Source organism: Adiantum capillus-veneris, chromosome 15 (assembly GCF_014529385.1).
Source record: "Adiantum capillus-veneris isolate H3 chromosome 15, ASM1452938v2, whole genome shotgun sequence".
Classification (NCBI taxonomy): domain Eukaryota; kingdom Viridiplantae; phylum Streptophyta; class Polypodiopsida; order Polypodiales; family Pteridaceae; genus Adiantum; species Adiantum capillus-veneris.
The window spans coordinates 96033274-96105362 of NC_140945.1; the positions used below are offsets into that span (position 1 = coordinate 96033274).

The 72089-nt window shown below is 44.5% G+C and overlaps 2 protein-coding genes across 2 annotated transcripts; one reads left to right on the top strand and one right to left on the bottom strand.

Moving 5' to 3' along the window:
- Window positions 1-13058: 13058 nt before the first annotated feature.
- Window positions 13059-52992, top strand: LOC147441112 (serine/threonine-protein kinase PBL34-like). The gene is made up of 6 exons (XM_086482838.1): window positions 13059-13492; window positions 13835-14130; window positions 51115-51250; window positions 51403-51536; window positions 51623-51746; window positions 51946-52992. The coding sequence occupies exons 1-6, from the start codon at window positions 13372-13374 to the stop codon at window positions 52368-52370; spliced, it is 1236 nt and encodes a 411-aa protein (XP_086338964.1). The 5' UTR covers window positions 13059-13371; the 3' UTR covers window positions 52371-52992.
- Window positions 52993-69978: 16986 nt separating this feature from the next.
- LOC147441113 (uncharacterized) lies at window positions 69979-71617 on the bottom strand. The gene is made up of 2 exons (XM_086483655.1): window positions 71292-71617; window positions 69979-71053 (listed from the first exon to the last, which is right to left on the bottom strand). The coding sequence occupies exons 1-2, from the start codon at window positions 71615-71617 to the stop codon at window positions 69979-69981; spliced, it is 1401 nt and encodes a 466-aa protein (XP_086339781.1).
- Between the last annotated feature and the right edge of the window lie 472 nt (window positions 71618-72089).

Consider the following 72089-nt stretch of genomic DNA (forward strand, 5'->3'; position numbering starts at 1 on the left):
CCTCTACTATACCTTCGTCCATATCATGTAATGTCACAGTAGTATCTGCGTCGTCTGACCGACTTTCCTCCAGTAGCTCTTGCCCTTCAAATACTTGTTTATTTCTTGGAGCAACCTGAACCACAAACCACCATTGTCGCTCTCGAGGGTCCGGTACAAAGACCACTTGCTCGCAATGTTCGGGGAGAGCAAATGTGTCGCTCGCATCTGTCCAAACCTTTGTAGAATCTATTTGCACAAGCTTGTTTCCATCTCTGCGTACCGTTGCATTGCCGCCAGAAGTAATCACCTTGAACCACTTCACATCCAACAAAAACATCTCAAACCACCTGAAGCTGACTTTCAGGATATCCGACACCAGACCACAATAATCCAGGTTGCTAGTGCTCTCATTCATGTCTCTGGCATTGGCCCTGCTCTTTTGCATGAAACTAACTATTACCCCACTGTCAAACGTGTTTCTTTTGCTGTCAATTTTTTGTGTTCTGAAATGTTTTCCATGCGACCACAGTGCCATGTATGTATGATACTTCCAATCACATCCAATAGCCAGCTCTTCCTCTTCTAGAGATATGGGTTCTCCGATCTGTCGAGCTGCCCTCACTGTCTTGTCCAACCATGCCATTGTAGAGAATTCAGGTAGAGGAGCGAGATAGTCTGGCAAGGGTAAGCCTCTAGTCGTTTGGCTTCGCCTGAAATCGTGTCGCTCCCTATTGCGTCTCTCTTTCTCTTCTTCGTACCTTTCAAGCCATTTTTACATCAGCTCTGAATTTAGTATACAGAACTTCATGATCTTTTCTCGCATGGCATCGTTCATTTTCTTTGGCACCCCTTGCCCTTGCGGCTCTCTCCCACCAGTCTTGCATCCTCCTCATCGCTCCACAGTCGAGGCATTTCTGGGTCAGAAACGGATAGAAATTTAGTCATCAAGACAAGAGACTCTTGCACCAACCATCCTTCTACCATGCTCCCCTCTGGACGCACTTTTTGGCGAACAAAACCCTTAAGTGTTTTCATGAACCGCTCTAGAAAGAACATCCAACGGCTGTGGACTGTACCTGTCACTGCAACCTCATCTACTACATGGACGAGCAAGTGCATTTGGATAGTTAGGCAGCTCGTGGGTAGATACTTCTCAATCATGCAAACTGTCCCAATGGAGTTAGCCTTTGCGACTGCAATAGATTCCTCTCATATCTCCTTGGAAGAGATCCACCGCACTAGCTCTGAAATCTTGTATATGCAGGTTTGCACTTCCTTCGTTAAACACCCCTTGATCGCAATTGGAAGAATGAATTGCAAGAACTTATGCCAGTCGTGCGATTTCAGTCCTGACAGTTGATCGTCACGGGTGAATGCTGTCTTGAGACATTGCATATATCCTAATGGCATCCTGAACTCTGAAATCACCCTTTTAACTTGTCGCTCCTCGCTTTTTAGCAATACCCATGGCGCTCTTGGGTGTTTGTCCAGCTGCATTGGTGAAAGGCCACAGCTCTGGCATCTTTCCAACTGACTACAAATCATCTCGTGAAGCTCGATTGTCTTTCATTCCCATGATTGTCTTCCAGAGGAGCTCTCCCACATTCTTGAATATATGCATTGGATCTAGCAAATGGTTAATTAGTAGATCACCCCAGTACGGCAACGTATGGAGAATGGACAAACGTTTCATTCCTGGAACAGGTTGCCCCTCATGTTGCTCCCATCGGCGACGCCACTCTTGTACATGCATAGGACGACATTCGACGCGACCAAGCTGACCTTCGCGCAAGTAATGGCCATCTGGAAGATAACGGTGGTGGCCTTGATAAACTGTCTTTCGAAGAGAGGCAGAATAGCTCACATCCAAAGACGGCCCACAAATTGGACATGCATTGTATCCCGAAGTTGTAAGCCCTGCATATATTAAAGCATGATTCAGGCCAAGGCAAAGTGCTTGCGAATAGCGAGAATTTTGTAAATCAAGAACCATTACCAGAAGCTTCTCCGTATCCTGGCCAATCATGCATAGTCCACATAAGAAGTCCATGGATCCTTGCATGCTGTTGTCCTACTGGTTCAACCGCATCTGCTATGTCGATCCCATGCCATAACTCCTGGAGCTCGTCAACTAGTGGAGCTAGATAAACATCCATGTTTTTTATCTTGAACTTACTAGGTACAATCAAGCTTAATATCAAATGACCCTTCTTGATGGCAAGCCACGGCGGGAGGTTGTAATTGATAAGGCACACAGGCCAAGTGCTCCATGATGAGCTTCTCAAGCCAAATGGATTGACTCCATCCATTGCCATGCCCAAACGCAAATTGCGTGGTTCACTCTTAAAATGTGGCCAGGTATCTTCAATGTGCCTCCAAGCCTTTGAATCAGTGGGCACCCTAAATGTTGCGTCAGTGGATCTATTCGTAGAATGCCACCGCATCAGCTTTGCAATGGAACCACAATGAAACATGCTTTTTATCCTAGGAATAATAGGGAAATGCCACAACACTTTAGCTAGCATTGTCTCGCCAACCGCATCTTGTTTGTAGCGCATTGCTCTGCACTTGGGACACGATAGAAAATCTGCGAATTCATTGCAAAAAAGAATGCAATCATTTGGACATGCATGAATCTTGTTGTAGTCCAAGCCAGCTAAGGTCAATAGTTGCTTTGCGTCTGGCCTGGAGGGGGACATTTCATTGCCAGCCGGGAGAAGTTGCTCCCGCAACAACCTGTTTAAGCCACATTAAATTAAAAAGCTCCCCAAGCACGTCACCGTTGCAATCGGAAAATCTCTTTTGTAAATTACGTACCTAAACAAAGCAGTGATGCTTGCATCTGACCACCCGTACACTGACCGAAGATTCAAAAACGCCAGACAAGTACGAAGCACAGATATTTTGGCGCCTTCATAGATTGGTTGACGTGCCAACTTCCTCAACATGTCTTTAGGAGATAGGCGCACAACTTCTGGTGCTGCTTCGTTAGCGTTCTCCTCGCTTGTTTGGAAGAAAGCATCTAGCATCTCCTCCATGCCGTCGTCTTCTGTCTGTAAGCCCTTTTCTGCTTCCATCCTTGGCTCTATATTGGTCGGACCTTCACGCATAATCCTTTTTCTCTCTCTCTCTCTCAGATGTAGGTGCTATGTCGCGAAAATCAATGCCCGTTCCATAGGAGTCGTATCGTAGATTCTGTACGGTTTCTCTAGCAAACTCTCCGTACTTGTGCACATGCTCATTACATATCCTACGCTTGCGCAGGATTCGATACTTGCAGAGCGTGCACGAGCATGAAATCTTTTCCTCCATGTTAGTTGATGACGTTGCCATCTACAATGATTATGAATGTTGTTTTAATATATATACTCCTCACACTGTAAACTACCTCGCATTCTCTAGTCTTGCCTAATCTCCGTACACCTCAGTTCGGAGGTGTACGAAGATCAGGACCACTGGGGCAAAATCTCGTCTTTATTGGTCAAATCCTATATGGCTAGACACATACGTGCACTCCCAGGTGTACATGGCAATGCATGTAGCGGGCAAAACCCCTTTGCCTCTTTTAGTTCCACAGTTTCTTCTGGAGGGAGAGAGAGAAAGAGATAGAGAGAGTTTTTGTCCTTTTCACACAATTGGTCAGCCAACCTAACTCTTTCACGCCGACTTTCTCTATCTACTACCTATCTCTCTCGCTACCTCTGTAGCTATCTCTAGTTAATTCTCTCTCTATATATATCACTCTCTATCTCTCTATTTCTCTCTCTCTCTCTCTCTATCTCTGTCTACGTACCCTATCTCTCGTTCTTTCTCTCTCGATCTCGCTCTCGCTCTCGCTCTCGCTCTCTCTCTCTCTCTCTCTCTCTCTCTCTCTCTCTCTCTCTCTCTCTCTCTCTCTCTCACTCGCTACCTCTCTTTCTCTCTCTATTTCCCTATTTCCCTATCTCTCTCTCTCTCTCTCTCTCTCTCTCTCTCTCTCTCTCTCTCTATCTATATATATATATATATATATATATCACTCTCTTTCTCTCTCTCTATTTTCCTCTCTCTCTCTCTCTCTCTCTCTCTATATATATATATATATATATATCACTCTTTACTTCTCTCTCTCTCTTTAATTTATACGAACATCTCTCTCTCTCTCTCTCTCTCTCTCTCTCTCTCTCTCTCTCCTTCTCTACCGCAGCAGAGCTCGTCGCTTTACACCAGAGGCATACTGATCAAACGAGCGAATGAGCTAGGGAGATCCAGACCCCCACGATTGCGGAGGACTACACAACATCGATAGAGGCTGCATCAGAGGATCTAGGTCACTTTGGCTCGACATGCACAACGCCCGGGTAGACTACTGACCATGGAGGAGATTGATGAGATCCGCCAGCCGATGCTGGATCTCCTATGATCTACCTATCCCAACTAGTTGTTTTAGCTGCTTAGTCCACACCCAACGGTTTAGGATTCCATAATATTTTATTTTGTCATCTTGTTACTCTGACTTTGTATCAGATCCACCACATTGTAACTTTCTGGTCTCATAGGTCACTTTGGCCTTTTGAAGACGTTAATATAACATTTCATTTCATTTCTCTCTTTAATTTCTCTTTCTTTAATTTTAATTTCCTACGCATACATTCTCTCTCTCTCTCTCTTTAATTTCCTACACGCACACACACATCTCTCTTTCTCTCTCTCTAGCTTTTTAATTTCTTATTACACACACACACACACACACATTTCTCTCTCTTTCTCCTTGATTTTCTACACACAGACACACACACACACATTTCTCTCTCTCTCTCTCTCTCTCTCTCTCTCTCTCTCTCTCTCTCTCTCTCTCTCCCTCTCCCCTACACACACACACCTCTCTCTCTCTCTCTCTCTCTCTCTCTCTCTCTCTCTCTCTCTCTTTCCTACACACACACACACCGCTCTCTCTCTCTCTCTCTCTCTCTCTCTCTCTCTCTCTCTCTCTCTATCTATCTATCTATCTCTTTCCTACACACACACACACGATGCAGAGAGAGAGAGAGAGAGAGGGGTTGGCGGCGGGGGGGGGGGGAGAGTTTCATAATACCTGCGCAGCAGGTTTCGGCCAAGAGATCTGAGTGCGGCGCAGGCGAAAATGGCCGCCTGCGCGCAGGTTTCCCTTTTTTTCCCCCAATTTTTTGCGTCGAAATCTGCATCGATATACTCGTGGTAATATCCGTCGATATACGCGTGGAAAAGTATGCCTTGCCACGCGTATTTCCATGCGCATATCGACGGATATTCCGACGCATATATCGACGGGATGCAAGTACGTCGATAACCGCGTGGAAAGGTACGGCCGTCGATATCTTGATGTTATGTTGTAGTGAAAGCTTCATAGCTTATGTAGATTCCTTGGATTAGGCCATGCCTTTATTGCCTCCAACTTAGATGGATCCATACAGATACCATCTTGAGAGATAATATGACCTAAGTATTGAATCTCTTGAAGGAAAAATTCACTTTTCTTTTGATTGATAAAAAGCTTGTTCTCTCTCAAAGCTTGAATTACCTAGAGATGTTACTTGTACTCCTCCAATGACTTGGAGAAGATGATGATATCATCAAAGAACACTCTACTAAACTTGCGGTAGGATCTAGAGATTTTCTCCACCATTAAACGATTGAACATGGCTGGAGTATTTGTCAAACCAAAAGGCATGACAAGATATTCATAAAGATCAAATGTTGTACGAAACGCGGCCTTTACGATATCTTCATTCACTATCCTTATTTGATGATAGCCACTTTTAAGGTCAATCCTATTGAAGTATATTAAACCTTGTAGCTTATCAAACATATCTTCTACTCACGGTACAGGAAATTTGTTTTTGATAGTGATACAATTTATTGCTCAATACTCCACACACATGCGGTATTTACCATCTTTCTTTTGCACTAAAAGGATTCGTGAACAAAAGGAGAGGAGCTAGGGTTCACCATCCCTTTGTCTACCAGCTCATGCACTTGCCTCATAATCTCCTCTTGTTGAGCTTGAGAAACTCTAAAAGGAGGTTTATTAGGCGGTGAGCTCCGCGGTAGAAGCTCTATCATGGTCATCATCCCCTCGGTTTGGAGGTAACTCCATAGGGATGTCATTGATAAATACGTCTTGGAATCTATTTAACAAGTCTAATGCTTCGGGATTCCTACCACTTTGTTTTGTTAAAGCATTAGCATCATTTAGAGACTCTTTGACAAAAATCATGTACGAGGAAATTGAGCTTTTCATTGACTTATCAAAAGCATGTGAATTTGTTGTGATAGCGTCTATGGAACCATGGTGGTGCAGATGGAGATGCAGCAGAAGGCGAGAGAGAGAGAGAGAGAGAGAGAGGTCGACAAAGCTTAAAATGCTACTACTATAATTCTATTAATGAGAAGGTCCTTACATAGCTTTGGTAAGGTGATAACAACCACACCTTTTTCTTCATGCAAACTCAACTAATTTGATGGCCTATAGCTGTATGCTTTGAGTCCTGTTCTCACGGGCTAACCGACACGGGCTTGGACCCAACAACCCCCCCCTCAAGCCCGAACTAGACAGACCACTCTCATGATACTCGAGTTTTTGGTGTACTTGTCAACCGTGAGTTTTAGGTTCTCTCACAACCAAGGACTTCTGGTGTATCCATAACCTGGTGCTAGATCAGAAACCCCCCCTTGAATAGATAGGGTGTAGGCCAAATATGTAGCTACCAAAAATGGAGTTTTTGGTTCACTGCCAAACCTTGGGTTTAAGGTGTACCCAGTAACCTCATGAGGAGCGGAAAAAATGGTACTTGAGAACAAAAAACTGATAAATTGGGAGGTCTTACCACTCATGGGTGGCAGTGTCTATAGCCCGTACAATTTATTTTGACTAAACAACATGAAAAGAGTTGATCTAATAAATTTCCTCATCAACAGAATATATTGGAGATTCAGTGTCTCCCTCAACCACATGAATTTGATTTTTACCCTTTTGAAAGCACTTATTTGACGGATGATTTGTTTTACCACAGTGAACACAAGGATTCTTCTTGAAACAGTCTTTCGTCTGATGATTGTTGCGCCCACAAATGACACAAGATCTGGTTCCATTGAATGGTCGAGATGAAGCTGCTATAGTAGCACATTTAGTGACTGCGTATGCACTGGAAGTATCAGAAGAACTGGTGGGGGTTACGGCATTTGAGACTGTATATGCACTGGGAATGATAGTAGAATTGGTACTAGGTACCTTGCGTTCTTCTTCCTGCAATGAATTGATGATACCATCCAAGGAGGGCAGCGGATCTTTCTCTTTAAAAACAGTAACAATCTGATGAAATTTTTTAGTCAAACTTTTTAACAAAATGGCTATGAGATCTTCTTCTGGTACTGAAGCTTCGACATAAACAAGTTGAGTTCTAATACTCTTCAGTCTATTGGCTAAAGCTGCAATATTTTCATCTTCATGCATGCGGATGGAATATAATTCCATTTTTAAACTCATTTTTGAATACTTAGCTTTGGCACCAAAAAGCTTCTCTAACTCTATCCAGGCTGCACTTGAAGAATCAACATCGTCCAAATAATGAATAAAATCGTCTTCTAAGGAGGTTAGGATAATACCAAAAGCTTGTTCGTCTTTCCTTTGTAGCTCAGCAGATAGTGCCCTTGTAACTGCAACGGATGTTCCAGATTCGTTAGTTGCGAGACGCTTGACCACGTTCCGTAAGCTTTTGCACATCAAATAGCCTTTAACTTTGATCTGCCAAGTATGGAAGCCGGATCCGTTGAATTTATCCACCTTTGAGGCCATATTCGATATGTCAAGGATATCTTGGTCTTGTTTGCTATGCTTGCAAATAACGTTCGTCGATCTTCGTTAATGGATTACCTTTTAACACATTAGTGGATCCGTAGCATAAAATAACCAAGAAGAACTGACAGTGACTGAACTTCATTCAATAGCCCATTTGCTGGAAAATCAAAATAGGGTTAGGCTTTCCATCAATCGAAGTCTTACTTGATGTGGCTAATTTTCTTTCAGCAATGGCTTTGTGTCTCCTATCCCCAAGATGGTGGTCTAATGCCTTGGTGTTCCACAAAGTCGGCTTGGAAGGTGAGAAGCACCTCTTCCATAGGGGTTGGCCAAGAAGTAATGGGCGGACAGGCTCAAAAAATAATAAGCCTTGTGTGAAAGTCAATGCAAAAATACACAGCGAATTTTTTTCTGCTCTGTAGACGACGCCGAGATGATGAAGGTGCTTTGCAGCAGGCTAAAACCACCAAACCAGGGGTCGCTTAGGTGTCAAAGTTTCACCACATGGCCGGGGCGACCATATATGATGCTGCTTTTGTTCAGTTTCGTTGCAGCTCGACAGACGGCTTCCTCTCTCTGTAAGCGGCCGTACCCGTGAGGGTGGAGTCAAGAGCCGAGGCCTGGTAGGCTCTGATACCAATTGTTGTGATAGCGGCTATGGAACCATGGTGGTGCAGATGGAGATGCAGCAGAAGGCGAGAGAGAGAGAGAGAGAGATAGAGACAGAGAGAGAGACAGAGAGAGAGAGAGAGAGAGAGGTCGACAAAGCTTAAAACGCTACTACTATAATTCTATTAATGAGAAGGTCCTTACATAGCTTTGGTAAGGTGATAGCAACCACACCTTTTTCTTCATGCAAACTCAACACATTTGATGGCCTATAGCTGTATGCTTTGAGTCCTGTTCTCACGGGCTAACCGACACGGGCTTGAACCCAACAGAATTTACAAGTTGTATAGTACGGCCGGACTCATTAGCATCTATATACATGCTCTTTTCCCTGTAGGTGAAGTAGATTATCCTTTTAGGGAACTTCATGTTGGCAGCCATGCGATTGAACCATGGTGCCCCTAGGATAACATCCTCATGTTGGAGAGGAGAGATGAAAAATTCATCTTTGTCAACGTAGCTTTGGACATGAAGTCTCAACTTCCCAATCAAGGGAGTAACGGAGGCTTGCTATCCCTTGAAAGCTCCATCTGCAGTTACAGTATCTCCCATCTCAAAAGCTTGAATGCCCAACTTAGTGGCCAACTTCATTGATATGAAGTTGTGAGTAGAGCCAGGGTCAAACAGGATGCTCCCTTACCTTTCCCCAAGCATAGGAGAGAGGTGATCCTTTGCATTGAGAATCCTCTTTTGGAGCTTCAAACGTGGAAGCTCTAGGAGTCTCATTGCGGGCATTACTTTTGGGGCAAGAACGATAGCCATGTCCTTGCTCCCCACACTTAAAGCATTTGTGGTCCTTACGAAAAGCTTCTAGCTCTTCACGAGAGAGTTTATTTTTACATTTGTAAACTCCCTTCTCCTTGGACCGATTGTTATTGGAATTGCCTTGGGAGAGTTTTGGGCATCATTCTTTCCTTTTGCATCATTTTTTATCTTTGTTTTCCATGGGCTTGGCATTCCTTTTAGCCCCTTGTTGCAAATTGATGCGCAAAGCATAGTATGATGGATTACTTCGGTGATAGTAGCAAGCCGTTGCGAGTTGCTTTTGCTCGACGAAGTCTATTTTTTGAAAGACAGTAGCCTTGAGATGTAAATACCAAAACTTGTCAACATATTTATGGATAGACTCGTTGGAGAGCAACTTCAAACTTTGCCATTCGGTAAGCACTTTCTCCTTTGCATCGCTTGCAAAGAATTGCTTCATGATGGAAACTCGTAGAGTTTTCCATGTCTTTGAGGCTTCGTCGTTCCCACGAAGGCTAGCCCACCATTGACGAGTAGATTTCTAGAAGTGCATAGCTACATGGCGTAGCTTGGAGGACTCCGTGAAGCCCTCGTCTCCAAAGGCCGCATCAAATTGTTGGATAAAGGCCTATACTTTGTCAGTAGCACCAAAGGTGACATCATAGGTGAGAAAAGAGATACTCTTTCCTCCCTCTTTGAACTTCTTTAGCTTTTGGGACCTTTTGCAAGCAGGGTAGGATTTGCGATGTCCTCTTCTCTTGTATTCTCTAGGAGAATAACCGTTTCTTTTGTCGAAAAAGGAGGAAGATGAAGAAGAAGGAGAAGAGGGTGACCTCTTTCTTGCGTTTCTCTTCCTTTGTTTCCTCTCTTCCCTTTTGGAGCGACGAGGAGAAGGACTATAGGATGATCTTTTCCTCTTGAAAGGAGCTAGGGATCGTCGAGACCGTCATCTTTGTGGAGCCACATCTTCAAAGGAATTCAAGGATTCACTTCTTGCTCGTTCATTGGATTCCTCCTCTTCTCTTATCGGAGGATTCTTCTTTTGGGAGTCTCAAAAAGAGGCTTCCTAAGCTCTCTCTCTCTTCTTGGAGAGGAAGGGAAATCCCATAAGCATGAAGTTGTTTGGTAACTTCGGCTTGCAAAGCAAGGTTGCCCATAGCTTGTTGCAACCTAGTAACAAGATAATTAACAAACATTGGGGCATCATCAATAGCACCTTCATGTGCAAAATCAAAGTTGTCAATATTCATTCTACTCTCTTGATTATTGTCAGCCATGCTAATTGAGCTTATGTATAAAATACTTGGTGCTTTGGTACCCTCAAAAACTTTAGTTGCTACTCTTCTTTACCTTTGAAAATTAGTTCTCAAGCAGCCACACCCGTGGTTTAGTGACTGTTGATTACAAAGAATTGTGGAGAGGGTCTAATATTGCTCGATTGAGGTTCTTGTTGAGCTTGCTAGTAGCTTAATAATGGTTAAGCCAAAGGCAAGCCTTGAGAGACTCCATTATTAAGACTATAGTTCCCAACGATGTACCTTGAACTAAGTCCTTTTCAACCAAGATAATAGATTCCTGACTTACCCTATTGCAATGAGCAGCTCCAACCTTTCAAGAAAACTTAAGGACCTCTCTTCTTAAGCCAAAAAAAAACAAACAAGTCTCGGGTTGAGAGGACTACTAGGATTGTTCGTGCAATGATAAAAATTCTTCTCTTCTTCTATCTTTCTACAGCACCCACACATACGCACGGGTGTATGTATGTGATTGTGATTATGGCTCTACAACATGCATGCGAATCAATGATTACATCGTAGTGAAGGCGACGAGAGTACTCAATGTGTAGATAGATTATAAAATTGCCATGGGTCCGAAATGGTCAATCGAAGACTCAATGAGAGGACTCGAGGAGTCTTACACTTTAGAGAACTTTAGGGCTAAAAAAGCACTTTCACTACCCTCGCAACCTTGCCCATTCAGTTGTGCGAATGTAGCTTCCTTCACACTCCACGAAAGAAGACAACAACATTGCTGAATGCTGCCACCTTAGCGGTTATTTTGTTCCTTTATTGAAAATTTGGGGTTGGGAGACGAGACTAATTGACACCCCTTTCCCAGTGGGGATCAACGGTGGGCATGTAAGGTGCATCCATAGCCGTCCGATGGACAAGAGAAATACTTTAAGATTCTAAGGAATCTTTTTTGCCTTGGAAAGACAAAAACGCCACTTGGGTGAGGCACTAGGGTTCGAACTCTCCACCTCGAGCTCTCTGATCCAATGCCTCGTCATTAAGCTATTTGTCACACACACACACACACACACACACACACACACACACACACACACACACACACACAAACAAACAAGTCTCAGGTTGAGAGGACTGCTAGGATTGTTAGTGCGATGATAAAACTTCTTCTCTTCTTTTATCTTTCTACCACACCCACACAGACGCACGCGTGTATGCATGTGATTGTGATTATAGCTCTACAACATGCATGAGAATCAATGATTACATCGTAGTGAGGGCGACGAGAGTAGTCAATGTGTAGATAAATTATAAAATTGCCATGGGTCCGAATAATGACAAATGGTCAATTGAGGACTCGAGGAGTCTTACACTTTAGAGCACTTTCGCAAGGGCTAGAAAAGCGCTTTCACTACCCCCGTAGCCCCGCCCATTGGATAGTGCGAATGTAGCTTCCTCCACACTCCACGGAAGAAGACAACAACATTGCTGAACGCTGCCAACCTTAACGGTTATTTTGTTCCTTTTTGGAAATTTGGGGTAGGGAAACGAGACTAATTGACATCCCTTTCCCAATGGGGATCAATGGTGGGCATGTAAGGTGCATCCATAGCCGTTCGATGGACAAGGGGAATAATTTAAGATTCTAAGGAATCTTTTTGGCCTTGGAAAGACAAAACGCCACTCGGGTGAGGCAATAGGGTTCGAACTCTCCACCTCGAGCTCTCTGATACAATGCCTCACCATTAAGCTATTTGTCAGTAGTTGAAAGAGTAGGGGGTACCCAATGAAATCAAATAAAAAACTAGAAGGAATCATCGGATACGGACGAGGGTACTTTGTCGAGCGATGCGGCAGTCAGGGTGTGTGGGCGAGCTAGCAGACAACGGAGCAGGGGCCACACAAAAACTGAGGGTGATGAGCAGACGGAGAGGAGGTGCGAGCTGCAGAAGTGATGCAGCTGTAGAAGATCCGCAAGCCTGCGAGGCTGGCTATATAGATTTTATAAATTTAATATACATGGCTTTGACATCCGAGCGCAACTGTGGTTGTGGTCTACAGCAGTTCACAAATCATCCTCGCTCTGCAAGCCCGTGTTCAACTCTCCAACCCCATTTTAGAGGGCGACCCTTTATTGAGGGTTATGAGCAGCTAAGGTAAGGTTGGATTCTGAGGAATCTTGGGACGAATGAATAAATAGAAGAACCTGTCAGTAGGACCTTTCTAACAAAATAAAACACATAAAGAATATGTTGAATATTGACGTTTCTGTTGATCAACAAAGAGATCATATCTGGATCACATCCTATGCCTAGCTCACATGGTGATCACATTTTGATTATAACAAAATCACATTGTGATCACATCATGTGATGATCATGTTGTAATCACAATTGAGCACAACCGCGACCCAACAATGTTGATGAATGTTGCCCCATCGTTGGATTGTTGCCCACACCTTTTGACTATGACCATTGATCCCTATTGGGGTGTTCCGTGCCAATTAGTCCTAGTTTTCCAAGTGCATTTCTGCTCTACTTTTGTAAAGTTTTGTCATCCAGTTGACTAGTTCAGACTCTTGCCGGCCGTTTCAGTGTTTCACCCACCTCTTGCAAATTGCAAGAAGACACGAGCACACTCGTCTCTGCTGTTGCGTGGGGAGCTAAAATCCTCACACTTTACATATAGGTTCACACCCATCCCCCGAGCGCCCGTGCTCTCTCTCTCTCTCTCTCTCTCTCTCTCACACACACACACACACACACACGCAGTTACACACATACAGCAGCACACACGGACACGGATACGGGCGCAGTTGCAACTTTCAGAAAGAGCGTCATTCCTTTCTCGATCCTGAGCGCTGTTATCAGTCCATAGCCTGTTTGTGTATGTCTTCTAGCTGTAAAGCAAATGGGAGCTCCGACACAAGAGCGGTATGATGAGGCAGGACCATCTTGCTTGTCCTCTTTCACCTGTGGGCTCTTCACCTGGCCCTCTTCCTCTGCTAAAGTCGGCAGCCATTCCGCTCCAGGTATCTTGTTGTGTCAATTTCTGGCTGATTGCATCTACTTTGGGCGCATATTTTTTTTGCCGTGAATGTTTGGAGTATCTTTTGCAATTGCAGTTCTGTAATGTCAGTCTCTTGATGTTTGTTGAGACTTAAGGCTCAACGACAGATGTGTATGAATCAGGACACAGATAGTGGTGCGGATGAATGTTCCTTTGATTGTTTTGTTTGCATTTTATCCTGAGAGACATGCTGGGTTAGTGGCACAGACGTACAAAGCACACATATACTTCACTTCATAAATCTAGATTATGATTCACGGATATAAGTAGTTCTCATTAGTACATTTGAATTGTTTCATTTCAGGGGCTAATGCAGACGTTCTTAGAAAGATCGAGATAAATGCAAATGAGCCGACCATTCTGTCACCTTTAGAGGATGAGCGCCTGTTTTCACCTGCAAGGAAATTCCAATTCAATGATTTGAAAAGTGCTACTCGAAATTTCCGGCCAGATAGTATTATTGGAGAGGGAGGCTTTGGTCATGTTTTTAAAGGTTGGATAGAAGAGCATGGCACGGCACCAGCAAAACCAGGGACAGGACTGGTGGTGGCGGTGAAAATTCTCAACCCGAATGGGCTTCAAGGGCACAAGGAATGGCTTGTAAGTTCTTTGACATTCGTCTTGTTACTTTCATTACAGAAATGTGCTGTAATCTGTGTAGGGAGCTAGAAAAAACCACTGAGTATATTGACAGAAGACTGTAATAGCGGTTGACACTGCAGATGTGTGTATCCCAACTTGAAGGTTTCGTGCAAGCATATCCTCTCTGGTCGGTCCTAGCAGAGCTTTGAGTGCCTCACTTTTATAGTCCCTTGGTGTCTTGCTTTCACAAGGCTTCAAAAGCCTGACTGCTGTTAATAACTGTTACAAAAGTCGGCTTTCAGTAAATGTTACCAAAAATGCATCTCCACGCTGAAATCTGCTGTGTCAGCCTTGCCATACAGCTCCTCGCAATTTGTGGCACAAAATTCCATTGCAAATCACGACAGATTTATGGGCTACGGGAATCTGAGATTAGTGTTCTTTTCGGGTGCCACTCGGCCTCTGCTTATGTATGCTCTTCCTCTCACGTCCCTCGGGTGATGCTAGGTCATCCATTTGTACTCCCCCCTCAGAGAAAAGTAAAATTGCCCTTGATCATACGTGCAAGAAGAAATCCGATTCTTGAGCAGACACTGTCGTTGTGCATGCATGCCAATGACGATCCCCTCCAGATAGGACATTCTCCAACATTCATCAACACAAAATCAATTAGATGTCACTACTCATCTCATCCGTTTTGGAACTCTTGATGTTCTAGAGTGATGATCTATCTAGTCATCTTATCTTTCAAACAATACATGAACAAGGATATAATAGATTTAAAAGAATTCAAACAAGGTCATCAAACAATAATCTTCTGGAAGCTGCTCATGAACAGTTAGTGCACGTAGCAGGATTTTTAAATCAGAGAGCCTTTTGCAGGGTAACCTCTTGCTATGCCGAGTACATTCTATAGAAGACCCAGTTTCTTGTAATACTTGCCTCCCTTTCAACTTTTGGCATGAGTTCGTCGCATGTGCAAGCATTTCAGATTTCGACGATTTTCAAACAAAGTGTCCTTGAATACAAAAGCTTGAAAATCTAAATCAATCAAATGAGCCCTCGGTCAATCTTACCCAAAGTGAGATTGGCTTTCCGTCTTGTTGTAGAGTAATGAGTCGTTGAATGCAATGCTGGCATTGTCTTGATGATGCCATGACATGCTTAACAATGTATCACAATGTCCTTAGCTTCTTAATATTGTGTCGTGGTAACCTTGGATACTTATTGGAAGAGGTTAAATAAGCGGTGTGGTCTTGCTCGTATCTCCAGTGATAAGTTCGGGATCTATTTCTAAGCCAACTTGATCATAGTTAACTCCCAAAGAAATTAAAAGTCAGTACGACTAAAATTCTTTGTAGCTCTAGCTAGGATCAAAGAACATGAGTACTTTGGTACCCTAAATCTTGCCATAGGCCTTGTATAACTCCTTTCAGGAACTATGAAGTTTGTGTCAAAGTCGACGATGCGGAAACGTAGAGACCAAGGGGAGTGAGCACGAGAGAGAGAGAGAGAACGAGTCTCCTGAACCAATCAACCTTGGCAATGAATAATTGAATGTGTATACAATGGAGGCAAGGGGTTGCTTATATAGCAATCCTGGTAAATTGCCCTTGTTAAAGTTTAGGCATCTCAAGTGAGGTGTCCAATGTGATCCCATTATTTAGTTTGTCTTTTAGGTATTTATTTTACTTATTTGTCAAAGTCTTGGGTCCCTCTCTGCAGCTCATAGTGGACATCAATAGTGAGACCAAGTCGATGAAGAAGCTACCATGGATACCCCAGAAAGTGGCCACCAACTGAACAGTGGATACACCTCGGTGTTGCTCTCCTCAACTTTGTACCTGAAAGTAATGCCATCTTAAGCATCGGTTGCCTTTGTAGAAACTTTGAACTGTAGACCACACTACGTCCAATAATCCCCATTCGTGAACTGTGAACACATCACATCCAAAATATAAAACTCCAAGATAATGAACTGCTGGAACACATCCTGTCCATAATCTGACCAACAACAATGAATTGGCTAGCCCATCCATAGTGTTTTAGATGTCTGATTGGTTCCGTGCCAAATGCATGTGCCTTGAACTTCGACCTACGGGTCCAAACGCCAATAACTTGAACTCCAACACAAGGGTCCAAATTAATATAGGGAGCATTGCTTGTCCCTCTCTGCCACTCACAAGCCTCTCTCTGGCTGAAGCTAGTTGTGACACCTGTTATTTGACTAGAAATTTGATGTCGAGGCCAATGTGGCCACCGCCACGAGTGCCATGTCGATCTCCTCTGCCAAATCTTTATTACCGTAATCTTTGTCCGGCTTGCCTTTGTCCTTGTTTATCTGTGAGTTCCTGCTTTTGCCTTTGGCTTCAAACTCTCGAGCTAAACAAAGCGTCCCATCACAATCATGACAGTGGTCATACCTCCCGAGTACCAATGCAGCTAATTGAGTACTGATATTGCCATCCGTGTTGTAACAAACTGCTGACGTATCAAAGCCTAAAGAATGGAGCCAACTTACAGATGTGGCCGAGGGGCCTAAACCCTAAGAAGAACAAGTAACAGAAAAAGTCCTACCAACTTATGGGGACCCCGTTCGATGGGGCCCCAGTGACATAAAGAGATTAAAATAAAGCAGGACCTGCACACACACAATAACTGATGACGTGGCAGATTTTCGAAATTTGCGTTGATATGATGATGTGGCAGGCTGTACGGATTTCCGCGTTTTGCGCTCGCTGACGTCTGTCAGGGATGCTTGAGAGTCAGTCGCCGCCTCCTGGATCATCGTCTCCATCATCGCTAGAAGGCTCTAGAAGAATCTAGAAGGATCTAGGAGATTCTAAAAGTTTCTAGAAGCATGGAGAAGATTCCGGAAGAATCTAGAAGTTTTTGGAAAGCTCTAGAAAGTTGAAGAAGGATGTAGAAGGTTCTAGAAGAACTAGAAGGATCAAGAAGTTTCTAGAGGCTTCGAGAAGATTCCGAAAGAATCTAGAAGTTTCTGGAAAGCTTTAGAAAGTTGAAGGAACCAGAAGGTTCTAGAAGAACTAGAAGGATCAAGAAGGTTCTATAAGATTCTAACCTCCTCAAGAAGAACCTAGAAAGTCCTAACCTCCTCAAGTAACCTCCTTAAGCACTAGTATAAATAGGGGTCTTGGGCCACAAGCCCCTCAGTCTTGCCAACACCAGTTGTGAGCCTCCTATGAGGAAATCCCTCTTCTAGTTCTTATGTTCAAGTCTTGTCCTTGCAATCAAGCCTTGTCTTGTACTCAAGTCATGTAATTTAAGTCTTGTATCTATCTCTCTTAATAAAGTATCAGGTCTTATAATCAATATCAAGCTTATCATCAAGTCCAAGTTCTTGTACATTGTGAGCGCCTCCTCTTGCTCTCTTCTAGCTCTATACGCGCTCATAACAGTTTGGCAAGACCACCGTCTCTTAATCTTCTCAAGCCATCATGGAGCCGATGATGGAAGGTGTCATCAACGCATCAAAGCATCCAAGCTCAGTTACAAGAACTTCGCGAGAGTAACGCTCAACTTCGAGCAGGGCAACCCCTAATCTTGGGACCGGCGTTCCAAAATCTTCAACGTCAAATTCAAGAGCTTCAAGAGACAAGCACACATCAAGCACAAGCTGCAAGATCTAGCTATTCTCAACAACATACGGAGCCGAAGGTCAGCATGTCTGAAAAGCTTGATGGGACTAGATCAAAGTTTAGAGGTTTTCTCCAACAAGTTCATCTCTTCATTCGAATGCAACGAGAGCGTTATCCAGATGATGCCTCTCAAGTAGGCCTTATTGGGACCCTCCTCTCGGGTACGGCTCTCTCTTGGTTTGCTCCCTTACTTGAAAAAGAATCTCCTCTTCTTCATGACTTTGAAGCTTTTGTGCGGGAGTTCTTTGCAACCTTTGGGGATACTGATAGAGCAAGGGTTGTTGAAACCAAACTTAGAAATCTCCGCCAAGGATCAAGACCTGCATCCGTCTATGCATCCGAATTTCAACAGCTCACTTGTGATCTGACTTGGCATGAGGAATGTTTCATTAGCCAATTTCGGTGGGGATTAAAGGATGACGTAAAAGATATTTTATTGACTATGCCAAAGGTTCACACACTAAGCGAGTTCATCTCTCAAGCAATAGAATGTGAGAATCGACTATTTGAAAGGAGACAAGAGAGGCGTCGTGGGGCACCATTGCGACCCCAAACAGAAGTGACACATAGTGGCTACACACCTCAGCAGGGCCATGAATCAAGCATTGAGCCCATGCAAATTGATTCAACACGGTTTCAATCTCTCTCAGATCAGGAGAAGCAAAGGCGATGCATTAATGGCTTATGTATGTATTGTGGAGATCAGGGGCACATAGTTCGACAGTGTCCAAAAAAGAGAAGGATGAAGGTTCATGGTGCAATGGCCTTAACGTGTTCGGAAAACATGGACGTCCAACCCAAATAGAGACCGACCGGTTGGACAAAAGACAAGCAAAAAAAGGTCTCTTCCTTCCCGTTGATTCCACTTCAAGTTTTATGCTACCAGTCAAGATCCATATGCCGGGTAGACACATGGATTGTGAAGCATTACTAGATTCAAGCGCAATGGCGTGCTTCATGGACAAAGAATTTGCAAAAGAACAAGGCATACCACTTGTGGAGAAGTCTAATCCAGCAACTATAGAAGTCATTGATGGTCGTCCCCTCGCTTCAAGGGATGTCAGGTATGAAACTCGCCCCATAGAAGTAACACTGCAGGAGCATGTTTCAAGGATAGCGTTCAATATTATACAAAACCCAAGCAGTCCAATTGTTATTGGGCTACCGTGGCTTGAATTACATAATCCTGACATCGATTGGAGGGCTCGGAGAATTGAACCACGAAAAGTCCAAAAGAAGAAGGGAAGGCATAATAGGCCTATATATCTTGGAGCCAAGGTCTTCATGCGTGTAGCCAAAAAGTATCAAACTTTCCTGATTTTTGCAACACCAACCGACACGTCGACAACAAAAATCATGGAGGCATTGCCACGTCAATATCAAGCTTACAATGATGTTTTTGAGAAGAAGAATGCAGACTTCTTACCGGAGCATCGACCCTATGATTGTGCTATAGAGATTTAGGAGGGAACCCAACCCCCTTTTGGCCCAATATACAAGCTATCTCAAGATGAATTGGTAGAATTACGGAAAAATATTGATGAGAATCTTGCTAAGGGGTTCATACGACATTCAAAGTCCCCAATAGGAGCTCCAATACTCTTTGTAAAAAAGGAGGACGGAACTCTCTGGATGTGCGTGGATTATAGGGGCCTCAACAAGATCACCGTCAAGAATCGTTATCCCCTTCCCTTGATCCCAGAGCTTCTTGAGCGCCTTGGCAAGGCAAGAATATTTACAAAATAGATCTTCGTGGTGCTTACAACCTAGTCAGAATCAAAGAAGGTGATGAATGGAAGACAGCCTTTCGGACAAGGTATGGCCACTTTGAATATACTGTCATGCCATTTGGTCTCACAAATGCCCCAACTGTTTTTCAACATTTAATGAACGATATCTTTCGGGAGTATTTGGATTTTTTTGTGGTAATATATTTGGATGGTATCTTGATATTTTCCAAGGATCAAGAAGAGCATGAGTACCATGTACGATTAGTGCTTGAAGAGCTTTGTGCATGAGGGTGATATGCAAAGTTGGAGAAGTGCTCTTTTCATCAATCTAAGGTGGAATTTCTTGGTTATATAGTTTCTGAAAAGGGAATCTCCATGGATCCAAAGAAGGTTCAAACCATCCTTGATTGGGAGACACCCACCTCGGTAAGAGATGTTCAATGTTTCCTCGGATTTGCAAATTTTTATCGTATCTTTATACAGGGATACTCCAAGGTGGTTGCAGCACTCACAAGGTTGATAGGCCATAATAAGTTTGTCTGGGACTCAGAGGCCGCGAAAGCATTTCAGACTCTCAAGCAAGCTTTCACGACCGCACCCATTCTAATTCACGCAGATCCTACAAAGCCTTTCATCCTAGAAACAGACTCTTCAGATTTTGCCCTTGGCGCTATTCTATCCCAAGTAGGAGAGGGTGGTCGAGTACATCCAGTGGCTTTTCATTCCCGCAAGTTCTCAGCTGCAGAAATCAATTATGAAATCCATGACAAAGAGCTCTTAGCAATCATCGACTCCTTCGACACTTGGTGTCACCTACTTGAAGAAGCTCCTCATAAGATCACTGTCTATACAGATCACAAGAATTTGGAATACTTCATGACATCCCGCGTCTTGAATCGTTGCCAAGCTAGGTGGAGTGGTATCCTATCAAGGTTTGATTGTCTCATCTCTTATAAACTTGGCCGTCAACAAGCTAAGCCAAATGCCTTATCAAGAAGATCCTACCTTGCACCTAGAGAAGTCGACGCAGCATTTGATCAACAAGAGTCTATGATTTTGAAACCTGAGTAGCTTAAGCTAAATGCCACCATGAGCCAAGCTTTTGAAGATTCTACTTTTCTTTCTAAGGTGAAGAGTGCAAATTGCCAAAGACCCACAACCTCTCCTCAACCAATCACCCACAAAGTGATGGACAAACAGAGAGAGTAAATCAAGTTTTGGAACAGTATCTCCGCTGTACTATCAATTATCACCAGGATAATTGGGTCGAGCTCCTACCGCTAGCAGAATTCTCCTATAATAACAATTTTCATGCCTCCACCCGTCACACTCCATTCTTTGCTAATTATGGTCAACATCCCAAACAGGAAGTCAAGAATCCAGCTGCTATTTATCTTACACAACAATTATCTACAATTCACAAAGAACTTTCAATTCATATCAAAGAAGCTCAATCCAAGTATAAGGAAAGTGCAGATCTCCATCGCATGCAGCATCCAAAATACAAAGAAGGGGATAAAGTGTGGCTCCTCCGACGAGATGTGCGTTCATCTCGTTCCTGTCAAAAGCTTGATTATCGAAGGCTTGGTCCGTTTAAAATTATCCGTCAAGTCAATCCAGTCACCTATCGACTCCGATTGCCCTCATCCATGAAAATCCATCCGGTCTTTCATGTCTCAGTCCTAGAACCTTGTCACACATCTAAGATCAAAGGAAGAGCCCTACAACCACCCCCTCCGGTGGAGATTCAAGGACGTGACGAATATGAGGTCGAGAAAGTCCTAGATTCTCGAGTTTCGCGTGGTAGGACTGTACTCGGTGCATTGGAAAGGCTATGATGTTAGTGAACGTACCTGGGAACCAACACACAATCTACAACATGCATCTCTCAAAGTCCAAGAGTTCCATGAACAACATCCATGGAAGCCCAACTCAAGGAACACCACTGCTCCTTGTGGAACTCGTCGCTAGAGGAGGGGGTAATGTCATGGATGCTTGAGAGTCAGTCGCTGCCTGCATCATCGCCTACATCATCGCTAGAAGGCTCTAGAAGAATCTAGAAGGATCTAGGAGATTCTAGAAGTTTCTAGAAGTTGGAGAAGATTCCGAAAGAATCTAGAAGTTTTTGGAAAGCTCTAGAAAGTTGAAGAAGGATGTAGAAGGTTCTAGAAGAACTAGAAGGATCAAGAAGTTTCTAGAAGCTTGGAGAAGATTCCGGAAGAATCTAGAAGTTTCTGGAAAGCTCTAGAAAGTTGAAGAAGGATCAAGAAGGTTCTAGAAGAACTAGAAGGATCAAGAAGGTTCTAGAAGATTCTAACCTCCTCAAGAAGAACCTAGAAAGTCCTAACCTCCTCAAGTAACCTCCTCAAGCACTAGTATAAATAGGGGTCTTGGGCCACAAGCCCCTCAGTCTTGCCAACACCAGTTGTGAGCCTCCTATGAGGAAATCCCTCTTCTAGTTCTTATGTTTAAGCCTTGTCCTTGCAATCAAGTCTTGTCTTGTACTCAAGTCATGTAATCCAAGTCTTGTATCTATCTCTCTTAATAAAGTATTAAGTTTTATAATCAATATTAAGCTCATCATCAACTCCAAGTTCTTGTACATTGTGAGCGCCTCCTCTTGCTCTCTTCTAGCTCTATACACGCTCCATAACAATGACGTGGCAAGCTGTACGGATTTCCGTGATTTATGCGTTTTTGGGTTTGCTTTTGGACTAGAAGCTTTTGAGTTTTGAAGGCTTTTCACTATAACTGCTTTTCAGGCCAAGGGCTTTTAAATATGAGGTTAGGGCTCATTCTTTGTCATGCTTTCTGGAGAAGGTGTAGAGTATGGAGTACTGGCTTGTACTGTGTTGATGTAATATAAAGAAATACCGAAAGGGACGTCAAGGTTTGGGGCCAATACTCTCTGGGGTGGAATTCCGCCACTCCGTGTCGCGTGTCGTCTCTCTTTCAGTTCATTTGTTATTGAAGTGCTAAAAGTCTGTTCAGTCTGTTCTTTTCTATTGGCACGTGGTGCCCGTCTTGTGACAGTGGTATCAGAGCATCAGGCGTGTACTTTTCTGAAAGCATACCGGTCCTACAAAAGAGAAGACAGAGCTATTGATGGATTTTTATTCGAGGTATCTTCGCCCTCCGACCTTGGTCTTATTAGCCACTCCCACCCTTACTTCATCGCGCATCGGGCGCGCTCCCGTCTTCACCGCTCATGTCTTACAAGGCATAAGCCATTAAGATCACTTGCAAAAGAAGGATCCAAGATTTGTTTCGAGTCACTGTTTTTCTCAGAAAATTTTGCCCGAAGTTATATGGTTTTTGACATCTTCCTTCGGAGTGCAACTTCTGGTAGAGTGGAATGCCCTAGCATATTATAACTTGAAATTTCTCGACATCTCTCAGTAGATGTCGATTCACGAGTAGATGACGTGAAGGTTCGATGCGATTGCTATCTTAGGACTACCATCGCCGCCAAAGAAACACTGTCTGTCCAAGAGTTGATAGACCATGCTGTGCTCGACTACGACCTTATGGAAGCAACCTAACCCTAATTCTTGGTGCAGGTTTCAAGATGGAAAGTCAGTCGACTTTTCGAGCTCGACTGATGTCGATATTGCTTTTTAAGTTTGAGTTTTGTTTGATCTTGTTTGATGATCCTGTTTGGAATTTGTTTGAAATGGATGGTATCTGTTTTGAAGCTGTTTTGGTGCCGATTTTGTAAGGTGCAGTGGAATGAATGTTGTATTTTCTCAAGATTAGTGATCTATATTGCTCAAGGTTCCTTTTAGTTCTTAGGGAAGGAGAGAGCCTTCCGTCTTTATGGAGAGTGCTATGATCACGAACAAAGTGAGTGGATATTGTGTGTGCAAGTGTATGAGACTGAGAGAAGAGAGAAGAGAGATACGACACCCGAGAGTTTGTAAAACCCTCCTCCGAAGGCCCCCCTCTCGTCTACTTTGATTGCACAAAGGTGTACAATGCGTATGCAATGGATAGATGCAACTTGGACTATGCCGATGACGACGACGGTGATGATGACGACGACTTAGGGCTGAAATATGTGGTCTTCTATTCGCTGAATTTTGTGGCTGTTTCGGTGGCTGAAAATGACTGTTTTACTGCTGTCTTTATGGCTGAATATGATGGGTTTGTCGAGGGTCATGCTGAAGACAAAAACGCTGATGATGAAGCATGTTCAGGCTGCGTTTTTCTGCTGTTGCTGAAGGCTGAAAAAACGCTGGCTATGGCAGTAGTTCCCATGCTGAAAATCGCTAAAATGACAGGTTTTTGCTAGCGTTAGTAAATCCTTGCATTGGCTGAAATCTCAGAGTAAAAAACGCTATTGGCTGAGGGTTGTTGGTCGCGGGAAAAACGCCAATGGATGACACTTGCTGGCGATGGTTGCCAGTCCTTCAAACAATACCAAAATAATTCAAACAAGGCCTAATGAAGACAACCCTATAGTTCAACAAAAAAAAACTTTCAATTTCTCATGAGTTGTCGCTACCCGCGGACTTCTTCTGTTTAATTAACAGATCCTTTGCAAAGGATTTATTTGCTAACCGCAAATTGTGCAACCTTTCCATCTCGCTAACCGCGAGGCATCCCGCTACCCGTGAGGCATCTTGCTAACCGTCAGGCATCTCGCTACCCGCAAGGCATCCCGCTAATTGCGAGGCATCTTGCTAACCGCAAGGCATCCCGCTAACCGCAAGGCATCCTGCTACCCGCGAGGAACAAAAGATAGTTGCTGAGATAATCCCCGTGGGAGAAAACGCCAAAGGAAGGGAGTGGATGGCGATGCTAAATGTAGAGGATGGCTCACCAAGGGATGACTTGGGGAGGTCTTGTTGAGAGAGGGAGGGAACACCTGCTGCTTGGGGAAGCCTGTTGTGCTCTTTGCTCATCTACCCTATTGTGCTAACTTGGGTTTGCTTATATATTAACTTATCCAATTTGCCCTACTGAGTACCCAATAAAAGTCACTTAATAAATAATGAAAATAGAGAAAAATAGGATAAAGTCACTTGAAAAATTCCCAAACTGACTCTGATGGAAATGCTTATGCTTATGCGGTGTGCAACTAGAGGTATGCATCTACACTCAGTGATTGGGCATGCACGGTCTACGAATAGACTCACAAAAGTGCCAGATCACTTCTAATCTAAACCGACTGAACTGACGGGAACCCTGCTATGGTGTAGCTTGTCCACGGACACAGGGTTGGGATGTGTCATGTGATAGATTTGCATTGTTTGACTCTGGTTTGATACTGGTTTCAATGATTGGTGATTTTACTCTTGGGTGGAGAAGTGAGAAATACTGTTTTGGTATTGTTTGAACCTCGGAACGACGCAGGCCGATGCCCGGGGAGCGTTTCGTTGTATGCTAGAAAACCTCCGAACGACGCAGGCCGATGCTTGGGGAGCGTTTGGTTGTATGCTTGAACCTCCAAGCGATGCAGACTGCGGTCTGGGGAGTGTTTGGTTGTACAGTCCTCTGAGCTCATGGCCCGGACCTTTTTAGGTTATTTGCGGGGGGAGTGACGAGGTAGTCGTTGAGTAGCTTCATACCGCAGACCGTTTGTCTTGGAGGAGTGCTCAGCGGCGCTGTTTGTTGTGTCTTGTAACATGCATATGTAAGCATTTGTGTTGCATTGTGATGTGCCAATTACTGAATATTCCTAATTGGATGAGATTGCCTAGGTATGTAATTTTAGTGCATCAAGACACCCGTGGAAGATCAGTATGGTCTCGGTGTGATGGCTAATTTTACTACGCCGGAATATCAAGAGTTCCGATTTGGACGAAAGGAGAAGCTAACTCCTTGATCAAAAGAGCCAAAAGGAGAAGCTAACTCCTTGATCAAAAGAGTAGAAAGGAGAAGCTAACTTCTTGATAAAAAGAGCAAACTGATTGTCCCTTGGAATGTCCCTTGGAAATTTTTTGAGCTAACTTGAGTTGTTTTGCAGATATGTTGTAATCGCGGATGATTACTCTCTTTCAAGAAGGGGAGATGTAACAAACTGTTGACGTGTCAATGTAACCGGCCTATTAACTTCAAAAAAAGGACGGTAGACTTTACTTCAAACCTTGATTTAGCTTTCACCCATTATTAGTCGTCTATTCTACCTGTGCTATAATGACACAAGAGAGGGGAATGGGATACAGATGCTTTCTGAGAAGACCGACACTAGACTCGCCCCTAAATTAGGCGCCCCTTTCGGTATTTCTTTATTCTTTAACAAAGGGACAAGCTGCCCCGCACAACCTTGGCTGAATTTCAACTGTTCTGGCCTGATTTCGGCAGCATAACTGTACTAGGACCCTTCACAGTCAGTATCCCCACGCATTAGATGACTTTCCCGACGCATATGGACACTTTGCAAAACCTGGCGAGAATCTGCAGCAGGCTGAATTCTCTGTTTTCTGCCCCGAAAATGCGTCAGATCACCTGTACAGCGGTCCCCTTGCGTCCCCGAACCTCCTGGGGGTATAAGGGTCCGTTTAGGGCCGAAACCCTAAACCTGCAAAAATACACAGCAGGCTGTAATTCACTGTTTCGGGCTCCGTTTCGCGTGCCGGTCGCATCCGTAGCAAGTCCTCGAGCTCCCACACCTGTAGGGCTACTTGCCCTTTGAATCGGACGGGATTTCGCACGTGAAACCTCTCCGAATTCACCTGTACCTGCGGGGGATTAGCCGCTAGCTAATCCAATACCTGTGCAAGAGGCTCTTGCCTCGGCAATCGCGCATGAATCCACATAACTGTACATTGGTCAAATGAAAAGCCCACTAGAGGGGCATAACCATAAAGAATAGGGGAGAGAGAGCAGTGAGAGGTGTGCAGGTCATGACATCCTGCACCTCACTGTACATAGAGGGTAAGCCAACACTCCATTGAAGCTCTCCCACCTGTGACAGCACTAAAAAACGAGCTCACAGCTGAAAATCACGTTTTTGCCTTCTCTTTAAGTAGTAAACTGGCCTCAGAGTGCCAAGTGTCACTCATTTGTGCATTTTTCCGCTTTAGATCCTCGGGTCTAAAAATATCTCACCTGCAGCCTCTGTTGACTTGGCCCCAGAGTAACAAAATGATCCCCATGTCAAACTGTATGTAATGACGCGAAGACATTTTGCCGTCCAAAAATAGCAGTCCCTAAAATTTAGGAGTTTCTGCCATTATATTCTTTTAGGTCATCTGACCCTCTTTGTACACTGCAACCACACCCATAACTGAAATGTAGCCTATGTAGCAAAGGATTCCGCTTTGGCTGGCCAATGACCCCACTTTGGCTAACCATAGTCCTTGTCCAACCTTAGTGTTCTTTAGCCCTCAGGCCTGGACTCTCTCTGAACAGTTCCACACTGGCTGTGCAATGCAAGGCAGTTAGATTTCTAGAGGGGTGTTTCCAAAAGGTAAAACAAACGAAATTCCCCAAAGAAAGAGAAAATAAACAAAAATGGAATTGCCCCACTGGCTGGTGACATACCCCCCTTTTGAAATCTCCAACGTCCTCGTTTGCACCTATGTCGTACATGGTCACAGTCAACCTTGGTGTATTCAACACCTCGTTGACACATGTACGACACATACATGCTCATTGTCAACCCTCTTCAACACCTCGTCGACACATGTATTGCCTGCGTGTGAACCCTGTCCCAATGACATAGTGGTAGCTACGTACTCTACCATTGCTTTGAGTCATTAACTTTCCAATGACAAAATGGTAGCGACGCATTTTGCCACTGTCTTTTAGTACACATTGGATCCAGTAACACTTTCGAGCATACCCAAACCGACAGTTGAAGAATGCAGTTACACATGTGTTTGGTTAAAGGCCTAAATAACCCCTTTTTGTACATTTTAATACTTTGTCTAGGTTCATATTGAACCTGGACACATTTTTTAAAGGTCACTTATAATAAAAGTGGGAAAATCCAGGTTCATATTGAACTTGGACACATTTTTTAAAGGTCACTTATAATAAAAGTGGGAAAACCCAAAACTCACTTATTGAGTTTTCCCCAAAAACGTGAGCTCTCTCTCTCTCTCCCTCTTCGTTCTGCTAGCGCTTCCTCTCCTACTGGCTTTCGCCACCCCTCTCTGCACACACACTGCACATCTTCGCGTGCTCTATCACTTGCACACACCGCCGCGCGCTCAATTGGTATCAGAGCCAGATTAGGGTTTCAGAAGCTTTGTGCAGGAGGCTGGACAGTAGGTGAAAGGCTTCTCTCACGTCAAATTTCCGCTTTCATCGCGAAGCCCCTTGCTTCCGGTGTCACCTAGGGTGATTAGGGTTTCCAAAACAGCCTAAAACAGGCTGAAATTAGGTCAAAACAGGTAAAAACCAGAAAATTACAGGTCAAAACAGCAAAACGCAGGTGTTCTAAATCGATTCCCGTGAATGCCCCTTGCTTTTCCCACTCAAAACAGGTCCATTTGATGCAAATTGATGCGCCAAAACAGTAAATTTGCAGAAAATTCAGAATTGGACTGTTTTTATGTACTCAAATTGAGGTTTATGTACGCCTTTTGTGGGTTTATGCAAGTGTGCATTGGGGATACTTGTTAATTGCTGAAATTTTCAGCACATTGTATGCAACGTGCAGTACATTGTGATCACTGAAAATTTTCAGATTTTGTGTAGACACTTTCTGCTGCATTTTTATCTGTGCAAATGGTCTCTACTTCCTCGTCGTCTGATGCCAAGAGCTTGATGGAAATCAAGCGATTTGACGGTACAGGTTTCGACCTATGGCAGGACATGATGCAGGGGATTTTGTTCCTCAAGGATTGTGAGGACGCCCTTTTGGCTGTAAAGCTTGAGGATATGCCGGATGAGGATTGGGCTAAGCTCAACAAGAGGGCAAAGGCCTATATCAAAATGGCTGTGACCGATGACATTCTGGTGGATATAAAGGGCTTGGACACTGCACATGCAATTGGCATAAGTTGAAGGCCACTTATGAGAATGCCACCCCTGTGAATCAGGTGCATTTGATGCGCAAACTGGTGAACATGATGCTTGACGAAGCCAAGTCGGCTTCTGAGCACTTACGTGCTTTCACCAGTGTTATGAGTCAGCTACAGGATACTGGGCTTCAACCTTTTGATGACAAGTTGAAAGCCATATTTTTGTTGATGACTTTGCTAGACTCTTGGAAAACGCTTGTGGTTTCTTTGAGTAATAGCCCCAACCTCACATATGATGGAGTGCGAGGCTCCATCGTAAATGAGAAAATTAGACGCAAGTCTAGTGGTGGGGAAGGTGGCAGTTCTGCTTACAATGCGAGAGACAGAAGTCAGAAGAAATATACAGGTACCAAGACTCAAAACAGGAGCAAAAGCAAGTCTAGGGATAAGGATGTGACTTGTTACCAGTGTGGCAGAAAAGGCCATAAGAAGCCAGATTGCAGGTATTTCAAGAAAGAGCAGGAAAGAAAGAAGGAATCATAGGAGAAGAAGAAGACAGAGGATAAGAAAGGGGAAAAATCAGCAGGTATCTCCTCCAAGGATTCGGAGACTGTCAATGTATCCTCTAGTGTGGTTATCACAGAGTTATCCGACAGTGAGGAGATCTTGGTTGCAGCTTCATGCCCCTCAGATTTTGTTGTAGCAAATGCAGAAGACATGCTTATCTCACGTAGAGATGTCATTGATGCATTGCTAAGTGCAAATGATGGCCTTACACAGTCTTGGATAGTAGACTCGGGTGCCTCATTTCATGTGACTCCATCTGTGGAGTGTTTTGCTTCTTATCATGCATGCAAGTATGGCAAGGTTTACCTTGGGGATAACCATGCTTGTGACATTGAAGGAATGAGCACTGTGCGCTTGGCATTAAACAATGGCCAAGAGTTTATGCTTAAAGATGTAAGGTATGTACCAGGCATCAAGAAGAGTCTATTGTGTGTTGGCCAGATGGATGCACAGGGTTATACAACCATTTTTGCTGGGGTTCATGGAAGTTGCTTAAGGGATCAATGCTCATTGTCAAGGGATGCAAGAGTGGTACATTGTGCTATTTACATGGCAAAGCTTTGCCTGGCAAGTTTCTTGCAGTGGCCGAAGTTGCTTCTCATTTGGAGTTGTGGCACAAAAGACTTGGCCATATGAGCCAGAAGGGACTTGATGTGCTCTCCTCTTTGAAGAGGGTTGATGTAAAGGGCACCAAGTTAGATTTTTGTAATGACTGTTTGTATGGTAAACAAAAGAAGTTTTCTTATTATTCTGGTGTCTCGCGCAAAGCTATTGCTCTTGATTTAATTCACTCCGATGTATGTTCAATGCTTGTTAAGTCTTTTGGTGGTGCATCATACTTTGTTACATTCATTGATGATTGCACTAGGAAAGGCTGGACATATTTGTTAAAGAATAAGAGTGAGACATTTAATGCATTTAAGAGGGTTCATGCTTTTGTGACCACGCAAAAGGGTAGTAAGCTTAAATGTCTGAGATTTGACAATGGGGGGAAGTACACGTCTGCTGAATTTCAGCGTTATTGCGAAGAATATGGGATTAAAAGAGAGTTGACAGCCCCTTATAATCCATCTTCTAATGGTGTGGCTGAGAGGTATAACCGTACTTTATGTGAGAGAGTGCGTTGCATGTTGTCCACGGCTAATCTCCCTCGTGGGTTTTGGGGAGAGGCTTTGAAACTTGCAGTTCATGTATGCAATCGCTCTCCTAACAGTACGCTAAAAAATGACATTCCAGAGGAGGTTTGGTCTGGCAAACCTACCTCTTATGATCCTTTGCGAGTGTTTGGCTGCGAGGCTTTTGTCCATGTTCGTAATGCCAAGTCCATCCAAGGACTCTTCCTAGGTTATGGGGAAGAGGGTGAAATGGGCTACAAGATAAGGTTGCCTCAGTTTAAGAGGGTAGTACGCAGCCGAGATGTAGTGTTCAATGAGGCTAAATTGCTGAAAAATGCTACATCTTCTGAAATTGACAAGAAATCGATCAAATTTCAGCCTCTATTGATGTTGAAAAAGAGCCTCAAGATGCATTACCGCAAGCTGAAATTGATAATCAGCCGGTTAACCTTGAGCCAGAGAGGTAGGACATGATTTAGATGCTCCAAATGAGGATGGACAGCCACCTGTCATGGCTGAAAATGATTTTCAGCAGCATGAGTATGCTGAAAATGAGTTGCCTCTTGATGTAGAACCTGTGCTTGAGAATGTAGATCATTGGGTACGCAGGTCTACTCGTGTCAGAAGGTTGATACAACGCTTTGACCCCTCTTTGCATCATGTTATGTTGACAGATGAGGGAGAGCCTCTTACATATAAAGAGGCAAAATCATGTGAGTTAAGCAGTAAGTGGGAGCTTGCGATGCAAGAGGAAATCAAATCTTTGCATGCAAACAATACTTGGGATCTTGTGCCATTGCCTAAAGGAAGAAAGGCTCTTCCTAACAAATGGGTTTACAAGGTCAAATGTGTTGATGGAAAGCCCAAGTATAAAGCAAGGTTAGTTGCCAAAGGGTATGCACAGAAAGAGGGGATTGACTTTCAAGAGATCTTTTCTCCTGTTGTAAAGCTTACGACATTGCGTGTCCTTTTTGCTCTCTTTGTAGTGCTTGACTTAGAATTGAATCAAATGGATGTAAAAACCGCTTTTCTTCATGGTGACATTGATGAAGATATCTACATGAAGCAACCTGAGGGTTTTGTAGTTCCTGATAGAAAGGAACTTGTATGCAAACTAAGAAGGGCATTGTATGGTTTGAGGCAGTCATCACGTCAGTGGTACAAAAAGTTTGATACTTTTATGCTGTCTCAAGGCTTTAAACGCAAGCCATTCAGACCATTGTTTGTATACAAAGAATGGAAGTCCTATAATCCTTGTGCTATATGTAGATGATATGTTGATTGTTGGGAAGCATAAGTCTACCATTGATGCTCTTAAACGTCAGCTAAATTCAACTTTTGCAATGAAGGATTTAGGTGATGCTGAGCACATCTTGGGCATGAGAATCAAGAGAGATAGAAAGCTGAAATTGCTCTTCTTATCTCAAGAAAAGTACATTGCTAAAGTACTTGACAGGTTTAATGTGGAAAGTACTTGACAGGTTTAATGTGGCTGAAGCTAAGTCACTTGAAATACCTTTACCTCCACACACAAAACTTAGCAAAGCCGATTGCCCAAAGGATGATGTGGCAGTGAATGCTATGAAGGGAATCCCTTATGCATCAGCTTGTGGTTCTCTTATGTATGCTATGGTTGCCACTCGTCCTGACATTGCCCATGCGGTGGGAGTTGTTAGTAGATACATGTCCAATCCCGGCAAAGCACATTGGGAAGCTGTGAAATGCATTCTGAGATACTTGTCAGGTACACAATCTAGGTGTATATGCTATGGCAAAAGTGACCTGAAGTTGTAGGGCTATTGTGATGCAGATATGGCAGGTGACTTGGATACCAGGAAGTCCACTAGTGGCTATGTGTTTGCTATTGCTGGTGGTGCTGTCTCTTGGTGTTCACGACTGTAGAAAATTGTGGCATTGAGTACTACTGAGGTTGAATATATTTCAGCCACCGAGGCTTCTAAAGAGACCATATGGTTGGGCAGACTTGTCAAAGAGCTTGGTATGCCTGCTAGTACTCCTGTCTTGGGATGTGATAGCCAAAGTGCTGTATATTTGGCCAAGAATGCCATGTTTCATGCACGGACAAAGCACATTGATGTGCGATACCACTTCATACGACAGGTATTGGAGGATGGTCTAGTCACCTTGACTAAGATTCACACACAGGATAAACCTGCAGATGTTCCCACCAAGAGTCTTGTTAAGGCTCAACATGAGCATTGCATACAGCTGGTGGGAGTTGGTTAACTTAAAGGCGTCATTTATGCCTACCTGTATGAAATCATTTCAAGTGGAAGGAATCTGTCCTTGTAACAACAGTGCATTCCACCACTGACTTGCATTTTTTTCCAGAAAAGTGGCAGCTTTCCTGACTTTAAATGCTCCTTCCAACAAATGCGTTGTCAAACTGTTCGAGGAAAGAGAAAACCTTTGTCCTCTCATCAAAGCCATTAAATGTGTCAATGGACTCACTGATCATCTTCTTTGTATGGCTTTAGCTTATCCATTGACTCCAAATTGTCAAAAGAGACAGTTTGCATAATGGGTACACCTGTGGGAGCCATCTGTACTCCTTGGCCAGTAACATGTTGATGTCCAGGTGTCATATTCACTGATGGGATTGAAAAACCAGCCATACCCAAGTTGCCTTGTGACACCCCAAACTGACCTTGTGTGCCCTGAAATCCTGGGTGCAAACCAATGTTTGCATACATGGGGGTTGGGCACCATGCCTTGCATACCCCTAAACACTGTTCCTGGCATGCCAAAACTGCCTTGAAGTTGATGTGCTATTGATGAAGATTGTATGAACTCCATAAATCTTGGATTCTCCATCAATTGCTTGAACATGGTCACAACAGTAACAACCTGCAAAGCTTTCTCTGCTTGGCCTGAACTCTCGCCAATTTCATGTGCAGTTGGAATAGGCTGTCTATCCTCTGAAGAGGAACCCTCTTCCTTGTTGCCATCCATCCTGTATCCAAAGAAAGACTCGTAGCCTTTCTCACCTGTATCCAAAGAAAGACTCTTGTAGCCTTTCTCACCTGTAAATCCAAAGAAAGACTCGTAGCCTTTCTCACCTGTATCCAAAGAAAGACTCTCGTAGCCTTTCTCACCTGTAAATCCGAGTTACGACCAGTTGATATTGTGCTAATTCTTTCTATCTTTTGTGGTGCGTATGCCCTATCAACTACCTCATTTTTGTGCTAATTTTTTCGATTTAATGCTTCTTTTAGTGCTAGGCTTCATTATGGCTGAGTCTGCCCTTGATCTCCGGAGTCATGACAGAAACTCAGTACGCTGAACTTTGTGTTGATGTATGCTCATGTGTGTGTGCGTGTGGTGTGTGTCGTGTTGGGAAGCATATGTTAGTACGTAGTTCTACACCCACTATTGGGCACTAACGACGTTAGTGGGGATGTCGTGGTATTTAGTCAATACTATGCATGATGGAGCTGATGGTTATATTGTCTTGTGGGTGACTACCATGGGTCTATACCTTGCACTTTCCTTCAAGGGTGAATTTGGGCTTATCCTAGATTCATCTAGGTATATTTCTCACCTGTAAATCCACTCGATCTACTCTCAAATTCTCTGTGTTTTCAAGGTCATCCCAAACTCTCTCTGTGTCTTTAACCCAAACTGACCAAGGCTCACTTTTTGAGGAAAAAGTGATTTAATCCCGTCGATGGAACCATGTAATCGGCCTATTAACTTCCAAAAAAGGGCGGTAGACTTTACTTCAAACCTTGATTTAGCTTTCACCCGTTATTAGTCGTCTATTCTACCTGTGCTATAATGACACAAGAGAGGGAAATGGGATATAGATGCTTTCTGAGAAGACCGACACCAGACTTGCCCCTAAATTAGGCGCCCCTTTCGGTATTTCTTTATTCTTTAACAAAGGGACAAGCTGCCCCGCACAACCTTGGCTGAATTTCAACTGTTTTGGCCTGATTTCGGCAGCATAACTGTACTAGGATCCTTCACAGTCAGTATCCCCACGCATTAGATGACTTTCCCGACGCATACGGACACTTTGCAAAACCTGGCGAGAATCTGCAGCAGGCTGAATTCTCTGTTTTCTGCCCCGAAAATGCGTCAGATCACCTGTACAGCGGTCCCCTTGCGTCCCCGAACTTCCTGGGGGTATTAGGGTCCATTTAGGACCGAAACCCTAAACCTGCAAAAATACACAGCAGGCTGTAATTCACTGTTTCGGGCTCCGTTTCGCGTGCCGGTCGCATCCGTAGCAAGTCCTCGAGCTCCCACACCTGTAGGGCTACTTGCCCTTTGAATCGGACGGGATTTCGCACGTGAAACCTCTCCGAATTCACCTGTACGTGCGGGGGATTAGCCGCTACCTAATCCAGTACCTGTGCAAGAGACTCTTGCCTCGACAATCGCGCATGAACCCACATAACTGTACATTGGTCAAATGAAAAGCCCACTAGAGGGGCATAACCATAAAGAATAGGGGAGAGAGAGCAGTGAGAGGTGTGCAGGTCATGACATCCTGCACCTCACTGTACATAGAGGGTAAGCCAACACTCCATTGAAGCTCTCCCACCTGTGACAGCACTAAAAAACGAGCTCACAGCTGGAAATCACGTTTTTGCCTTCTCTTTAAGTAGTAAACTGGCCTCAGAGTGCCAAGTGTCACTCATTTGTGCATTTTTCCGCTTTAGACCCTCGGATCTAAAAATATCTCACTTGCAGCCTCTGTTGACTTGGCCCCAGAGTAACAAAATGATCCCCATGTCAAACTGTATGTAATGACGCGAAGACATTTTGCCGTCCAAAAATAGCAGTCCTTAAAATTTAGGAGTTTCTGCCATTACATTCTTCTAGGTCATCTGATCCTCTTTGTACACTGCAGCCACACCCATAACTGAAATGTAGCCTATGTAGTAAAGGATTCCGCTTTGGCTGGCCAATGACCCCACTTTGGCTAACCATAGTCCTTGTCCAACCTTAGTGCTCTTTAGCCCTCATGCGTGGACTCTCTCTGAACAGTTCCACACTGGCTATGCAATGCAGGGCAGTTAGATTTCCAGAGGGGTGTTTCCAAAAGGTAAAACAAACGAAATTCCCCAAAGAAAGAGAAAATAAACAAAAATGGAATTGCCACTGGCTGGTGACAGTCAAAGCCTAAAGAATGGAGCCAACTTAGAGATGTGGCCGAGGGTCCTAAACCCTAAGAAGAACAAGTAACAGAAGAAGTCCTTCCAACTTATGGGGACATAAAGGGATTAAAATAAAGCAGGACCTGCACACACACAAAAACTGATGACGTGGCAGATTTTCGAAATTTACGTTGACATGATGATGTGGCAGGTTGTACGGATTTCCGCGTTTTGCACTGGCTGATGACTTGGCAAGCTGTATGGATTTCCGTTATTTACGTTGGCCGCTAAAAGGATGGTTGACGATCCGTTATCCATAGCTTTTGGTTGTCTTTGGTCGATGTTGTCGGGCGTGCTTGAGCAAGGGGGTGCCTTGTTGAAGTTGCAAGACTTGGTATTTCGTACCTTCTCGCACTCCAATAGGCCACAAAAAATCTCCTCGCCGCTCCAAATTCCAAGCCGATACCGATCCATTCCTATGCACTAATCCCAAGCTGTTTCGCCACTTCGAAATCCTCTCCTACTAAGGGAGGCCAAAACACCTTCAAGGCCTCCTCTTCGTCTCCCAAGTCGCAACTTTACTCCCTCGCGGAAGCAACTGAGGCAATGTCTAACCTCTCCCTCTCTGCACCTTGAGAATAACCTCAACTGCACATAGCCCGTAGCGTTTCAAAACGTTGGGCTAAATGTAAAGGAGGCCACCTTGTCGCAGCGCGTTTCAAAACGTAGGGGCAGTGGAGGGGAGGTGGCGCCACACGGGGCAGCCTTTGTGTCACGAGTCTCTGGCAACTTTACTTGTTGATTTCTTTTTGGGGGAATTTTAGTTGACTTGTTTTAAAGCACCCCTCTGGAAATGCCAATGTGTAACAGACTTGGACACTCCAAGTCAAGAATCAACCGCGACAGCACCAAATAACGACTTCAAAACAATTCACAGATCACAATAGATTTGCACTGGCCCGGCGGAGTTCCGTGCCTAGAGATATTGGCCCCAAAGACTGGCGCCCCTTTCGGTATTTCTTTTTGTATTAATCAATCATCAAAGTACAAGAGAGCGGTTAGGGTTTCACTCTCAGACTCTGCGTCCAGATGCCCTGAGAAGTGAGGCCCACACCACTAATTTAAAGGTTACAAGGGATGCCCAAAAGCAGAGCCCCAAAAGCTTCAAATCAAAAGCAATTGCTCTCTCTCTCTCTCTCTCTCTCTCTCTCTCTCTCTCTCTCTCTCACAGAGAGTCAAAACATGAAAGCAAAAGCATTCTCTCTCTCTTTCTCATTTAAGTAGAGAAAAAGCGAAATTTGCATCGCTCATCATTTTCCAAAAAACATAAAAAAAAATATAAAAAAAAATCCAGCCTCCGCGATTTCCGGAAATTAGGGTTTCTGGCAGAAATTAGGGTTTGTAGGAATTTTAGGGTTTCTAGCAGAAATTAGGGTTTCTATTGTCCGCCACGTCATCACTTTGTGACATACCCCCCGCTTGAAAGCATTGTAATCGACCGCGATTACGCCTGCAAAACCAACAAAAGCCATAAACCGTCTTAGCAGACACTGACTGTTAGTACCTACGTACTAGGAACACACATCTAGCACATGTACAAAATCGACAGTCACATCACACGACATCACATGACATTCAACATTCATTCGGATCTTAGACCATGATTTATCGGCAATGTAGCTAGCAATCACATCTAGGTCCAATCGGGACCTCATTGATGTCCGATTGACTAACCCCTATTGCAACCATGTCTATTCGAGATCAATCAGACCAAAATGCTGCAGTCATTTCGGCATCAGTTCCTGCACTCACAAGAAGTCAAGAACAAATCGGTATCATTATCAGGAATTCCATTTCAATATTTTCCCGGGGGCGGGTTGGTATGGGTAAAGGCTGTAACAATCCCTGTGCCTTATGCCTGTCAAACTTGACCTTCTGGCATACCAGGCAACTGCGCACAAACTCTTCCACATCCTTCTTGAGTCTCCGCCAAAAGAAATATCTCTCTACCCCTTTCATGGTGGTAGCAATACCGCGGTGACCCGTAAAAGGTGGACAGTGGCAATCAGTCATAACCTTTTCCCTCAACGGCTATGTAATGCACAACATAGTCTTTTTGATCAAGTAGCCTTCCCGAAGGGAGTATCCAGCTACTGTCTCCCCATCCCGTAGCCGTGTGAAAATATCTGCAAAATATGTATCTGTGGCATACTGATCGACCATATCTTTGAAGCTCCTATGATGTATCGCGGAAATAGCCAGAACCAACGGTTTTCGAGACAAAGCATCTGCCACCACATTCTTCTGTCCCTGCACATGCACAATCTGGAAGTGGAACTGTGACAAGATGTTCACCCACCGCATCTGCTTTTCCGAAAGCTGCTTCTGTGACAAGAAGGAGCGCAAACTCTGATGGTCTGTAAAGACAGTAAAATCCGCTCCGAGTAGGTAATGCCGCCACTGAGTAAGAGCGTGGATAACCGCCAAAAGCTCTTTCCCATAGATCTGTGCTGTCATCTCCGGCCTAGAGAAAAAACGGCTCTCGTAAGCTATGACATGGCCTTCTTGCATCAAGACCGCACCCAGACTACGACCACAAGCATCACAATATACTTCAAATGACTTCTGCAAGTCCGGCAAAGTCAAAATAGGTCCCGTAGTCAATTTCTCTTTCAATGTCCGAAAGGCAGTCACCTCTGTGGGTCCCCACGAAAAAAGGTACTCCTTTCTGTGTCAAGGTATGCAAAGGGGAAGCAACCTCTGCAAACTTTCGTATAAACCGCCTGTAGTACGAACACAGTCCCAAGAAGCTTCTAACTTCATGGACATTCCTCAAATCGGGCCAATCACGGATAGTCTCTATCTTGGCCGGGTCCATTTGCACTCCTGCTGCTGACACAATGTGTCCCAAAAAGTGCATCTTTGGTAGGAAAAAATTCACTTTTCTTTGCATTAATCACTAGCGTGTGATCTCGTAATGTCTGAAAGACTTGAAGCAGATGATCTCTGTGTTCTGCCTCATTCTTGGAGGAAACAATGATGTCGTCAAAGAAAGTGCCAACAAATAGCCTGTACTCTCGAAATATCTTGTCCATCATCCGGTTAAATGTCGCAAGAGCATTGGTTAAGCCAAAAGGCATCACCAAAAACTCAAATAACCCAAAAGTCGTCCGAAAAGCTCTCTTGTAGACATCTCCTGGCGCTATCCTGATCTGATGATATCCACTCTTCAAGTCAATCGTGCTAAAGCACGAGGATCCCTGTAACCTGTCGAGTATATCATTGATCCTAGGAATCGGAAATCTGTTCTTGATGGTGATTTCGTTGAGAGTGCTATAATCGATGCACATTCTCCAAGATCCGTCTTTCTTCAAAACCAACAACACTGGAGAGCAATACGGTGAAGTACTAGGCTGGACAAGACCCTTTTCCAAGAGGTCTTTCACTGGGTTCATAATCTTTTCATTCTGTACTCGGCTCACACGATAAGGTGGCCGATTCGGTGGTGTGCTTCCAGGTATCAGATCAATGGTTTGATCTTCAGGCCCTCTGAAAAGCAATCGGCATGAGTGTGGAGAAAAAAAAAATCTTGGCGTTCTTTCAATCAGGTCAAAAGATATTCAACCTTTATCCAGCGTTCAGTTCTCCCAAAAGAATGAGTAAGAAAACTGAAGTTCATCCAGTACAATCTCTAAGCCCTTCATTTATCAAAGTCGCTTTCTCGGCCCGGTAGTCAACCACGGCGTAGTTCTTGTGGTACCAAGGGATCCTGAGTAGAACGTCACTCGCGTGCCCTGAACACCCCTGTCATTGCAAACGAAGTTTGCCAATGCTCGGTGTAATGGCAACATCCCATCCGGGTGCCAGTCTAACTACCTCCGCCTGTGGCGTCAGTCTGTCGGGCGTAGTTCCAAATCGAGCTGCCAATTCCAAGTGAAAAGAAGTTGGTCTTGGCTCCTTCAAAAGAGCTTCTTGATCCTTCACTTTGCCCCGAAAGCGGCAAAGTTTGTACTTTCATTTATTAGATTCGGTGCAGGTCCCACGCCATGTGGTACCAGTTCTGCTTTTCTATCTGCCTTTTCTGCCACATTCCTCAGCTGCTCTCGAACTCTCAGACTTGTCCTCGTTCTTATCATTCTGTTGTTTTTGTGCCTTTTTAGGGCACTTCGCGGAGATATGTCCATGTTCCCCGTATCCAAAGCACTTCCCCTCTCTGATGAAGCGAGCTTTCTCCTCAGGAGTAAGCTTGGGTTGTGCATCCTTTTTTTTCTCTGGGTTGCTCTTTTTCATTCTACTTTCATTCCCAGAAGTCTGTTCGGCTCGTTGTGTCATGGCCTCATCTGTGGGGTAGGTCAGACTGCCAGAGTGAATGGCAAAGCCCTGCTTTGCATGACTCATCAACTCCTGAACAGAAGCTGACTTCTGTTCCAAGCAGTGATTTCGGATCTCTGTAGGTAGACCCAAGGTAAACCGCTCAATCTGTTCTCTGAACGAGATCTTCTTGAATGAAGAGGTGGGTAGAAAAGAGTTCCAGAATCTTTCACAATAAGCATTGATTGTATCTTTCTTGGTCATCCGAAGATGGTTCCAAGCGGCTCGTACATCTCGTTCATATTCTTGCGTCAACCAAGAAGAAATAAAAAGCTTCTTAAATTTCAGCCATTTAACTGGCGCAGTCTTGTTTAAAAGAAGCGTGGACCACCAAGTACGAGCATTCCTCTTAAAGTAAGAGGCAGCTCTCTGAATCTTGGAGTGCTCTGAATAGCGTCCTCCCGCGAAAGCGATGTCAAACTGCTGAAAAAAGACAGCCTTCGAAGCATCCGAGTATCCTGAAAAAGTATCAAACTTGATCGAGTGGCCACCTTCCTTAAACTCTCGGACTTTCTTGCTTTTATCTTCGAGAAAGTCATACTGGTTGGCTTTGTAAAAATTCTTCTTGTTCGCATAAAACTTTCCGTCATCGGAATCTGAGCTGTCTGTAGGCGAGTCCTCAGTAGAACTGTCAGTCTCTGGGCGAGATGTAGCCTTCTTTGCCTTCTTTCTTGCCCTTTTCGAAGCTTTGTGTCTTGCTTCGCTTTTTGCTTTTTCTGTCTTCTTCGCTCTAATCCGAGGAGCTAGAAGAACTGTCATAAGAAGAAGAAGAAGAACTGGGTACTCCTTCAAATTGAACACGCTTCTTCCGTTTCTTTGCCTTGTCAAATGTCAACCGACGACCCAAATATCCCGGGAAGTCAGTGCCTTTCTTCTGCTTTTTGCCGTGCTTTTTGGCTTTCTTTTGCGTGTTAAAAAGCTGAGCAATCCGTGCATCAACCACGTTCTCCAGCTCCTTCTCCGTATATTTCTTGGAGGCAGAAGGTTTCTTGAGAGCGGGTTTCGGGAGTGGTGTTGTGGTTCTCTGCCACTCCGTCTGTACTTCTTCCAAAGAGGTCCGGTTCATATATTTTGCCATCTTCGGGTCCTTGGCAAAATTGAGCATCATCTTTGTTGCATCGCCAATCAATTGACGACGCTCCATCTCTCTTTGCTCCGCCTGAGTAGGCCGAGGCGGGCCATACTCTCTGTCTGAATCTTCGTTGTGATCCCAGCCCGCATCTCCAGATGCAGAGGGAGTCGATTGATCATTGCCTGAAGCCATACGTGCCGCGGAAAAAAAATCGGGGATCGGATTTCCCGTAAAAGAGAAATCGGCTGTGCTCTGATACCACTGTAACAGACTTGGACACTCCAAGTCAAGAATCAACCGCGACAACACCAAATAACCACTTCAAAACAATTCACAGATCACAATAGATTTGCACTGGCCCGGCGGAGTTCCGTGCCTAGAGATATTGGCCCCAAAGACTGGCGCCCCTTTCGGTATTTCTTTTTGTATTAATCAATCATCAAAGTACAAGAGAGCGGTTAGGGTTTCACTCTCATACTTTGCATTCAGATGCCCTGAGAAGTGAGGCCCTCACCACTAATTTAAAGGTTACAAGGGATGCCCAAAAGCAGAGCCCCAAAAGCTTCAAATCAAAAGCAATTGCTCTCTCTCTCTCACAGAGAGTCAAAACATGAAAGCAAAAGCATTCTCTCTCTCTTTCTCATTTAAGTAGAGAAAAAGCGAAATTTGCGTCGCTCATCATTTTCCTTTTTTTTTTTTAAATTTAAATTTCAACCTCCGCGATTTCCGGAAATTACGGTTTCTGGCAGAAATTAGGGTTTGCAGGAATTTTAGGGTTTCTGACAGAAATTAGGGTTTTTGCTGTCCGCCACGTCATCACTTTGTGACACAATGCCCGAGTTGCATGGTGTGAGGCGGACAGTAAGAGTCTAGGCCGGACGGCTTGTGATCACTGAAGTTGGGCAAATGGACTAAGGTTAGCCACGGTGGGGCTACAAGTGTAAATCACCTGATAGCTGGCCGACATTGCATTTTTCGATGTGGATCCAGTGGTGATTGATGGTTAGATGACCAGTGTGAGTGCCATGGAAGCATCTCCTAAAATTTAGGGAACTGTTATTTTGGACCTGAAAATGTGTTTGCGTCATTAGCTATGGAATGGCAAGAGGAACATTTTATTGCTTAGCTACCAAGTCAACTGACGCACCAGTTGAGACATTTTTAGCCAAGTTGGCCAAAGTCGGAAACTGGGCGAGGTGTCACTCTGTGAGCACTTCTGCCACTTTGGGAGAGCTGGGGCGAGCCTGCAAGAGAAAGGGGGCGCATTTTTCAGCATACAGGCGGATTGCAACAGGTGCAAGAGCTATGGAGTGCTTCCTTTCCCTCTTATGTACAGTGCGGTGCTAGGAGTGATGCCCTGCACGCTACACATTGCTCTCTCTCTCTCTCCCCTACGAGCAGTTATGTTATGCCCCTCAAGTGGGCTTCTCATTTGACCAACGGTGCCAGGAGTGATGCCGTGCACGCTACGCACTGCTCTCTCTCTCTCTCTCTCTCTCTCTCTCTCTCTCCTACGAGCAGTTATGTTATGCCCCTCAAGTGGGCTTCTCATTTGACCAATGTACACTTGTGTGGGTTCATGCGCGATTGCCGAGGCAAGAGCCTCTTGCACAGGTATTGGATTGCTAATCCCCCGCAGGTACATATGGATTCAGAGAGGTTTCACGTGCGAAATCTCGTCCGATTCAAAGGGCAAGTAGCCCTACAGGTGCGGGAGCTCGAGGACTTGCTACGGATGCGATGGGCATGCGAAACGGAGCCCGAAACAGGGAATTACAGCCTGCTGTGTATTTTTGCAGGTTTAGGGTTTCGGCCCTAAACGGATCCTAATACCCCCAGGAGGTTCGGGGACGTGCAAGGACCGTTGTAGAGGTGATCTAGCGCATTTTGGGGGCAGAAAACAGAGAATTCAGCGTGCTGCAGATTCTCGCCAGGTTTTGCAAAGTGTTTGTATGCGTTGGGGAAGTCATCTAATGCGTGGGGATACTGACTGTGAAGCGTCCTAGTACAATTATACTGCCGACATTGAGCCAGAACAGATGGAATTCAGCCTGGATTATGCGGGACAGCTTGTAGGAAATCACAGGTTTTATTCCCTCTGTTAAAGAAAAAAGAAACACCGAAAGGGGCGCCAACTTTTAGGGTCTACAGGTGTCGCTGTCTGCTTGGAAGCATTCTAGCTTCCTGGCCGTGCTTTTGTTTTGAAGTGTAATCCCATCCCTGGTTACAGGTTCCTTTTAAGTCATTGCTTTGTGTTGTAAAGTCAAGTGTTAAAGAATCGGGTGAAAGCTAACGTCTACCGCCCTACGAGCCGGTTTCATGGTTCCGTTGTCGGGACAAGATCACTTTTTCCTCAAGAAGTGAGCCTTGGTTGGTTTGCTGCGAAGACACAAAGCACAGGAACTTGGAATTACACTATGGCTGACAGGACAGACGATGCTAGAGAAGAGGGTTCCTCTTCCCAGGGTAGACAGGCTATTCCTTTACAGCATGAAGTTTGCGAGAGTTCACGACCGCCATTGTCTACGCCTTTTGTTCGTGTGAATGCACAGCGAGAACAGGCTCAAGGGTTCATGACTGGGCACTTTGAAGAGGATGTGTTCAGGACACAATTAGACTGAGCAGGATAGGGAGCAGTCACATGTTGCGGAGTCACGTCAGGCTCCTAGACAGGTCCCTCGTGTCCATGAACAGGTGGCGAGGATCCCTACTCCAAGTTTTGCCAGTTCAGCCCGCCACCTTTCAGGGTCAAAATGTTGCATTGAATGGACAAGAAACCAGTCTCCAGGCAATGCATCAGGTTTTTCCACCACCCACGGTACATCCTTGGTATTTCGGGGGTGGATTTGTGTTCCAAAGTATGGTTGTCACGTGACACATCCAACCCTATGTGTCCGTGGACAAGCTACAGCATGACCAGGGTTCAGTTCAGTCAAGTCAGTCTAGAATAGGAAGTGATCTGGCACTTTTGTGAGTTTGTTCGCAGACGGCGCATGTCCAAACACGTAGACTAGATGCATATCCTCCGGTTGCACACAGCATGATCATCAGCATTCCCATCAGAATCCATCAGGGGAATTTTCCAGTGCATTAAACCTATTTTCCCTATTTTTGACATTTTCACTTATTTATTAAGTGACTTTTATTGGGAACTAGGTAAGGCAATTTTGCTAAGATAATATAAAAGCAAACCAGAGTTAGCACTTTCTGGCAGAAGAGGCAGCAGAAGCACCTTGCTCAACAGGCAACTTCTTAGCAGAACCCCATCAGAAGGCCTAGCGTTTTGCAGATTGCAAGACCTAGCGTTTTTGGATGTGGCAGAACAGTAGCACAAAGCCTTGGCGTTTTAGCATTGCAGAGAAGCTTCAGCATTAGCAAACACAGCAGAACGCCTTCACGACAGCAGATCAGCCCTAGCGGTAGTGGATTCCCCCCAGCAACAGAATTCAGCCCCTAGCGTTTTTAGATCAGCCATACCAGGGTTTTGCCATCAGCAGACTCAGCCAGCACTAGGTGCTTCCAGGAGCAGTTTGGTAGCGTTTTGTATCAGCAGCACTAGCGTTTTGGACCAGCCCATGAACCTGCGTTTTCAGCCAACATACATGGCGTTTTTCAGCAATGCAGGCCAGCGTTTTTGCTATCAGATACAGCAGTTGGGACAGCCATAGATCAGCGATTTCAGCCATAGGAAGCAGAGTGTTTCTAGCAGCAAGCCCGGATTCGAAGCATTCAGTTTTCAGCCATAGTCCCGTCCTCATCGTCCACACCGTCGACATCGACATAGCAAGCATTGTAGACGCATTGCATTAGCCATTGTATCAGATTGTGCAATCAATAGTAGACCACTCTCGCCATCGAGAGTGGGGCCCTTGGAGGAGGGTTTACAACGTCTCTGGTGTCGTATTTATTCTCTTCTCTATCTCTCAGTCTCATGAACCTTCACGCACAATGTCCTTTCACTTTGTTTGTGTCCTTTGCACTCTCTCATTAAAGAACGGAAGGCTCTCCCTTCCCTAAGAACAAGGAACCTTGAGCACAGTTCGAAGCACTCATCTTGAGCAAAGTTCAACATTCACTTCCGGTGCACCTAACATTGGTATCAAAGCTTTGGCAGTGTTTTTTATCACTCACGGAAAGAACCACAAGATTTTTTTTTTGCTTGTTGCGGTCGCACGTAACCCAAGTCCTCTTTGGTGTGTCAATTCCTAATCGTGTTTCTGAAGACTGACAGGAAACCCAAGAAAGAAGGGCTTGTCCAGCCTCCCCTTGTTCTCTTTTCACTCATTGAGAGCGGACCTTGCACTTAGTGGCCGGCCAATCGACGTGAGGTGGGAAAAAGCAACCTTGGTGTGAGCGCAAGGCCGCGAAGGGGTGCGCCCGTGGAAAAGAGCAGAACTCGGGTGAAGAGAAGATCCTTCTCTAACATAGATTGCAAGAAAAAGAAGAACCTCAAGAATCTCAAGACCCTCAAGAACCTCAAGAACTCAAGAACCGCAAGAATGCAAGACCCACAAGAACCCAAGTTCCTCGTGAACTTAAGAACCCAAGACTTCAGTGGATGGTCATCACCCGAAGCAGCATGGATACTTCGCATGGAGGTGATGAGCATGAGGGTGGTGAAGAAGAATTTTCCCCACTAGGAGGTTTTTCCGATCCTCGCCCTTCCCCATCTACGCAAAGGATTGCACTAACTCCTATGGAGGCTTTCGATATGACGATGATAGACAGGAAGTTAGAACGCGAAGCAAGAAGAGCAGAAAGAATGGCAGAATTTGATCATGAATGCGTAGAAAGAAAAGCAGAAATGGATTGCAAGAACAAAGCAAGAAAAGCCATGAACGACCGACACATGAAAGAGATGTTGTGACTTTTCTCAAGTGCAGGCACATATGCAAGAGATTCGGGGAAAGGAGACTCTCTCAGTCTCTTCGTCTCCAAAGCATGACACAAAGGATTTGCATGATGATAAGCATGATGAATTGAATGATAATGATACGCATGATGATTTGGATGACAATGATTTGCATGATGAAGATGTGATTACTCACAAGCATGATGATTTGTATGATCAAGACGTGATTGTTCACAAGGATGATGGTTTAGTTGATGCTTTTTCTAGCGAAGCTCACCTCGTTGCAGATTCGATCGATTACGAAGAATCGATCTTGGCTCTCGAGCCGAGGTCCACAGAACCCCCACAAGAAGATTCGATCAACCACGAAGAACCGATCTTGGCTCTCGAGCCTAGGTCCAAAGAACCCTCACAGGAAGTATTATGTGTTCGCATGATTAGTCAGCACGCATTATACAAGTGTTTCGTTCGTGATCGTTTCCTCTATTTTGGTCAGCGTCTCTATGTGATCACTTTTCCTAGGCATCACATATTGTACGTTGAGCACGTTTCACTCATGGATGAGCACGGATGTATGCGGATTTCTAATGAAAAGATGAAATGTTTGCATTTAAGGAAGTCACACTCCATGTCTCTTCCTTTGCACGACATAGATGTAGAAAGAGCACATGAAAGTATGAGCACCAAGCATGGGCATTTCCGTTGCGAATTGCCACAGTTGATTGATTTAGATCAGCAAGACAAGATTCAATCTCATTGTTTGTGTGTGTGTGGTGAACGGTTTGGCAATCCGTCTGTAGAACATGCACAGTCTTTTAGGAAGACGAGATTTTTTCCAGTCACCTTACATGGAATAGGTATGTTCATGTTTTTGTGTTGGAAGTGGTTTCAGGAATTTTCAGCCATGGAGATTCTTGAAGAAGAAAGAAGCATGACTCTAGACAAAGTCGAAGCATCGAAGGAGCCATAGAAGACTTTATGTCGCTTTCGGCACGGCCCAAAGAAGCAAGCGTTGCAGACCTTTATGAAGTTAAAGTATCGCGCGACCCACACATCAGAGTGGGCCGGCGAAGAGTCCTTTCCAGGATTCCGAATGTTATTGACGATCTCCCTTGACGCCATACAGTTCGGTACCAGTACCTCACTTTGAAAAGGAGGAGATGTTACGTGACACATCTAACCCTATGTGTCTGTGGACAAGCTACAGCATGACCAGGGTTCAGTTCAGTCAAGTCAGTCTAGAATAGGAAGTGATCTGGCACTTGTGAGTCTGTTCGCAGACTGTGCATGTCCAGACACGTAGAGTAGATGCATATCCTCCGGTTGCAGACAGCATGATCATCAACATTCCCATCAGAATCCATGAGGGGAATTTTTCAGTGCATCAAACCTATTTTTTCTATTTTTGACATTTTTCCACTTATTTATTAAGTGACTTTTGTTGGGAACTAGGTAGGGCAATTTTGTTAATATAATAGAAAAGCAAACCAGAGTTAGCACTTTCTGGCAAAAAAGGCAGCAGGAGCACCTTGCACCTTGCTCAACAGGCAACTTCTCAGCAGAACCCCATTAGAAGGCCTAGCGTTTTGCAGATTGCAAGACCTAGCGTTTTTGGATCTAGCAGAAAAGCAACACAAAGCCTTGGTGTTTTTGCATTGCAGAGCAGCTGCGGCATTAGCAGACACAGCAGAACCCCTTCATGATAGCAGATCAGCCTTAGCGTTAGTGGATTCCCCCCAATAGTAGAATTCAGCCCCTAGCGTTTTTGGATCAGCCATACCAGCGTTTTTGCATCAGCAGATTCAGCCAGTACTAGGCGCTTCCAGGAGCAGTTTGATAGGGTTTTGTACGAGCAGCACTAGCGTGTTGGACCAGCCCATGAACTCCACTTAGCTCATAATCTCTTTCTGCTGTGCCTCACTAGCCCTATACGGTGGCCTGTTTCGTGGGCTACAACCTGGCACCAAATCAATCGCATGATCCTCGGGCCTCTCCGGTGGTAGTTGAGACGGTAATGAATCAGAAAAACATCCATTAAACGTTTGCAAAAATGCTAACCTGTCTTTATCTAACATAGATAAATTTGACTGGCAACTATCTGAAATTTCACGTGCAAAAACCAAGTACGTAGAAAGATGATTCTTTATTACAGAAGTGATAGCAGAAGCAGATACAATAGGGATTGATTCTCCTTTTAGCTTTACATCCAAGATGTGAGTTTTGCCCCTAGGCTATACAATGATCTTTTTGTTGTAGGCATCTAAGACTCCATGCATTCGGAACATCCATAGGATCCCCAACAAGACATTACATCCTTCCAGCGGCATGATGTAGAACTCTTCTGTGTCCACATAACGATTGAATAAGCAGACGCAGTTTTCCAATGATGGGAGTGACGCATTCTGAGTGTCACGTGACACATCCAACCCTATGTGTCCGTGGACAAGCTACAGCATGACCAGGGTTCAGTTCAGTCAAGTCGTTCTAGAATAGGAGGTAATTTGGCACTTTTGTGAGTCCAAACACTTAGATTAGATGCATATCCTTTGGTTGCACACATCATCATCATCAGCATTCCCATAAGAATCCATCAGGGGAATTTTCCAGTGCATTAGACCTATTTTCCCTATTTTTGACATTTTTCACTTATTTATCAAGTGACTTTTGTTGGGAACTAGGTAGGGCAATTTTGCTAATGAAATATATAAACAAATCAGAGTTAGCACTTTCTGGCAGAAGAGGCAGCAGGAGCACTCGCTCAACCGGCAACTTCTCAGCAGAACCCAAGAGGCCTAGCGTTTTTGCATCATTGTAGCAGAGCTAGCTTTTTTTGGACAAGAACCACAATCAGCTAGCGTTTTTGCATCTGCATCAACCAGGCGACAGCAAGGAACAAATCAGCCCTAGCGTTAGTAGTTTCCCACCGCAGAACCCCAACGTTTTTGCATCAGCACAAAGATCAGCCCTAGCGTTTTTGGATCTGCCAGACAAGCCAGCGTGTTTGCAGATCTTCGCGACGGAATCCACAGTAGCATCAGCGTTTTCAGTTTTCAGCCCTTGGACACCGTAGATCAAGTCCCGAACCTTGCAGATCTCACCTTCCCGCAGCAGTTCCTCGCCGCACGGTCAGTTTCCGCAAGGTTTACAGTTTCAGCCCGGAAAACGCAGATTTCAGCATCTGCGTTTTCAGCGCGTCGTCGTCGCATCGTCGTCATCGACATAGAGTCAGAATCCAGCAGATACAAGATTTGCAGATTTCAGCCCTTATCGTTTTCAGATTTCAGCCCGTCTCGTCGTCGTCCTCATTGTCGGCAAGTCCAAGCTTTGTAGAGATTTGTGCAATCATAAGTAGACCGCTCTCGCCATAGAGAGTGGGGCCTTTGGAGGAGGGTTTTACAACGTCTCTGGTGTCGTATTCTCTTCTCTATCTCTCAGTCTCATGCACTTCCATTCACAGTGTCCATACACTTTGTTTGTGTCCATTGCACTCTCTCACTAAAGGAACGGAAGGCTCTCCCTTCCGTAAGAAAAAGAAACCTTGAGCACAGTTCGGAGCACTCATCTTGAGCAAAGTTCAAACATTCACTCCGCTGCACCTTACACTGAGTAGCCAGGACATGCCAATCTTGTCTTTGCGGTGTACCCCATCTCTTCAACTCTGATGCCTAGCTTCATAGCTAATTCTGGCGTGATAAAGTTCGCTTTGGCACCTGGATCAAAGAAAATGAGTGCCATCTGGTCTCTAACTTTACCCCACGCTCTGCATAACTCACTGGCATCTGTACTAGGCATGTCGCCCAACATGTCTGGCACTAAACCTGCAGAGGGCATAGGCTTCTTTCCTTTCCTGTCCTCTTTGTCATCTGAGTCAGCTGGCCTTTTCTTTTGTGCACAGTTGGTTGCAAAATGACTAGTCTGCTCGCATATAAAGCACTTGTTTTCAGCCATCAAGACCTCTTTTCCTCGGGCCTCTTACACATAAAAGGCTTCCTTTTCTGCTTCCTTGCCTGCGCTCTAGAAGTCTGAACCCTTGCCTTTATTGAACTTCACTGGCCCCTGGGACGCTTCAAGAGCTGCTTTCATAAAGGGTTGCTTTGCTGAATTTTTCCAGTGTTAGCAACTTCCATAAGCTGAATGAGGGTAGCCACTCTGTTCTTGGTACAGTAATCGCGAAGCCCTTTAGGCAACCCACAACAGTATTTCTCTATCTGCTCTGTCAATGGCACAAATCTGTAGGAGGTCACTGAACGCTTTACAAAACCTCCTATTGTACTCCAGCAAGCTCTTGCATGTAGCCGAAGTAAGTTGGTGCCAATCTGTCATGACGTCGGCTTCAAATTCATTTGACAGCCAAGCAGATGCAAACATTTGCTTGAAGTAAACCCAAGTAGCGGGTGCCTGTCCTTGCATTAGCAATGTCATCCACCATGTGAGCGCATTGTCCTTTAAAAAAGTGGCAGCTTTTCTTACTTTAGAAGCCTCTGTAAAATTCCCTTGTGCATAAGCTGTATCAAACTGTTGGAGGAAAGTGAGAGCCTTTACTTTATCCTCGAAGCCACTAAAGGTGCTGAACTTCACAGTTGCACCACCTTCTTTGTATGGTTTTGGCTTTTCTATTGGCCCCAAATTGTCATAGGTAAGCGTTTGTAGCATGGGCACTGTAGTAAGGACCATCTGTGCCCCTTGGTCATTGAGATTCTGGATCAAAGGGGCCATATCTGGCTGCTGTCCAGAGAAACCAGCCATGCCAAAATTGACCTGTGGCACCCCAAACTGGCCCTGATTGCTCTGAAAGCCTTGCTGCATGCCAATTTTACCATACATGGGGTATGGCATCATGCCATGCATACCCCCAAACACTGTTCCAGGCATGTACTGCTGGTTTCCAGGCGCATAACCAGCCATTGTAAGGTGCAGCGGAAGTGAATGTTGAACTTTGCTCAAGATGAGTGCTCCGAACTGTGCTCAAGGTTCCTTGTTCTTAGGGAAGGGAGAGCCTTCCGTTCTTTAATGAGAGAGTGCAAAGGACACAAACAAAGTGAATGGACACGTGCAGTAAAGGTTCATGAGACTGAGAGATAGAGAAGAGAATACGACACGAGAGACGTTGTAAACCCTCCTCCAAGGGCCCCACTCTTGATGGCGAGAATGGTCTATTATTGATTGCACAACCTGATACAATGGCTGATGCAATGCGTCTATAATGCTTGCTATGTCGATGTCGACGGTGTGGACGGGACTATGGCTGAAAACTGAATGCTTCGAATCCGGGCTTGCTGCTAGAAACACTCAGCTTCCTATGGCTGAAATCGATGATCTTATGGCTCCCAACTGCTGTATCTGCTAGCAAAAACGCTGGCCTGCATTGCTGAAAAACGCCATGTATGCTGGCTGAAAACGCAGGTTTTACTTGCTCCGTTTTATTTTGTGCTGCGTACAAGCTAGTGTAATGCCTACGAGCATGTAACTTGGTTACATAATACAAAGGGTTAAAGCCCTCCTTTTCTTTTGAGAGAGAGAGAGAGAGAGAGAGAGAGAGAGAGAGAGAGAGAGAGGGAGGGAGGTGTAATGTCGACTTCCTATTTTCGTGTGCAGGCTGAAGTAGATTATCTGGGTGAGCTTCACCATTCTAACTTGGTGAATCTCATTGGATATTGCAGCGAAGGTGAACATCGGCTGCTTGTGTATGAATTCATGGAGAAAGGAAGCTTGGAGCAACACCTTTTCCGAAGTAAGACTTCACAATTTGTAGTAGTGTCCTTTATCTTGTGTTTTTTTATCCTTTAAATAGTGGAAATGTTTGCATGTGCTTGAATACTGCAAGTCTCTTGTGTTTTGTTGTTTATAGCAACGATATGACTTCTAATGATTTTTGAAAAAAAGGAGCGACACCTTTGCCTTGGACAACAAGAATGAAGATAGCTCTTGGTGCAGCCAAGGGGTTGGCATTCCTGCATGGTCGTGATCCTCCTATCATCTTCCGCGATTTCAAAACTTCTAATATCCTTCTAGATGATGCGCGTATCTTTTGTCGCTTATTTTCAATCTTTGTTTTACTTGCACTACAATGGAAGCTAACATCTTTTTGAATGGGGAAGTGCAGGATTACAATGCTAAGTTGTCAGACTTTGGCCTTGCCAGGGATGGGCCACAAGGTGACCGAAGTCATGTGTCAACTCGTGTTATGGGGACTTACGGCTATGCTGCACCGGAGTATGTGATGACAGGTGTTTATGGCTCATATTATTAGTGTATATGCTTCACTAAGCTATAATTTGCAGTTTAAACAGTTGATTGAGGAGACCATATTTACTTGCAAAATTAATAATTGTTTTCTTTAGATTTGTAATGTGAAGATAAATAAAATATTTGGAATAGATAAAACCCAAGAAGCTTCAAAGAATTAAGACACAACTCATACTGCAGGGCATCTAACATCTCGAAGCGATATTTACAGCTTTGGAGTAGTTCTATTAGAGATATTGACAGGGAGAAGGTCCATGGACAAAAGCCGCCCCAGTGGGCAACACAACCTGGTTGAGTGGGCGCGCCCTTTCTTGGGCGACAAGAAGAAAGTTATTTGGTTGGTTGACCCCAATCTCAATGGGATTTATTCAGCAAAAGGCATACAGAAAGTATCTAGTTTGGCTGCTCGGTGTCTTGCACGTGATCCAAGGGGCAGGCCATCAATGCAGCAGGTATTGGATGTTTTGGCTTTGCTTCAGAGTCCTACAGATATTGCAGGTCCTGCTATATCGTCGTATGCCCCGTCAAAGGATGCTAGGAGTCAAGTTAAAAATCCATGTATTGTGCAAGGGCAGCAGCACATAGTTGGGAATGGGAATGTCTGAGGCTCCCATCAACGTTGAAATTAGCAGGCTGTCGGGAAGGTCAATTGCAGATAAATTGTGTCCATTTTGAGGGATTGCTACTTTGAAGACATTTGTTGAATCAGCACTGGAGCTGACAATGCAGCTGACTACATTAAAGAGGTGTTTTAGAGGCTCCTGCATTAATGGTTTCTTGCTGTCCACCAATCAGAGTTTGGCTGGTCTTGACACAAACTACACTCATATTTAAAGAGGAGTCCAGTTACCTAGTTTAATTTGCAATATATGGAAGCAGCACATTGTACAGTGTCATCATGCTTCCCCATCAGCAGAGCATGGGGAGCAGAGTTTGTAAATCAATCTTGGAGGTTTGCCATCGATTTTCAAGAGCTTGTGTGCGAGGCAATTGCCAGCTAGCGACGATTGCATTCAAATTTATTTCAATGAGAGACGATGCCGAGTGCGGGCGTCGGATGAGATACTCCTTGGATACCTTGACAACTTAAGTGATTGTACAATGTCTATTGAGTGTGATGCATTAGCTTGGATATCAAAGTTTCAAACTTACTGTGTATATTTCCTGACATAGTGTGAATGGTAGGTATTTGACGTTTAGTGGTGAAATGGCGGTTAGATATCTTGAGAGCTTGAGCAGTTGTGCAATGTGTTTGAGTGCCTTTTGTATTGATTTGGATATCGAATTTCATCAATCTGCATATTTTCTGACATTGTGTGAAGTGGAAACAAAAAATAAATATTTTGTGTTATCCCTATGCCATCTTGAGGTACAGGTACCGAGTTCAAGACTCGTAGGTTAGACCTTTGAGAGCTCTTGGGATTGCTCCACAAAATTATAAACCACGATATATAAGTGAGGGGGGTCCTGGAAGGGGGTTTGGGACCCCATATGGTGTTAGTCCTCTCTCCCTCTCTCTCTCTCTCTCTCTCTCTCTCACATCAACAGGTTTGACAGAATTTGTGGAATTACATTATAACAGGTCTTGAGTTCAATTCCTCGTCGGATGGATCTTTAAGGTCTCTTGGACGACGTTAAAATTCCCTTCTGCTGCTGCTGCCTGCTGTTGCGTGCCCCTCCTGCCTGAAGCTGCTGCTGCTGCGCGCCCCCTCTGCTGCCTGCTGTTGCACGTTGCTGTGGCTGCTGCACCTGCGTGCTGCTGGCTGCCCTGCCGCTGCTGCTTCTGTCCACATCCATGCCAGCACCTGCTGCCAGCCGCTGTTCTCACCCTCCCTCTTACCCTCTGCCCTCCCCCCCCCCCCCCCCCCCCCCCCCCCCCTCCCCAAAAAAAAAAAAAAAAAAAAAAAACCACTGACATCAAAGAATGCCACAAAGGAGGCGACGACCAAGCCTGAAGATAAGGCGACGTCCTACATTGTGGACTGATTATACAAGCTTCAGAAAGAGGTCCAAGGATTGACTAAGGAGAACGAGAAGTGGGAGGAGAAGAGAAGGAGGAATATGGAAGAAAGAAAAGGAAGAGCTGAAGGAGCAAAATTGAAGTCCTCCGTGCCTCTATCGCATCTCTCACCCCCCAAGAATTTAAATCAAAGCGGCAGCCACGGAAACCCTCAAGGAGGAGATCACCAAAGCAACAACGGCAAATTGGAGGCCACCAAGGAAGGATGGGTCGAAGTAGTCAAGAAGAATATCAAAAAAGAGGTCAAAGTGGAAGTCCAAATAGATGAGGCGCTCATCATACACACAACCATTGGGGAAGAGAAGATGCGACAAGGTGGCTATCAATGTACGAGTGACTTGCATCAAAGAAGAGGAGGGTCCACACCCAAGAGCGATGGGAAAGCCCTATGCAGGAAGCTCGGGTACAAGGAAGACAAGTAGCTACCCATTTCCAAAGCTTGGAGAATTGCAAGGACCTATAGAAAAGAGCCCTCATCCCTCCAATTCCCCTCCAAGAACTCTTGAACCTCATTCATATGCAAGAGGGTCATCTTGAGGGGGCTAGAGGGCCCACCTAAGACACCTTGACGACCTCACAAAAATGCAACAAGACCACAACTGTGCATGCATGCCCAGAGTAAACAAAGCATGCAAAGAAGGGTATAAGGAGGGTCGTCATCGATGGCAAGACCATCGCATGGGGACTCGTAGCCTATGCGACATGTGAGGAGATCCACATTGCGGTTCGGAATGGCAACAGGGATCTATGGACACATAAGAGAGACTTGAGGAGGTGATGAGAGGACGGGACCTCATTCTCTTGACAGAGACACGTGAGAGCTGAGAGCGGAGTCTACCGATGATCCATGGCTTTTCCTCACATCGAGGGAGTACTCACGAGCACACTACTCGAGGGTTGGGTGGTGTGGCTATACTCTTCAGATAGGGACTCTAGAGCAGGATACTGATTGTTGCATAAGACTTGCAGGCCCGCTACCTTTGGATTCGCTTTGAACTTTCACGAACATGATCATTTACATTACCCATTACCTTTGGATTCGCTTTGAACTATCCCAGGACATGATCATTTACATTAATTACCCTTTGCTACTTCCCCCACTCAGGCTCTAGATTTGCTACTAAAGAGGTGGAGAGGCATGGGGAGGATAGACCATCCCCATATGCATGCCTATCGGATGAGATTATGGAGTACTCTACATTGGGGGAAGTTTTTTTCCTTATGAGAGACTTTAATGCTAGGACATTTTGTGATCAATGTGAGACATACGACATAGAGGACCCGGTGGCATTGCATGCCACATAGGAGTAGACTACCGTGAGAGATATAACAGGTACGGCCTGCATCACAAAGTACGGCCACCATTTGCTCAGATTAGGCTCTCAACACTGTCTTGTTATTTATAACGGGATGGCCCAGTGGCCCACTTCAAGAGGGTTGACATGTATACCACATAGTGTGATGATGAATGCAAAGACCTTTATTGTGTGCACAACGGACCCTTGTGGAGATCACTAATCGAGAGGCTAAGTGACATATGAAGATACTTACACGACGAAAGCGGTGAGCCTTTGAGGAGGCACATGAGCTAGAGCTATACCGCTTATTTGTGAGCATATACCACTAGTGCCACGGCATGGCACACCCTTCGAGAGCCACGACTGCCTACCCCCTATTGAGGATCCACAAGTATGGCACGATTATGCACAGAAACTCTATGAGGCACCAAACCAGCCTCTGATCCCACAACCACCTAGGCCTCAACCCACGAGCTCCTCTTTCTTCACTGCAGAGATGGTCAAGAAGGCTATCCACCATCAACAACATTGCCGATCTTCATTCTGCGTTGCCTCTTTGATGGGGCAAAGGTACGGAAGAAGAAACTTTATTAATGCTTTGTGGATTTTTGCAAAGCGTATAGTCCCACGAGAGAGGATCTTTTGGTGGCTTTAGAGTTTGGGGATACCATCAGAGATGATATAAGCCATCTATGCTCTGTACGAGAGTGACTAGGAGAGTTCCTTGTCTAGCGGCTTGTTAGAGTTTATTGCTAGCACCATTGGTGTTATGCAAGGATCTCCCTTCTCCTTGACCCTCTTTGGATTCTACATCGACGAGATCTCCAACTACATCTTATGAGCGCAAGGAGCAAGAGCTGACCTAGCAAGTATCCCAGTCCACGTTATGCTATATGCTGATGACATTGTTTCGATTTAGAGTCATCAGAGGGTTTATAAAGCCATTTGAGCGCCTTGGATGATTTTTGTTTACACAGAGGACTGACAATGAACCTTGGGACCTCTAGGTCAATCCGACGAGCAACCACTTTTACGGCAGCAGGAGGCCCAATTGAGGTGTTCACCTCCTACGTCTACTTGGGAGTGTCACCTTCACTAGCAGACAAGGACCCTTCTCCATGGCACATGCCACCACTAACAGACTCACCCGAGGATATGCATCTTTGGCCATGTTAGAGTGGAGATGTTATCAGTCACAGTTTCTGGAGCTCCGCATGAAGCGTTGGCTATTTGATACATTAGTCACCCCAGCCTTTACATACACAACAACAATGTGGACACTAAGATTGACAGATAGCAAGTGGGCGCGAATCGAGAGACTACATATATATGATCTCCCGCTTGTTTCGTGGCAAGCACACATTGCTACAGGACATCATTAAGGTAGAGCTTCCTCCCCATCCCTCCCACCATGGTAGTCGAGGCACTCTTTCATACAATCTGTTTTATCCAGAGAGTAAGAGCTCTCGACTGACAGACTCACACGACGAGCATTTGAGTCAATCATACATATAGTAGAATCTGGATACGACAGAGCTTGGCACACATAGTTTAAAGCATGGTTCATAGCACATGGCCTTGATCTTGAGATCTTGCCACCTTTCCAGTATGATCTTGACTCACCCTAGGTTCATCTCTCATGAGTGAGAGAAACGTAGTGCTCCGACACGATCTCTAGCAGTTATATAACAAACAGACTTGTATCACATTCCCCCTTCAACAAAAGATGTCAGACTACAGAGATCATTTCCTTACCAGACCCGAGGACGACGACCAAGTTATATGGACGTTTACATACCACACAACTAACGAGTGGCGATTGGTGAGCTCAGAGTATCATCACACACGGTAGAGATAGAGGTTGGACGCGCTCATGACATTCCCAGAGAGGAGAGAGTTTGCCGAGTATGCAGAGAGGAGGTGGAGAGTGAGGAGCACTTTATTTGCAAATGCAGAGCTTACGATGATATTAGAGGCAGCTGCAAGTCACTTTTCAGAGGGCAGTCTACCCTCCACGAGATCATGTACTCTCGAGATTAGAGACAGTTGGGGCTCTACCAACAACCGGAGATAAAGAGGCACAATGACACACTTCTACAACCATCTATGGAGACAGGGGGGGAGGGGAGACGCTGTTTTTTACAGAAAAATAAAATTCAAGGGCGAGAAGAGAAGGGTTCAAGTAAAGTTATCTCTTGATCAAGTAGGTGGAGTAGATGAAGCAAATTCAGCCATTATCTCAAGAGAGCCACTAATCATACCATGTGGTAACATATGAATGTAAGAGAAGGGGGTTATGCACTTGGTTATACAAGGGGAAAAATGCAGATTTTACAAAGAATGATTCCCTATATAGGGGTAAAAAAGGGGCATTTGATGCACATTGGTTGCATCGCCGCGTAAAGTATCTCCATGTGACTGTGGTATATCTCTTCAAAACAATATCAGCAATTGCTTAGATCATCTGGACCACCTTTTCCTTTCATTTGAAGATGTTGGAGACAGAGGTGCATCCCAATCATTGGGGCTTGAGAAGAGTTCTAGCTGGCAGCATTGGAATGCAAATTTTGGAGCAATTATCACCTTGCCTTAATGGAAGAAGGAGACAATATTATTAATTATACAACACAAATGAGGTGCACTATTGGAAGATCTGTAATCTCATTATACACCTTGGCAACATTCATATCGTCGTGGCTAATTGTTTGCAGAACATGGATGTAGTTGGTAGAAGCAAGAGTGTCATGCCAAGGGCATACCCGAGGGGGTCATGGACCCGGGCCAAGTGGCCAACTACCAATGTGGAACAGGGGATTCCAGGGCCAAGGGCTATATACAGGGGGTTGGGCGGTGAATCCGGACCAAGGCAGTTCCCTGCGCATTTCACTAGTATTAGAGCTGTTCTATTTTGGGCAAAGGGCGTATAGCCACTGGCTTTTGCAGGTTCTTGCATGAACACAAGGCTTGGAGAACATCTCCTTCTAGGCGACAAGGTCGAAGTGGAGGGACACTGCGTGTGCATAGCCGCTTGCGACGGGGAAGAGAGCAAGCTCGACTTCACCAAACCGCGCATGCTTCGGCTTGACGACACTGCACTGCAGAACGGAGGAAATCCCGTCACTGTGGTGACGGCCGGGAAGCCACGCAGGGGTTGTAAGTAGCCTCTTTCTCTCTCTCTCTCTCTCTCTCTCTCGCTCTCGGCGCTCTCTGGCCGCCATAGTTCGACAGGGGGTTCCCTTTTCACACTCAAACACCTTAAGGCCTTTGGCCTTGGGCAATTTTACCGGAGCTGGGGCAAGTGCTAACCGTTAATCCCTCGGCTCTCCTCGGAAGTGGAGACGGTGACAACCTTGGTCAAATTCATCGGCAAGGGGCCGAAAAATTCATCGACGAGCCGTCGATTTTTTCTAAATTTTTTTGAAATTTCAGAAACTTAGAACCATCGTCGGGAAGCAGTCATATTTTGAATCGAAGTTTTAAGCAGCACATATTTCTATTTGGAAATCAAATTTCTGTGACGAGAAGCTCGTGGGGCACCTTCCGATTGGACGGCAACAACTGACGTGGAACCACAATACAATCACAGATCCAAGAACGGTTCGGATACGGGTTCAATTATTCACACGTTCAAGCATGGCTTAATTTTGTGGGCACTCTTACGTCTTTGAATTAAGGTTACGGACCTAATTAGCACGGCTAATTATTGGAGTTCGGGATACATTGTACGGTTACGAGCTTTTTGATATCCAGGTATTCTCTTTCTAGCAATGCGTAATCGCCATGGATTCGGATATCAACATGACTTTTGCTTTCGAGCACCATACGCCCAGTCTTTCCAATGATGGCTCACGGCCGGATACTCTCACGGAGGGTACCGACGAAGCTATGGGAGGAGACGACGCTTACGAATTGCTTGATATTCAAGAATTTCGAGCACTTCAAGCACGTATATCGGTGATGGAAAATAATTTTGCATCACTAAATGAAAATGCTAGTAAATTATCCACTTTAATGGTCCAATTTATGCAATAACAAGCCAAGGGCCCTGTTGACACACACATGCATGAGCACGTAGCCGATCAGGGGCAAGGTCCTCGTGGTCAAGGACAAGGTCCCCCTCAGGATTCTCTGCACTCTCTCACTTAGAAGGAGGTGGAAAAATATAAAGCCACCAACTTGCTCGCTACAATGCAGGTGAGAGGAATTGAGTGAGTTTGCTTGGTGTGCTACCCGAGGGATTCACTCTATACACAAAATGGGACGCCACTTGCGAGCGAACAACTTTGATAAAACCCCTATATACGACTGATATTAGGGAATATGACTCCCCTTTCTACGCTTATACGAAAATCAATGAAGAAAACTATCATACCTCTATCTTACATATAACATTTAGGTCTCACATGATTTAACTGAGTAAAACTAGTCAAAGAGTGTGTAGCATAGTGACTGGCAACACACTAAGGAACCACTTCTGTTGATAACTAGATGTACCCTCAATGTGTCTTAGTTTGACTTTCAAACTATATGCCTGATCAGGCTGCACTTTGGCTACTCGTCCAATTCTGACCCATCCAAAGCTGGTGTAAATCAACCTTTGACCTGCTCCAAATCATTCCTCATCTATGACCGGCTTGATGCAAAATTTGATATGTGACCTAATAAATTTTTTTCCCTAAATTTATCCGAGTTCTAGTGCACATCAATGAACAATAATTACAAGTAATTAACCCCGGTAAGCCCTCCCCCCCCCCCTCCCCAAAATATAGTACCCCCCTTCCTTATTTTGAAGCTTGAGAGATAAATTATTGGGGGCCTGCCCCTAACTTATACACTTATCTAACTTGTAAAAAACCCCCCCTCCCTTGCACTTACGTGGTACGGTAAGTTTTCCATGGTGAATCCCCCGGGGTGTGCCAATACGAGGTTGGTGTGGCAAAACGGGGGGGAGAAGTGTGGTTGGTGCTGCAATGGAGATATGAGAAGGTGGATGACCCTTGCTTGGTGTGGCAATGGAAGGTAGGAAGGGAAGAGAGAGGAGCTTCCTTGGTGCTACAATGGTGGTGGTAGTAGAGAGACAATGTTGGAGTGGAGCATGAGTGTGATGGTTGCAACAAAGGAGGGCTTGGAAAATGGATTCTAGAGAGAGAAAATCACTTTTCAGGTATGGGATATGTTTGGGTGGGCTTTTAATAGTAGAAAATGATATTTTTTTTGAAATTTTTTGAAATTTAAGATTTTTTGGTGCACGTTTTTTACTTTTGGAGGTCAAAAAATACTTTTTTGACCATAAAATAGGTTTAGGGGGGTTTAATTTGAATTTTGAAAATTTCAAATTTGTGAGGTTTTTCCATAACCGAGTAAAAAAGGAGGGAAGTTTGGAGGTTCCAAGTGGTCCCTCCCCCTCCCTCCCCCCCCACACACACACTAGGTAAGAGGCCATTAAGAAGTGTAAAACTACTTTGTCCTCCTGCTAATTTGAGGACATAGAGTGTGTCCACCATCCTCTTCCTATTGGATGGCCTCTGATTAACCTTAATCCCAAAGGGCCCTTAGAGGATTCATAGTTTTCCTGATGTGTGTCTGCTCTTGCCAGCACTTTGACATAGCATGGAGAATCCTCCTTTTTTGATTCTCATCAAGCTAGACATCCTTCCACTTTTCAACAGTGAGAGTGTGTCTTTGCATCTCTCTTTGTTTCCTTTTCTGTGTAGCCAAGTACTCCTATAAGATCCTGTGAATTTCTTAGGGGACTCTGTTGGGGTGTGCATTGGTGGGCAAAGAGTTGGGTAAGGTAAATCTGCATAGAAAGAGCTTAAGACATGAACATACATCCATAACAACTATGAAGAAGAGCTCAAGACATCGACATGACAAAACTTCTCTCTCTCTCTCTCTCTCACACACACACACACTCACACACACACACACACACACACACCCACACCTAGCTCGAGAGAAGGCTCCATCATATGTGCATATTGAGGGGGGGGGGGGGGGGGGGGGGGGGGGGGGGGGGAGAGAGAGAGAGAGAGAGAGAGAGAGAGAGAGAGAGAGAGTTATGGAGAGGAGCTATGGACACACAACAGAGAAACACGTACAAAGAAGGAGAGAAAGGGGAGCCAAAGTGGGAGATCAACTCGACCACTACACAATCATAACTATGATCAGTGCATATGCAACCTGTAGCTCAACATAGCTCTATTAAATAAGGGTCAAAGCATTTATTGATGATCTAGAAAGGGCTGTCTTGAACACTCCTTTTTCAAGTGCTTTTGGGGGGAGGGAACTCATTGAGTCAATAATGAAAAGGGAATTAGAAAACGAGGAGTGCATATTTTTGAATGACCAATCCTTCTTGGACGTGGTCTACAGATACGGAGTTAGTATCTCCTTCTCTCTCCCCTTCTCTGTGCATTGTTTTGCACCACAGAGAATCCTTCACTTATGGAAGTTTACTTGTGTGAAAATTTGGAGTCCACTATGACGACTCATATAAAACAAAAACCTCATTCATGCCGACACTTGAAATGTTGGCATTGTGGTCACACAAGGCACATTAGAAGCATGGGACAAGGGCACACATGTATGTGGGATGCAGAGAAGGTTTTGACATAGACTAGAGAGGTGTCTTTATATGCCAATGATGGTGATGTCACGCCTGCCTCAAGTATACCTCTTGTAGACATGTTTATGGATATCACCATTCTTTCTCCACAATGGTTAACTAGATGACGATATTGCTTTCCATGTCACATCGTGTCATGAGTGGTTTAGTAGTTTTTCTAGTGGGAGATTTGGTTGTGTGTGACTAGCTGATGAATCAGCATATGACAAAGAGGGTGCAAAAGACGTATGTTGTCATGCTTTCCTCAAGTATACCTCTTGTAAACATGTCTACGGATAGCACACTTGTAAACATGTCTACGGATAGCACACTTTCTCCACAATGGTTACTAGATGGTGATATTGCTTTCCACATGACACCATGTTGTAAGTGGTTTAGTAGTTTTTCTAGCAGGAGATTCGGTTCTGTGCGACTAGCTGACGGATCAACATATGGTAGAGAGGGTGTAGGAGATGTATACCTATCATTACCCAATGGTTCATCTTATATGCTATGACGTGTGCATTATGTTCCTGAGGTTGCATAGATTTTGATATCGGTGAGACAGACGAGAGACAGTGGATGTCAAGTATTTCTTAGAGAGAAATTTTTCTAGATGCATTCTGGTTCACTACGTCATTTCTAGAGGAGCCAAGATTGGCTTGGTCTACCGTATGCATGTATCTAAGGTGCAAACGACATAGTCTTGATTAAATTATAGTCATGTTAGCGAGAGACTACACACATATATTTACATATATTTAGCGTATGAGATCCAAATTTCTATGCATGACATGTTTGTAGATGGAGAGTTAGAGAGGCCATGCATTAGCGAGACACAATAGATTGATCCTCTTTGGACAGAGATGCCTTCTACCATAAAGAGCGATATGGAGTTCTTTGACACGCTCATGCTAGAGGCTGATATTGGAGATGCCACAGCAGGTGGATCCAATTCTTATCAATGATGAGGGAGTGAGGACTACCCCATAGTCACGAGTGACACGTCCATGCACGGCTAGTTCTGGTGATGATGCAGTGAGGATTGAGATACTTACTGCGGATAGATTGCATGAGGTCAGTGAACATGACATTAATGTGATTGGCATGAATATGTTGGCACAGATTAAACATTTTTCATGAGCTTTCAGAACTCTCATGTACGACCTCTTAGTGTCGAGACCCAATTTAACAGCTATAGTGGAAGCGTTTGCAATTGGGGTTGTCCATTGAGCGATGATTGACACTAGCATATTGGGAAAATGGCATTGTGCCTGTTACCGTGGTGGACAGATGGGCGAGAGGCGTCCAACTGCCCATCACTTGTACACACCTTATTATTTACTGGATAGAAGAATAAGGGGCTCTCTTACACATTGTGGTGAGTGGCTCCACCCGCATATCGTGCTCTCTCTCTCTCTCTCTCTCTCTCTCTCTCTCTCTCTCTCTCTCTCTCTCCACTTCTCGCTCTCCACACACGCACCGCATCTGCCCACTCTTCAACCTGGTAGCCTTGCCATTTTTAATGGGTAGCCCAACATTGTTGAGGTCTTGCCACCCATCTCTTTGGTTGTCATTAATACTCAAGATTGATGGTTTACCTTAGTAGATAATGCAATACAAAAGGGCCACTTGCAACCTTAATAAGGTGTCAAAAGTGGATGCTTGAATTGGGGATTGCGAGGTGGAATCTATAACCATGCTCAATTTTACTATTTCCTGACCAAATAGTAAGGTTACATGATGTACAATATGCAAGGCAATCCTCACTCGACGTGTACCGGCTCTCTGCTTGACGCACCTTTTTGCTTGGCATTCTAACCGCGCATGTCATATGCATCTAGGTTGTGTGTGTGTGTGTGTGTGTGTGTGTGTGAGTGAGAGAGAGAGAGAGAGAGAGAGAGAGAGAGAGAGAGAGAGAGAGAGAGAGCAAATTATTTCTTACTTCGGGGGAGGGACAGTGCGGGCATTGTAGAATAAGAGACGAGAGTGAGCTCATTAAGAGTGGGGAATCTCTCAAGTAAGCCCCCCACCCCTCCTGCCCCCTTTAGAAACTGAAGGTATTTGCACTATAAGAAGCCCATGCTTCTTGCATCATGCATGCTTGGTTACATGAGCAGTGGCCCTCGCTTTCTGCAAGCCTTTCTCGTGCATGTTTTGTTGATCTAGCGATACCAAGTCACTCACAGAAAGATTTTCTCATACATGCATGCGCACGCGCGCGCACACACACACCATTGGTAGAAGATATGATGACCATCGTCATCATTTTTTGCAAATACTTTCCTAGGTGATTGCTTCATGCTCTCTCAAGTAATGCCCTAAATTTGGTGCTCTCGAATGCCCTTATGTGGGATGTATAGAATGCATGTGCTGCTAAGCAAGCTCAACAATGCGTGCGTGTGTGTGTGTGTGTGTGTGTGTGTGTGTGTGTGTGTGAGTGAGAGAGAGAGAGAGAGAGAGAGAGAGAGAGAGAGAGAGAGAGAGAGTGAGTTACTTGGATAGGGAGACATTTGCAATCAATCCTGGCTTCCTTCAAATTGATCTCTGTAGGTGCCGCATGTGCCTCGACTCCCAATATTGCATCTATTGGCTTCGACAAAGTTTCTTAGTATAATTGGATATTTATAATAATTTGCTTCCTAGAAAAAATGTGCATTCATCATTAGAGTGATGCTTCATTATCCATGTGGCTCTTTCCTTGCATTTTGGAGAGTGCTCCTCCTATTGTAAGAGTTAGATTAGATGCTCATGGTCATGAATAAGAGAGCACACAAGAATCCATCTCCACCAAACACCACTATATATATTCTAATGCCTACTTGCTCTACGTTAAAAAAATCATTTGTTTCAAAGATTCCTCCCTTCACCCCCTACGGTTTTTCTCAAACACCCACAACCTCTATGTATATCTATTCCCCACAACCCCCAACCCATACGACCGGCATGTCCAAGCTTTCCTTCACATCATGTACATACAAATCTGTTAATTGGTGCCTTGCAAGCCTCCGTTGCCACACACACACACACACACACACACACACACACACACACACACACACACACACACACAGAGAGAGAGAGAGAGAGAGAGAGAGAGAGAGAGAGAGAGAGAGAGAGAGAGAGAGAGAGAGAGAGAGAGAGAGAGAGAGAGAGAGAGAGAGAGAGAGACCATGTCCCCTCTTACCTCTTCCACCTTCTATTCATCAACACTACCACCGCTACTTTAACCTGTCTTTAAAAAAAAAAAAAGAAACATGTAAGATAGGTTAAAAAGAATAAATGAGAGATACAAAGACCCCTAAGGGAAGGGGTCACCCTGGCCAAAAGAGGAAGGCCTGCTTAGAGCAGCAAAAGAATATGTTACAGGGAAAGATAGTTAAAAAAAGCATTGATTCTCCTAGGTTCAAGACAAGAGGGCTGGTCTCTATCTTTGCCACCTTAGTTCCTTTTGAAGACACCTTAGATCATAGTCGACCAAGTGACAGGTATGAGAAATAAGCTCTCTCAGAGTGGCTCTGACACTAGCAGCCACGGGGAGAGCGGAGTGTGAAAACCTGGCACCAAAAACTGTATTATTCCTCTCAATCCATATCTGTCAAAGAAAGGCTCCTCTCATACATGTCCACATAGGTATGTCTATAAAGCTGCACTTACCAATAAGGATAGACTTCCTGGTTAGCTTGGCCAGGTTAGCTTGGATGTTGCAACAAAGCATGCAAGTTGGAATTCTCTGTTGTTGAGAGTGTTGTATTTACAATTGATGAAAAGGTGAGCCAATGTTTCCTCATGTAATCCACATCTCGTGCAAATGCCATTAGACACTCCAATTGCTTTAGCCTTTGACTCACTCCATAGACCCTGATGAATGACAAGCCATAATAGATAGCTATGTTTAATGTGGAGGGGGAATGCCTAGATGCACTGGAATCTATAGCTCCATTGTTTTCCATTCCAAGAGACACCCCACATTCTATTGAGCTTTGCAACTAAATGGTTGTCCATTGTCCCTCCCGTATGTTTGCTACCATAGATGCTGTAGAATATTTTGAAAAGAGAAAAGGGATTGCCCCTATGTAGGCCTTGTGTGAACTCCTGGATACTCTCCATCCTATTGAGGAAAAGGTTTGCACACCCTTGAGAAAGATGAAATTGTTGAATGATTTGGATTTTGGAAAGCCATACTGCATATTTATATACATCCTTCCTTACAATCTAGCTTCGAAATATCTATGAGCCTTTCTCGTTAGACTTAAGCCTTTAGCTTTAGGGTGCCAACCAAACCAAATAGAGTCTTGTTCCAGAATGGGCCCCGTGAAGACCGGTCAGAAGGGAGAGACCAATCTGCTTTCTTGATGTTCCAGCCTTTCCAAAATTTGCAAAGAAGTTCACAGCCACACACACACACACACACACACACACACACACACACACAGAGAGAGAGAGAGAGAGAGAGAGAGAGAGAGAGAGAGAGAGAGAGAGAGAGAGAGAGAGAGAGAGAGAGAGAGAGAGAGAGAGAGAGAGAGAGAGAGAGAGAGAGAGAGAGAGAACCTTGCCTCAGTGTTGCCTTCACTTTGCATGAGAGATTGTCGAGCTCCACGTGTGTGGGTGCACGTGCACACGCACGTGCGTGTGTGTGCGTGCACACACACACACACACACACACACACACACACACACACACACACAGAGAGAGAGAGAGAGAGAGAGAGAGAGAGAGAGAGAGAGAGAGAGAGAGAGAGAGAGAGAGAGAGAGAGAGAGAGAGAGAGAGAGAGAGAGAGAGAGACCATGTCTCTTCTTACCTCTTCCACCTTCTATTCATCAACACTACCACCGCTACTTTAACCTGTCTTAAAAAAAAAAAAAGAAACATGTAAGATAGGTTAAAAAGAATAAATGAGAGATACAAAGACCCCGAAGGGAAGGGGTCACCCTCGCCAAAAGAGGAAGGCCTGCTTAGAGTAGCAAAAGAATACGTTACAGGGAAAGATAGTTAAAACAAGCATTGATTCTCCTAGGTTTAAGACAAGAGGGCTCGTCTCCATCTTTGCCACCTTAGTTCTTTTTGAAGACACCTTAGATCATAGTCGACCAAGTGACAGGTATGAGAAGTCAGCTCTCTCAGAGTGGCTCTTACACTAGCAGCCAGGCTCGGGGGGTGCACTATGTAATCATGTTAATGCATAACTTGAGTTCGAAAGGAGGGGTTTTAAAATGAAAAAAATTGAGGCAATTTAATAGAGATACATCAAAATAAGGGGTTTTTATATTCAATTTTGGGAAAAATTTCTAAAATAAGGGGTCATTTTATTCATTCACACATGTTAAAAGAGGGATTTTTTTAATACCCCACGAACGCACGTTATATAGTTGGGTACTAAATGATGAACCCCCTGAGTAGCTAGGGGGAGTGTGAAAACCTGGCACCAAAAACTGTATTATTCCTCTCAATCCATATCTGTCAAAGAAAGGCTCCTCTCATACATGTCCACATAGGTATGTCTATAAAGCTGCACTTGCCAATAAGGTTAGCTTGGATGTTGCAACAAAGCATGCAAAGTTGGAATTCTCTGTTGTAGAGACTGTTGTATTTACAGTTGATGAAAAGGTGAGCTAGTGTTTCCTCATGTAATCCACATCTCGTGCAAATGCCATTAGACACTCCAATTGCTTTAGCCTTTGACTCACTCCATAGACCCTGATGCATGACGAGCCATAATAGTTAGCTATGTTTAATGTGGAGGGGGAATGCCTAGATGCACTGGAATCTATAGCTTCATTGTTTTCCATTCCAAGAGACACCCCACATTCTATTGAGCTTTGCAACTAAATGGTTGTCCATTGTCCCTCCCGTATGTTTGCTACCATAGATGCTGTAGAAGACTTTAAAAAGAGAAAAGGGATTGCCCCTGTGTAGGCCTTGTGTGAACTCCTGGATAATCTCCATCCTATTGAGGAAAAGGTTTGCACACCCTTGAGAAAGATGAAATTTTTGAATGATTTGGATTTTGGAAAGCCATACTCCATCTTTATATACATCCTTCCTTCCAATCAAGCTTCGAAATATCTGTGAGCCTTTCTGGTTAGACTTAAGCCTTTAGCTTTAGGGTGCCAACCAAACCAAATAGAGTCTTGGTCCAGAATGGGCCCCGTGAAGACCGGTCAGAAGGGAGAGACCAATCTACTTTCTTGATGTTCCAGCCTTTCCAAAATCTGCAAAGAAGTTCAGAGCCCCTAGGAACAAAGTTTCATTAGAATAAACCAATTCATCAAAAGATAAACCAATCCATGCTTTGTAGTCCTTTAAACTTTTAATCAATAGGGTCTAGTAGTCTAAGGAGATAGAAGATCTCAAGATCCGTTTTCTTGCTAGCTTGTTTGCTAAATGCTGGATATTCAGAATGCCCAGACCTCCATGTTCCTTAGCGTGACAATAGGTTTGCCATGGCACCTTAGGGATCCGATTGTAGAATTTTGTGGAGTCCCATAGAAATCTTCTAGACATGGTAATGACTTTATTGAGTTGGTAGTGAGAGGGCTGCCAACATGCTAAAACGTAAACGAGAAAAAAGAATAAGTAATGATTTAAAACAAAGCCTCTTGCTGAAAGGTTGGGTTGATGGTTCTTCCATGTGAAGAGCCTTTTTTTTTGAACCTTTCAAGAACCCAATACCACCTCTGATTGAGAGAAACATTGAATCCCATTGTGATACCAAGAAGTCTAAAGATTTGTCCATCTTGAATGGGGTTGCATCTCGATTGAGAAACAATGAGTGGAGTGGCTCCTTTAGAAACTCTGAAACCTGTTTTGGAGTGGTTGATAGATGAGCCACTTGGAAGACAAAAAGTGTTAAGGCGGTCCCAAAAATATTTCACAGACTGTCTATCATTCCTCACTAATGCATTGGTATCATTAGGAAATTACTATAGGCAAAGATGATCAAATGCCCCTTCAATGGATATGCCTTTAAGTTTACCCTGTTGTAGCCTCTCCTTGACTAACCACCCCAAGGCATCAGAAGTAAATGCATAAAGTAGTGGGGATAACCCTCGGAGGAGGGGTTTGTTGATTTGGTACAGGGAAGCCCATCTTACTCTGCATGTCTAAGTTGGGGATTATATGGGGACAGCATGCACGAACAGGTGCATCGATCTAGGATTGAGACTCGGCTTCGACTGGAGAGACAAAATGTCTTGCCATGCTGGAGGCCATTCCTTATCCTCCTTTCTTGCCTTCTCTTGGAATTTTGGAAAGGGAAAACTTAACATTTTCAATTTTGAAGATAGCATCTACTGGATTCTCCTCTTCGTTTCCTTTTTAACACCTATTTTGTGTGGGCGTACGGTGGAGGACCTTACAGATTTCTTTGCAAATTGCGAACGGGTACAATATGCTGCGAACAGATTTCTTTGCAAAATTGCGCCCCTTCAAGCTCCAGAAGCCCGAAGGTCTAGAAAATCTTGGGCAACTCCTCGCCTGACGGCCAAGAAAAAGTCTGTCCTTGCATCTCAGGAGTCAGAAAATGATGGGCCGCTGCAAGAAGATTTAGAAATTTTCTCATGTAGGAAAAGGGAGCCTTTTTCAATGTTTTTCATACAATGCATAACATCATGACCTTATGCTCGGGAGGCACGGCATACCGCTTGGGCCGGCGGTTCCCTGCTCCCAATCTTACCTAGCTAGGTATACCATGCCTCCTTCATGATGTTGAGGTAAGTCACAATGTGGGAATTCTTGTGAGAATCTGTCCAAAACTTCTTGTGAGCTGGGTACGGTTGGTCCTGGGCTTCCTATCCCACATTAGACCAGGAAGCTTGGGTTGCTTGCAGCGGATGACGCTAAGCAAGGGCTTCTAGCAACGAGATGTTGCCACATGCTTGTCCTTGAATGTTGTCTCTTCAGCAACTGCAGTGGATGATCGGATGTTGTGAATGCCCATGCACGTGCTGATGTTGTGTGCGCCTAATATCAAGAAATTTAACTCCAAAACTTTGAAAAATGTTAAAACCAGTTGAATCCTTTAAACACTCGTTGAGTAAGATGCTTGGTCAAATAAGCTTCTGGACAAGGTTGTGCAATTTAAAAAGAGCTAGCTTGAAATTCTAAAGTATCTTCTATTCTACAACATTGCCTATATATTTTGAGCAAGCAAAGCCAAAAAAGTATTGAAATCCTAGAAAAATGGCACTTTTGGATACAACAGCGCTCCTCAAAAGAAGATGCAACGATCCCGACATGATCAGTTCTCTACTCTAGATTTTCCGTCGAACTGAATTTGCTCTTCTCCTATTCTAATATAGGATCTACGGGGCATGCCACCTTTACAATGGGAGATATTTCACCAGTCATTAGACTACTGCAAGGGGGAAGCAACCGCCAGGTACTTGAAGCTAAGTGGCATATATAGATTTTTGGGGCTACGGAGAGTATAAGGAGGCCACCTCTTGCAGTGGCATGAAAGATTTTGGTACCTGATTTTGGCTTAGGGAAAGACAACTCGAGATTATCGGAGAGAAGCAACCACTCATGCAGATTCGACTCCAAGTTGTACTTGTACACCAACACCCGTTCTGGAATGCATGAATGCTTATGCTGAAACACCAACAAGAGGAGGTCTGCATCCATTTGCACAACTTGGTAAGTAGCTTGCAACATAACAATGTGAGACTTAATGAATTTGGGCATGCTGATTCGGCTCCAATGTTCTCCGTCGAATAAAAACAAAAAAGGTAATGTATGAGAGCGCCTTAGATGGCGAGGGTGTTGCAGAAAGGCAAGCATGCCTTGATAATAATAAACTGTGAACGGCGGGCTGAGAGGTCCATCATTGGTGTTCCATTGTACCCGCTTTTCCATTGTAAAGTAGCGCTTCATTGAATAAACCACCAAACCTGACCCTTCTTCTTGCTGGTGCAATGGACAATGTGTATAGTGTTGTACAACTATGTGACTACGATTCCCGCTATCCACAAATCGTAAAAGAATCAGAGTTATAGGACCATCTTTACTTCCTAGTCTTTCCAATCTCAAGTGCCCACATAGGCCAAGTTCAACTGGACTTGTGCAATCAGAGGCATCCAATACTGCTTTCTCTCCGGTGAAGGTGTTGCTAAGGACTAGATGATGAATGTTGGATGCATAAGCAATGTGCTCCCAACATACCAAACTTCCCACACTGCATATTGGTTCATTCTTAGCCCCATCCACACTTGAAAAAGGCTGCACTGGCATTGGCAAATGGCGCCATTTATCACAATCTGGGTCAAATGCTACTGGCTCATACTCAAACAATTTCTGATGAGAGCGATCCCCTGGTCGCTGAGTAGCAATCATGCAGTAAAACCAAGGAATGTCAATGGGCCTGCCATCAACACATACAACAGCATTATTGATTGTTTGAGAGAGAGAGAGAGAGAGAGAGAGAGAGAGAGGTTGCGTTAATTGTGTGTGCATGAGGTTATACTGATCATTACTGGGGGTGAAAGAGAGAGAGAGAGAGAAAGTCAAGGACGTTGAGGCGCTAAACAATAGTGGCAGAGTATTCAACATATAATATAATAACTGCAGAGGGCTGATGATGAAGATCAGTTTATACATACCGCTGTCTCTTGAGAGTTGAAAGGGAGGCACCAATGAGTTGGTTGAAGGAGGAGTGTACTGCGCGCAGGCGGAACAAGTCTCTGATGTGAAGCTTGGGCAGCACCTGCTCCGCCACCACCTCTCTAGGCACCGTTAATGCCCATACTCTTGATTGCGCACCATCATTTTGATGACGATACCCCCCATCAGACGTTGCAGCAGCAGCGGCGCTTGATCCTGCTTCTTCTATTTCTATTTCTATTTCTGATAAACGCATCTTTTTAATCTGAATATGATTAATACATACCATACAAGCCTGGGGCTGGTTCTTATAGCGAAGGATCATCAGCGTCAATTTATGGCCAAGCCTTGTAATGGGCGCCCAGCTCAGCACAGCCGCCCCCCTCCCCATTTTGAGATAGAAGAAGCACCCATTTTGAGGTAAACGGGACCAGCCTTCAAATTTGAAGGCGACTCTACTTTTCTATACTCTTTATAATGCAGCTTAAATTTTTTGAGGAAGGAGAAGATACCCACGTGTCGACTCCTCCATGCCTTGCAATGACAATTTGACTGTAACGTTTCAACTGAGGCCATGTGCTCACAGCAGAGAGAGAGAGAGAGAGAGAGAGAGAGAGAGAGAGAGAGAGAGAGAGAGAGAGAGAGAAGTCTTGCACGGACTGCAGCCTTTTTGCCTTGGGTTGAAGGTTATGTTGACTATTTCCAGGGGTTTGACAGTGTGTGCGAAGTGCGATAGAGGTCTAGAGAGAGAGAGAGTGACAAACGACTGTACGTGCAGTACATAGCATACTTCACTG

Bases quoted from the DNA above. Each gene is read 5' to 3' on its own strand.
- LOC147441112 (XM_086482838.1), top strand. From the start codon at position 13,372: ATGGGAGCTCCGACACAAGAGCGGTATGATGAGGCAGGACCATCTTGC. The intron at 14,131-51,114 runs GTAAGTTCTTTG...TTTCGTGTGCAG, and splicing joins AAGGGCACAAGGAATGGCTT to GCTGAAGTAGATTATCTGGG. The intron at 51,251-51,402 runs GTAAGACTTCAC...TTTGAAAAAAAG, and splicing joins GGAGCAACACCTTTTCCGAA to GAGCGACACCTTTGCCTTGG.
- LOC147441113 (XM_086483655.1), bottom strand. From the start codon at position 71,617: ATGATCCTTCGCTATAAGAACCAGCCCCAGGCTTGTATGGTATGTATT. The intron at 71,054-71,291 runs GTATGTATAAAC...TGTTGATGGCAG, and splicing joins TCAACTCTCAAGAGACAGCG to GCCCATTGACATTCCTTGGT.